The 72,089-nt window shown below is 34.6% G+C and overlaps 1 pseudogene; it reads left to right on the top strand.

The window, feature by feature from the left end:
- Positions 1-29,705: 29,705 nt before the first annotated feature.
- Positions 29,706-30,791, top strand: LOC113180760 (receptor-binding cancer antigen expressed on SiSo cells pseudogene; annotated as a pseudogene).
- Positions 30,792-72,089: the final 41,298 nt, after the last annotated feature.

The raw sequence follows: 72,089 nt of genomic DNA, 5'->3' as shown, positions 1-72,089 counted from the left end.
GCTCATTTACAAACAAACAAAACACAAACAGAATTTGAGATATCACATAGCAGCAACAAAATGGTTTAACTTGCTATAAATTTTTTTAAAAAATGAAAATTTTCTAAAATATTACTATTTCAACGATAAAATTGGGGAGTGGGATCTAGTGATGATAAGTGTCTTATTTAAAGGCTACAGGAATAGTTCTATAATTTATGTGTGTGTGTGACCAAAGGATATTCACGTACTATGTAGGATGATATTTCTTGTCTAATTCACAAGTGTTCAAACGGAATACCACAGGACCAGTAAGATTGTATGAGTCAAGCTCTCTCATAGTGACTATTTTCTTTTTGGAGTATAAATAAAACTATCAAGTTAAGAGTTCTCATTTTGAGGATAGGCAAAGAAGAGAAAGAAGAAGGGAATAACAATGACTTAAAACAAAATGACAAAGAATAAACAAACAAAATTTATTCATGTGATATGGCCTCAAGGTAATTAATGCAATATGATATATAAACATAAAAGGATTAGCTTTAATTAGAAATTTACTTTTAATAAGTATGCAACATAATTACACTATATAATTAACTTTTTGAATTTAAATAGGTGGCACTACTCACACAAAATAGAGTATGTAGTGTTTTTGTTTTGGGTCTTACAATTATTTCTGCATGCCTTATTTCATCCATATTTTGCTGAGACCTCTCTATTACTATCAACACATTACCTTATTGCCAGGATTTATTTAAGCAACATTCATGGCAGAGACAAATTATTTAGCCACAGTATTCTAAGCAAATCTCTTTATTTCATTTTGTTACAGAGAGTGCTTCTTAGCTTCTGGGTGTTTTTCTTCCAGTTAAAGATGTCTAAGCCTAATAAATTTTAAATGTAGTCTTCCATTTCTTCAAGGCCAAGTAAAAATAGATGAGAAAATGTTTCTACATAGGACTTTTATACAATTTGGATAATAACAGAAACCTTTCATCCAGTTAGTCATTTTACATATGCCTGGCAAATAATTTTAGTAAAACGAGCAATCCAAAGATGTATTATTCCACTGGGTCATTTGATAACAACATCGCTTCAAACCAGATGTCACAATGGGTTGAGGAGATGCAACACTGTGCTTGGGAACTTGACTAAATTTTGTTAAAGGCACAAAGTATATAACAATCTTGCTGCAGAAAAATAGCAGAAGAATTAAGGAAAGACCTCCAGATATATATAAGCATAAACATGCATACATACTGCAAGAATACATTATAAAAATATTTAAACACTTCTTTGAAATGATAGTAGTCATTCTTACTTGAGGAATACAAAGAGCTTTATTGACAACGACAGTTTCCTAAGGAAAGACACACACAGCAATCCTGGAACTCCACAGGTTGAAGATGTGGAGCTATGTGGTAGAATGTCCCAACTTCTACACTGCGCTTTAAATAGAGCCACCCTCCTATCAGAAACATCTCTTTTGTGCTTCGTAGACATGAAAAGTAAACACTGGCATTCGACCTGCCACCCATTTTGGAGCTAGTTTTCTATAGTAGCTAGCATGACCTTAGTCCATTTCAGCTAAAGAAAAAGAAATCTTCCCCAACTCCAAGTATGACAGAACCATTGATTATCTTAAAGTTAATGTTTGAAATAATTTGAACTTTAATGTGACTGTAGAAGTTTATAAAGCTTTTTAGTGGTCACACCTATGAGTTGCTTTTGATCTTCTAGTCATAGCTTTTGATGAAACACCTTAAAACCAGGTTGTAGGGACTGAGGAGGATTGTAGCTATTTTTAACAGGTACTAGTTTATCTCTTTCAAGACTTTCAAAGATTTTCAATTTTTTTCACCCTGGGATATCAAAATTCTATTAATGCAAAAATACTGTGCAGTTTTTCTCAGGGCTGAATTCTGCCACCCAATTGATTGACTATCAGACAATGCTATTATCAGACATCAGACATGAGGTTCTAAGTTTCACTGTGTTGCCAACCTATCTAACTCTCCTACCTTTTAAAATACAATGTATCATAAAGTGAATTTCTACTGTGTATTAACTAATGTAAATGAGAAAAAAGTTATTAAAATAACATTAATCTCAGTGATGCAGGACAATAAATAGGGAAAAAGAAAACTAAAAGCTGGACAGTAATAAGAAATCTAATAACATAGAGTTCTTTTAAATTCTAATGAATTAATTTGGTAGACCCAAAATATTATGCAAAGCCATGAGCAATCCTTTCCTATACCAAGTGTTTTAATATAATATATTGTTCAGTACTCATAGCTCCGTGACACAGGTACTATTATTATTTGCATGTTGTAGATAAAGACAAAGATTTAATGAATCTAAGTTACTTGTTCAAAAATCACATGACAATTAACACAGTAAAACCTTAATACAACACTTTTGTCTCTAAACCTGTCTGCTTAACCACAGTACTCAATGCCCCCAGAGTATATGGACGATATCATAATGCATTAGTCAATGTGTTTTTAATTTTTTTCCTGTGCTGTCTTTCATCTTATGATCTTGTTTGATATAAGATCAACATTAGAACAAATAAAAATTTAAAAATCTTTTTTAAAAGATCAACACTGTACCAAGTATAAGCAAAACCAGAGAATACAACTTAAATTCTTCACATTAAAAGCAAGAAAAAAAAATGAATCTCAGGCAAATGGAAATGCAAAACTGTGGAATCTCTGCCTGCATCCTTCTGGCCTCGCAGAAATTCTGATCAAGCCATGGATGGGATGCACACGCACAGGGGACTAAATTGGGCTCAGGCAGTTGACACATGTCCACACTCAGCTTGAGAGCAGCCACATGTCTTTTCATGCTGCCAAGACTCATGCATAGCACTGAAAAGCAGAGGCCTCGGATGGATATCATAATCATGAGGAGATGATTTCATGCTAAAGTATGGCACCAACTGTGGACTCAGACAAGGATACAGAAACTTCAACAAAAGCAATCACAGAGACGAATCAGACAAGGACCAGTTACCTCCCTCTATCCAATTCTGTGATTGTCCATAGGCCCTCAGTTTTTTAAGCCATACCAGGAGAGAATGCAAGAGAAGGGAAAACCCTATTTACTAAATTTAAAATGAATTTAATTTGGAGAACATAGAATTGGGTGACAGTACATTTTTTGCCATATACGTATTTAATGCAGACATTAGATTTAGATAGATAGAGTTATAATATTAGCATATGAAATCACACAGCTTTGTGTACCTCTTTATAAAGAATTATTGTTTACCTGATTATATTTTTAACTTTTTTTTCTCACTTGCGTTTACACGGTTATCCATTATTTTATGCTGTTAAGATCTGGGTGAATTCTCGTATCAGATTGTGGATTATACAGAACATTTTGGAGCATACAATGGAACGGAAAAATAAAGAGTAGATTGATTAACACTTATAGGTACTTTATTTGTGAAACTTGCCAGTGAAATGGCATGACAGTACACAAAGGGAAATATACGGTTACATTGCACATGCATGCAATTTAGTGCCTCTAGGAATTCATTTGAAAATAAAGTGTAATTGATAATTATAGTCTAGGAAGGAAAAAAGCAAATCATTCACTTCTTTCTTAATAAAAAGTCAGATTCACTTTTCACTATTTGAGACTATGGGATTTAATCATGCTAATAAGAAAAACAAACATCTTTAGTCTTCTCAAAGCTTTATTTAATTGATGTTAGTATTAAAATCGGTTGTCAAATATCCATAAGTTCATTTCAATCTCTTGTGCACTGTAAAGACTTTGTAAAACTAAGAAAGTTTACAAATGATTTTATCTGTAATTGCTTTTCTATCTACGTTATTAGGTTTCTTTGCTAAAAATTCTTTAGGAAATGTTTCAGATTCATGATAAGCAGAAAGTACAAACTTTTTGGTTATTGCCATTCCCACCTTGGTATAACTACCCTGTTATCAGGAGATAGTCAGTATTATGCAAAATAGTTAAAGAAGAAAAACACAAAGATCCAAGGAGACAATGGACAGTGCACACACTGGCACTGTAAGTGACAGGTACTATTGCTGGGGAAGGTTTAAGCCATCTACTCAAGCAATGCTGGATGAATAAATAATAAATGCTTATGGTGGGAGAAAATGACTGGTTTTTGCTGATGAAATTAAGAAGTTTAAACTAAGCTACTTTATGAACTTGAAGAACTGTCTTTTATTAAGTGGATTAACTGCATTAATGGTTTTAGCTGTGTTAATCTCCATTTTCTAAACCAATCAAGTTTTAACAAGTTGAAACATGACCTGGTCTAGGTCATCTTTCAACTGCAGCAGCAATAAGTTTTTTAAATTATTAAAAAGAAAGAAGACATTTACTCACCTCACACATTGCAAGACTGGGAAGCAAATGCTTTACATAAAATCCCTAGTGAGTATAATACTTGATCATCTTAGTTTAGAGATAGTTTTAAAGCCGAATATATTGGTAGGAAAGCAAAATGTTGATGACTCAAACATCAACTTGAAGAATGAGTTTCTATAATCCATTCATTTATAGGAATTAAAAAGTTACCTATTTCTTTCTGAGATTAAGCATTAATAAATCATACAGATTAGCATATTATCTGAATTATTGCATTATACTTTAAAATGTGAAGAAATTGCTAAAATATTTTACATTATTAAATTCATTAAATACTATATAAAATAAAGTCTACCATTAAAAGATATAATCATCCTATATTCAGAAGAGACATCTGATGAACTTCACTATAATAAAATTATTTTAATAGAATTCGAGTATATAAATCTACTCCCTTAATCCATTAAAAACTTACATTTCCCCAAATATCTGGGAGTTTACCCTTAAATATTAAACAGTGGTAGGATTTTCTTTAAGGTCATTGATAAAACAAGAGTAACAAGCACTTCTTAATTCTGTTCAAGATAGATGTCCTATCGAATTTAAAACAAAAAATTTATGGTGTTTGAAAAAAAATTAATTACATTTTTAGGTGTAATTATCTAGATAGAAGACCTATAATCCAAAGAAATGAAAAGCAATGATAGAAACCCCATAGTAAAAGCAATAAACAGTCAGATGATTAAAACTTATAAGAGATTTCAGCAAGGTAATAGATCCAAAACCAATATACACAGCTAAGAGCTAAGACTCCATATAGGAAATTTATAGGTCACTGCAATTATTATATTAGTTATCTATTGATGGTTAAAAAATTACTCAAAACTCAGTGGCTTTAAATAGCAGTGTTTATTATCTCTCAGATGCCATGAGGTGGGCATGTGAGTGTAGCTGTTCTCATTCAAAGGCTGCAGTCAAAGGGTTAGTCTGGTGTAGTCATCTGAAGTCCCTACCAGGAGATGCTCTGCATCCAGCTCCACTTTGGTGGTTATTGGCAGGATCCAGGTGCTCACTGACTGTTGGCTAGAGGTGTCCCTTGGTTCCTTGCCACAGAACTTCACCAGAATGATGGTGCTGGAGAGCCAGAAGGAGTGAGTGCAATAAGAGCAGCACAAATACCTCAGCCATTGTTTTTGAAGATAAAAATTAGCATATATTCTGATATTTTAAATTTCCCTAGTAAACTAGGAAAGAACAAAACTTTAATGGACTTAAAGAAACATTTTTTTTGGAAACAGCATCAATTTTTTATTATATTGCAGTCTTTTAGAACCTAATCATAGAAATGATATTCTATCACTTTTGCCATAATTAGTTTATTAAAGCAAGTCCCCCAGTCCAACATTCATGCAAGGGGAAGGGGACTGCACCAGGGCATTACTGCCAGAAGGGACAAACCATTGCCAGACACCTTAGATACAGCCAACTATAGCTATGCAGAAGTAAAGCAATGCTTCAGTTCTAATTTTTCCTGGGTCATAGAAGAAGTGGGCTTATAGCTAAGCATGGAATTGCCTTCATTTTGTCTGGTTTCACCAGTGGTGCTATATATACAGGTTATCCATGGAAGGCCTAGTTTATATCTATTGTCCCAGTACACCATCTAATTATTGTCACTTTTCATTCCAAAAGGGTCCCAGGTTAGACAACAAGTTAAATGGCCATTCTATATAACCCTTGCCGAGGATCCTAGTTAAGCTTGTCAGATCTTAAACAAAAGCAGAGTTCTCTTCTGTACAGATGAGGGACACATTCCTATAGAGCCACTAGGATCTCCAAACAAAACAAAAAATTTATGGTGTTTGAAAAAATTATGTAAATTATGCTCCCTCCATGCCCGATAGGCAGCAATCACATAAGTCAAAGTGATCTTTGGCTCTCTTTCTCAAAAACTAATCACTAAGTTATTAATTTTTAGGTCTCTTAAGAGTGAAAAATTGTTACATTGACAGACAAGAGTAGGTATCAATCTCCATGAGGAAATTTTCTAACAATGTTTCATAATACTTACACCTCAATCAATTTTCTCACTGTAATGATTACCCACATATCACTGAATATCTTCAATTCACTAATGGTAGAGCTGAGGAGAATAATCAGTATAAGACATGGTCTCTAATTTGAAATGTTTATGGTATCTTTTATAAAGGTAAAGCTCAGAGATGTCTACCAAAAATATTAAAATTAAACACAGCAAATGTAATTATTTTATGTTTGTTTCAAAACAGCTAGTAGAAAGAATTTTGAATGTTCTCAGCTCACAGTAATGATAAATACCTGAGATGATAGATATCAAATTACCCTGATCTGATCTTCACACATTGTAGACATTATTGAAATGTCACACCATAGTCATAAATATGAACAATTACCATGAGTAAATTAAAAATTTAAAAAGGTGTCTTATACAATTTTAAAGATAGTTATTTTTAGATTAATCAGACTAAATTATATAGGGTAAATAAGAAAAAGATCAAAAGCAGGGAGTACAGCCAATCAGTTTATGTGTTTAAAAAAAAGGGAAAATGACTAGATAAAGCAGAAAAGACGACAGATGTAAATAACAACAACAAAAAAAGACTAACAGGACTGGGAATGTAGCTTAGTGATACAAAGCTTGCCTAGCATGTCCATGTATGTTTGTGCATGGATGTACAATGAATCCCGCACATATATGCATTTGCATAATTTTAAAATAACAATAATAGAAAGGTGATCAATATAGTAAAGCAAGCAGACTAGAGAGGAAAGAAAAGGAAAGTTAAGTTCTAAGTCAGGAGATTGATCAAATTATATTATGTGCATGTAAGAAAATGGCATAATTATTCTCACTAATTATAATGCACCAATTTTTAAAAATTCGAGCAGAACATGGTAATTAATTGGTATTAGGTGTTGAACAAGAGGAAATAAACAAAAGGCTATGTTAGGATCAAGACTGAGTAACCAAAAACTAAAGTAAGTAATCAAATTGAGATACGTCTAGGGAAATAAGTCTATTATTTCCCATTCTTATTGAAATATTCTGTCACCTCAGTTTATTTCCTTAACTTTGAGTGAAATGTGAATCTTCAGAATTTTTCCTGTATCATAAGAAAAAAAAATGTTTTTATAAGGAGAAAAATATTATTCCACCAACAGAGAAAGAAATTAGCAATTATATTTATAATTTTCACTCCAACTCAGGATGATGGAAATAACTAGAAGGACCTGTAGCAAAATTCAGAGTACAGGCGAGTTCTTATGCTCACTTCAAATCAAATGCTAACCTGAAGGAATCCATTATGAATATAGCAAGATTTTCAGATCTCTCAAGAGAAAGCAAAATACAAATTTTAAGTACGTTGTCTAACCAGACTTCCTTTTTCAATTGTCCATCTGAAATCCAGAAATTTGACTCTTTTTTTTATTGAGAGAGAGAGAGAGAGAGAATTTTTTAATATTTATTTTTCAGTTTTTGGCTGGACATAACATCTTTATTTCATGTGGTGCTGAGGATAGAACCCAGTGCCCTGCGCATGCCAGGCGAGCGCGTTACTGCTTGAACCACATCCTCAGCCCCCAGAAATTTGACTCTTAATGTAGTTATAATACTCATTCCTTTTGTTTATAAGACTTAAGAATAGTGAAATTAAACCCAAAGAGATTAAACCCAAGGAAACTGGCAGAAAATTTTACGATATTTATGATGGATATTTAAGAAAGTATAGCAAAACAACTGATTTCTGACATTTAAATATACACAATTTTATATATTTAATTGATAAGGAAGGACAATAATTTCCAAGTGAATATTTCTTGGTTAGTGTAATCTCTAGGGCTAGGGCTGGTGAATTTACAACTAAGTAAAGCTTCATGGGGATGACTGAATTTTTTGGTGGTGTCAGTTGATAAAGATATAGCCATGAACAAAACAGACCAAAGACCTGACCTACTGAAGAGGACACTCTTGTCCAATAGTGTTTATTACAGTAGTAAAAGCAATAATGAGCTCCAGTGATCTGTTTGGGACTGAGTAAGAATAAGCTTTCTTAAATTATGTCTTTCTTCCCAAAAGAAAATTTGAAATGTATAACTCTCTGGGTGTCCTTACTTGGGGCTAATATTTTGTATGTATTAGTTAAAGGCTGCCCTTATCTTACAACATTCTTGGAAGTGAGTCATTATTATTCCTAATTTACACATGAGTAAATAAAGGATCACAAATATTGTGCAACTTGTCTTAAATTATTTTGCTATTAAGTGGTAGAACCAAGTCCCTAAGTTCCATATATGTGTATTTATTAACTTATTTAACTTTCAAGATTAACTATAATATTAATTTCTAGAGAATTTCCACTACAACTTATGACTTTTTCATTATTTATTCCCTTATTTGTGCATTATTTTCTTAAATAAGCTTGAAACCAACTTCTGTGATGAGCTCTAAAAAATATAAAAATTAACAAAGCTTTGTTTCTGCCCTTGCTGAATTAAAATCTAATACAAAGAGAGGAATGAGGGATGTGTGTATGTATGTAAAATATTATAGGTGCTAAAGTAGAATTATGTGCAGATAATACTCTAATAACATAAGAGATAGGCATAAATTCTTATTGGAAGGTCAGACTTCACAAAAGTCTGCTTGTGTTGAGTCTAAAAAATATAATTTACTAGATAAATGAAGGAGAAAACCTTCAAGGACACAAGAAAATCATAGAATAAATTACATTAGAAAATGAGCATCATCTGGTAGATATTGTATATGGGCTAAACTGATTTCAAGACATGAATAGGGCCTAGGTTATGAAAGATTTTCTTTTACATCATTCTAAATATTCGGGCTTCTCTCCAGTGGTCTTTAAAATGTTTTAACTTAAGGGATAATACAACATTAATTGTGATTTTAAGTATCATTCTGTGGCAATGTGATAAATGGATACAGAAATCTTGAAGGCAAAGGGGTAGATCTAGTTAGGAAAGTATTTCAATAATACAGGAACAAATGAATAGTACCTAAACTAAACCAGTACATGCATAGTTAAGGAAGAGAGAATAGATATGAGATATGAGTGAGGTAGTATTGTTAGATCCTAGTCACCAGCCATATTGTAGAATTGAGAGCAAAGGAGAGGCTGGGGATAAAATATTTCAGCAGTAATTCATGTATGGAAGGAATGCAGGAGAAATATCAAGTCTACAGGGAAAGTTAGAGTTTTGGATGGGTTGATTTTAGGATATCTATTATATACCCAACTGGCAGATACCCAGTTTAGTAGGCTATTAGAATATAGGTGTAAAGTTCAGAAGAAAGGCACTCTAAATGCTTGCCCATTCTGTTATTGACCTGATGTTTCTGAAATGTGGTCAAGATTTTTTTTAATCTTAGCTTCACTGCCTGCATATATAAAAATAAGTTTCTCAATTTGCTAGAAATCTAATCAGTTCACCTTCCTCCCAGTGATGACAGGCTTGGTCTAGTTGATTTGAAGAAGCTATTGTGGTCAGTAAACCAATCCTAAAATACAATTAGAGTTCATCTCAGTTCTGCCATTCATTTTCAATGTGACCTTAGGCCACTTATTTAACTTGCTTGTGTTTTAGTGTCCCCAAAGCAAAATGCAAATCATAGAGTACAAGCTGACGTACCAAGCTAAGGAAAAGAAAACTAATATAAACTTTACTAAAGTGCTCAGTAAATAGAAAATCTTATATAAATGCTAATGCAAATATATTCTTCCATTTTCTCACACTGTCAGTAATAGCTTAGAAAGGAGATAGGAAACAAACATAAAGTATTTAGGTGAAAAGTGAAAGAAAAAATGGGACAAAATACATACACAGCTCCCTCTAATGTATTATCTATTTATTATCTGGCACTTTTGACCAGTGGCTACTATAATGATTATGAATTGCTATGAGTTATTGGGATTGAACTGTGAAATTATTAGCCCGTATTCTATTTTAGGGAAGACTACAGTCCTACCTGAGCACTCTGCTATTTACTACATGTGGAAACCAAACTCGTTATCGTGTGTTTTCAGAAATGTATCTAACTTGTTCATTGAGGTAAGGCTTCATGTTCAAGTGAAATTTTTAGCCATAAGCAGCTGCTCAAAGAGGTAGAAATCAGAGAATTCCTGACCAGAGAGGAAGCCAACCTGGAGACATCCTGTGTTCACAGCCCTGAACAACTATGGTGAAGGCCAAAACCTGTGATGGAGGAAACTGTGTAAAAAGAAATTTTTCTAGATGTTGTTCTTGATATACAAATTTCCTATTTCTCTCCACTGCTCTCCTTGCTGCCTCTCTTGACTTTCTCTGGTAGAGATTGAGGGTGTGGAAAAAGTAGATGAGCTAAGGAGTCAGAAGAGGTGACCTTTGGAAGAGTACTTAGTGTTAGATGTGCTGTTTCTAGATAGAATTCCCATGTTCTTCTTAGTCTAGAATTCTTTAAAGCTTTAACCTGCACCAAATTAAAAAAAAAAAAAACTACTCTTCCAAGTAATTTATTTGTTGAAATACTCATTAAATACCTGTGATTCAGAAATGGTGCTGGTTTCTGTGGTTTGAAAAAACATAGAAATTATCAAGGGAATTCAAAATAATATATAAATAATAAGAAAAGCAATAAAATTTTGTTGAGGATTCTACATTGAAGGTATTGTACTATTTGCTACTTATATATTATTTTACTATTTCAGGCTCATGGACTCCCTTGTGTGTGTGAGTGTGTTTGTATATATACATATGTGTATATAGTCTATATATACACACATGTATCCTTGGGCTGCCATAACAAATTGCCATGGATTTGGTGGCTTACAACTGAAAGGAAGTCTGGAACTTTCTCACAGCTCTGAAGGTCAGAAGTCCAATATGAAAATACTGTCATAGCAGGTTCCTTTTGGTGGCTCTGAAAAAGAGTCAGTATCATGCCTCTCTCCTACCTTTTAGGGGTTGCCCAGCAATTTTTGGTAGTCCTTAACTGGTAGGTGCATTACTCCAAACTCTACCTCTATCTTCACCTTCTTTTCTCTGCTATGTACTCTATGTGTCCTTTTCTGTCTTTGCTAAGAAGCTCCTGTTGAATTGAGGGCCAGCCCTAATCTAGTATATATTACCTTAATTACATCTTCAAAGATTCTATTTCCAAATAAAGTCACATTCTGGGGTGGGCATATAGTCAGTGGTGGAATGATTGCCTAGCATGTGTAATACCCTGGATTTAAGCCCCAGGACTACACACATACACACACACACACACACACACACACACACATCAACAAAAACCAAATAAGGTCACATTCGAGGTTTCAGGTGGGTATGAATTTGGGGAAAAACTAACCCGTTCACTATAAAGTAGATTTAAAACCATTATGTATGAATAAATTAAGAATAATCCCTGAGGATCATGAAGGATAAGTAAATTTTTGTATTATCAGTTAGTGTTTGCTTTATAACAAGTCAACTCAAAACTCAGTGACTTAACCCAGAAAACACTAACTACTTTTCACACTATTATGACCATCAGTTCTTCAAGATTGGCTTGGCTGTGACTTGACATATAGCATGACACAGAGCCTTATTGACATGAATGGCAGCTATCTCAGTGTCACCTGGGCTAACAGGATGACTCTGCCACCAGGCTAGCTCAGGTTTCTGCGTATTGTGATGGCCATCAGTTTCTCTATAACAGTCAGAAAACAACTACAATGTATGAATGCTTAAAAAAAAAAAAAACACTGCTTGTCTCCTATTTGCTAACGTTCATTGGTCCAAATAAATGTCAGAGTGGGAACTTGGTTCCACGAATTCTTAATTACCCAAAGTACTTTCACCCAGTGAGTTCGCTATGTAATCTTTAGGGGGGAAGAGCTTTTCTGGTTAGCATTTCTTAATTATTGCTGCATATAGTACATTGGAATGAAAAGAATGGGACCCAGGACTATTTCCCTTATGTATATTGTAGATCCCCAGGAACTATATAATTCCCCCAAAAGAAGAGTTGTAAAGATAAAACTAAGCTACACTTTTGCATTTATCAGAAAGGTATGACTAAAACACCTTAGATTTTGATAATAAAGATATATAGGGATTTTAAGAAATAAAGCTTAGAACCTTGGGTTATATAGTACAACTTCCATTTTTCACGACATATCAAAACTAAAATCTCTAAAAGGCTTGCTTTCTATCAAAGTTGCATTCAGAATTCTGACATTAAATTAATGATAAAAACAATTTTAAAATCCATTGAAAAGGGATTCACAAAAGTACTTTACACATACTACCTCATTCAATATTGTATTAAAAGGTGAATCATTTTACAGATGATGAGACTGAGGCAAAAAGAGTTTAAAGTAACTCCAACGGCATATTCTGTCTCTGCCATATTGAGTTTTAGTAATAACAAGGTTATTACTAAACAAGTAATAACAAGGTTATTCTTTTTCCCTCTGTACATTTTTTTTTCTAGACCTAATGTTCTAGCACAGTAAAGTAAAAGAAACTAAAATAAAATGAATCCTGTGTTCGAGCCCAGGCACTCCCATCTATTAGGTATGTGAGATGAATTGTTTTCATATGTGAAATGAAGACTGGACAAAATCTTTGTTGCTTTACCACCATTCTAAACAGACCTATTGCACACTAAAAAAATTTAACTCAGAAAAGGAAAAAAAAAAAAAACAGTTGTCTATCTCACCTAACTCCCTAATGACTTATTATAGAAAAAGATTAAATGTACTTATTATCTCCTGCTTCCATCCAATAAACCTTTTACAGAAGAATGCAGAAGGAATAGAAAAATATTTCATTTTGAGGTCTGATATTTCTTTAGGATAGATACTTTTTCACAAAGGTTACACAATTTTTCATAGAGGATGGCCCAATGTAAGCTTTATTTTCTATGATCTCTTCCAGTAAGGTCCGCTAAAAATTGATAGCACTTTTGCTTCGCATCTGTTGACATGCAAAAACAAATATATAAAATACTATATTTGTTTTGTTGCCCATTTTAATACTTTTATTTGGAGGAGATTTTTATTCAGCTTGTATATCTGAATAAATCTTTGCAATTGAGATTCTATTCTGCAGAACACCAGATGGCTAAAACACTGAAATGACACCTGCTGAAGGAATTAAATAAAGAAGGAATATTCCCTAAATTTTGCCTTCTTGTGGCTGCCAGCTGTGTGCATAGTAACATGCAAAACAAGTATAATCTACAATGCTGGTTCCTTAAAGATACCATGGGAAGTTGTTAGCACAGTGCCCAGAGACTCATCAAATATTAAATCAGAAAGAATGGATGCAGATAACCATATTTGGTCACCACTTGCAGCATTTGCAGTGCTGGGGAATTAGACTAGGACTCTGCCATCTGTGGGCTTGTTTGAAGTACAAGTGCTGCCATTGACCTATAATGATTTAACATTCCTCTTGGGAGTACAGAGAGTACAGACACATATGGGTTGAATTTGTACAGAAAAATAAAGGAACAGAAATAAAATATGGAGCTTGCTATTTGAGCACTTTTAAGGTCAAGTGCTATGACTCTAGGTGGCCTTATTAAATGAACAGATTCAAGAGGAGATAAATGTTTTCTTGGCTCATGGCTCTATACTATAGATCATCAGGTTTTGTGTAGGCCTTTCATATTGATATGATTATTTGTGAGTTATTTATCCATATCTTTCACATTAAATTATATATCCATATTTCTTGGAGAGTTAAATGTGCTGGCTTCTTATCATTTGTCATGTCAATTTACTAATAGAGTTAACAATCCCGTATTACTTAATTTCAAACAATTAAAAGGATAAGCATAGAGCTCTGAATCACTTTATACCAGGTCTTAGAGGAGAAAATATCAGCTTCTTAAAAACTAACAAAAACTTGAACTATTTAGTTATAGAAGTCTGTCAAAAAAAAAAAGACTAGGAGTGAAACTAGCAACATGGCAGACTCAGAAAACCCTAGATCCTCTTTTACCCACAAACAAATGGATTCATCAAAACTCCTAAATAAATTACTTTTGTGAAAAAGCAGACATTAGCTGAAAGTCTCCTGTTTCCAGGGAGAATTAAAGAGCAGACTCACTTAAGCCAGTAGGGAGATGTGCAGAAGATCCTGTTCCCAGTACAAAGCGATGTGATCAGGAAAAGATTCATAGTTCCCAGGTTCACACAGGGTGGCAAAGGGGTTGATCCATGCATATACATCATTCCAACTTTTTCCAGGAGAATAGGACTTCCCAGAAAAAGATTGTTTTTCTCTTGCTAGTCTTGGAGATCTGACAAGTCCAGGACAGTCTAGCTTCCCAAGAGAGAACACAGGCAGCAGCTTGGGCTGGTAGAAATCACTACTCATTCCTTCTACTCAGCATAGATTGAACAGACAAAAATCCCAGCTCTCAGCTTTCCCCTTTGGAAAATAATAATTGTTCCATGTGCCCAGCACCCCAATTTCTCTGAGGATGCCCAAAGATCTAACATTTGTCTCTCCAGAGTTGAAGTTTTTAATGGTGTGTCATAATTTAGCCACTCAGGGGAAAGATAATTCCTCATCCTGGTAACAACCATAGCTCTTTCCTTGCTGTGGTTCAGCAAAAAGCAAACAAAAACAGAGGTGCTTGCTTCTCCCTGGAGAGGGAAGGAGTTCTAGTGGCCCCTAGAACATCTGGAGGGGCTAATTGGTGATAATCTTCTGTATGAGGCCAGTGCTTGAAAACTGAGAAATGATATGCAGGTACCAACAGAGAGTTAAGGAAAATAATTCAGCAAAAACATCCCTAATAAAGGAAATGGATAAATATTTGGGAGCTAGCCTAATGAAATGGACTTATGATGTATTTGACATCAATTCAAAATAATTACCATAAAATTGCTCATTGAAGTCAACAGAACAACACATGAAATTGAAATTTCTCATGAAAACATAAAAAAATATTAAAGAATACCAAATGCAAATCGTGAAGCTAAAATTTAAAAACTGAATAGAAAAATTCATTAGAAATTCAACAGCAGGCTAGGTTGAGCAGATGGAAAGATCAGTGAACTTGAAGACAGGATATGGAAAATAATGCAGTTAGAGGAGCAAATATTTAAAAGAATGGAAAAGAGTGAAGAAAGCTTAAAGGAGTTGTGGAATATCATTAAGTAGACCGATATACACATTATGGAAGTTTCAGAAGAAAGAAACAGGGGAAGAACTACAAAATGTATTCAAAGAAGAAATAGTTGAAAATGTCCCAAATCTGGGGAAAGAAATGAATATCTAGATCAAAGAAAACCAAACACATCAAATAAGATACCCAAAGAAGTTCATACTAATATAGTTATAATCAAATCATAAAAGGTAAGAAAGATAATTTTGAAAACAGTAAAAGAGACTTCTTACATGCAAAGGAACTCCCAGGATACTATCAGCTAATTATTCAGCAGAAATTTTGCAGGCCAAAAGTGAGAGGAATGATATGTTTAAAATGCTAAAAGAAAAAAATTACACCTGGATCTCAAAAACATTGTGCTCATCTCCTTCAAAAATGAAAGAAAAAATACAAACTCTTCCAGACAAACAAATGCTGAAGGAATTCCTCACCACATGAGCTGCCCCCCAAGAAATACTATAGGGCATTCATTCTTCAGTTACAATGAAAAGATTCTGTATCTAACTGTGACCAAAATACTTGACAAGAACAACTTAGAGAAAGAAAGATAACATTTTTTTTCTCTAACAAAACCATTTGCTTATGTCTCCAACATCAATTTCTATTCTATATTCATATGTGCATACATCATTACATGGGCCTTACTGATAGTAAATCTCTTTTTTTTTTTATTCAGGCTACCTATATTTCATTTAATTGTAAAATTTATTAGCAATAGGTGGCTTATATGTTCTTATGTTTTCTAGTAAATATTTATGGTCTTTTGGCACATCATAAGCATTTTCAACATGGCAACAAAACCTTTATAATTATTCAGAGTAACTGAATAGAAAAAAAAATGGGGAGTGGCCTCCAGGAGCAACAGTGGTGGATGGGAAGTGATAACACAAACCTGACAACTCAGGATCTTGTTGGACCATGTTTCCTGGAAGCAGCTATCCATCATGGAAGAGCCTGCTATAGTCTGTTTGATGATAAATTGGGAAGGGGCATTAGAATTGCACTCAGTCCATCTCCAAAAATCCCCATCATCTTAATAGTTCCAGTATTGCTCCGAAGTCCAAGAACAGAGTCTCCTCTGAGACTCAAGGCAAATCTTTAGCTGTGAGCCCCTATAATTTTGTTTTTAAAGATACATGATACAAACATACAATGTCATGGAGTGGACATTCCCATTCACAAAGGGAGGAATAGAAGCATAGAAAGAATGAATGGGACCAAAGGAAGACCAAAACCCAACTGGACTAACATTAGGTCCTATAACTCCACATGTGGCTACCTAGTGGTAAAATGTGAGCTCCAAAGTTCTTGGACATCCCTGCCCCTTTGACCTTGTTGGGTGCTTCCCATGGTGGTGTTTCTCTTGGCCTATAGTTTTCCTTGGGAGATGGTCCATATTTTTGGCACCTCTTAATTCCTGGGATCTCCATTGCAAATTTAGATCACTCTCATTGCTTAAAAATTGCCTTCTTAGGGGCTACCTGCTGGGATTCTGACCCTACCAAAAGTTGTCTGGCCTTCCAGGCCTTCCTTTGAAATCTTGTAGACAGACACTATGACTCACTAATCCCAGCATCCTGTATTCCTCAAGAACCAGCACGACTGGGGTTATGCCACTGTCTGCTGGCAGCTTAAGCAGTAGCTGGGCCCCTTTAGGCAACAGTTACAGTGGCTTCTGGGACCCCGGGCATCTGAGCTTGATGAAACAAATTGTGGGAAAAAAAGCCTTCTAAATGGCCCATTGCAAGAAGAGGACACTAGGGCTTTCTTCTCAAAGCAAAATCTTTCAAAAAAGTTTTCACTTTTAAACACATTAGCCCATCATATGTGTGTCTGATTTCCAGGATGCCCCCCAAAGTATCTTTCCCATTGTTTCTGTGCAAAATATTGGTTTCTCTTTAATGGCACTTATCTCAGCAACCACACTTTCCTTGACCCCAATCATATGTGCACTTTGGTGGCAAACTGCAACTTTTAAAAATCTTTCCCCTTTACTTTCTGCTCCTAATTATCACAGTAAATCTGCCAGCAGTACACATGCCTCTGCCTGAATGCTGTACTGCCTTGAAATTTTCTATGCCATTAATCCATCAAATTTAAATTCAGCATGACAGAAAGTCACAGGGCATGGAGAGAATGTAGACAAATTCTTGGCCAGTATGTAACATGAATGTCCTCTTTTCCAATTCCTAGTAGAATTCTCATTTTTCTTTTAAATCTCATAAGCACAAGTTTTATGGGCCATATTCCTATCCACAACAAGGTCTTTACCAGAATTGCCCATCAGCTCTTCCTAACATTCAAAGGCTTTTCTAGTGGCCTCTCCAAACTTTCCAAACTTCTCCTATAAGTGCTTTGCAAGTGCTTCTAAATCACAGAGTCTGGTATAATCACAGAAACAACCCCATTTTTGGTGCCAGTTTCTGCATTAGTCAGCTTTTCATTCCTGTGATCAAAATACCAGATGAGCAACTTAGAGGAGGAAAGATTTATGTTGGCTCTTGGTTTCGAGGATTTGGTTCATGGAAAGTCAGCTCTACCTCTTGGGCCTGAGGTAAGACAAAACATCTTGATGGAAAGATGTGGCAGAGGAAAGCTGCTTAGCTCATGGAGGTAGATAAACAGAGAGAAATAAAAAGAGGAAGGTGCTGGGGAGGAAGGTGCTGATCCTTTCAGGTCCTCTCAGTGATCTATATGCTCCCAAAGTCCATTTTGGAATCAATCAATGGGTATATCTACTAATGAGGTCAGAGTCCTCATGATCTAATCAGTTTCCAAAAGCTCCAACTCTGAGCACATGAGGCCCAAATCATAACAGATGCTAAACAGCAACATGATAATGTAAGAAAGTATGAAACTCATTCTTAAAATGTACAGATAAATTCAGAATGTTGTATTACTTTAACAGTAGTTAAGTCACTTAATTCTACTTTAAAAGTAATATATGTGTATATATATATATATATATATTAAAAATTACTACACCAAAAATGTTAAAACATAAGCCATATTAATAGATATAAATTTATAATTACAGCAAAATACATGTTGGGGAGAGAATCAGAGTTTTTGTATGTAATTTACTATTTCAAAATACTATTACAACTGCATGATATGTTTTAAATATGCAAGATATTTGTAATCACAAAACTAATATCTACAGAAGACACTCAAAAGAAAAAGACAAAGAGAGGCTGAGGCAGGAGGATCACAAGTTTAAGATCAGCCTCAGCAACTAAGTAAAGCCCTAATCTACTTAGCAAGACCCTGTCTCAAAATAAAAAAAATATAAAATGGCTGGAGATGTGGCTCAGTGGTTGAGCAACCCTGGGTTCAATCTCTGCACCAAAATGAAAAAAATAAAATCAAACACAATCAAATCAATAAAAATAAGTAAAGACAGCCAAGCAAAGGAGGACAGCAAGACAAGAAAACACACATGAGTAACAGAAAACAACTAACACAACGGCAATAGTAAATCCTGACCCATCGATAATTAATTTATAAGTATGTTAAACTCTCCAGTCAAAATATTTAGAGTAGCTGAATGGGTTAAAAATAACACCGAATTTATAAACTATCTACAAGACCCTCACTTTTGAGGGCTAGAGTTGTGGCACAATGGAAGAGTGCTTGCCCAGCACATGTGAGGCACTGGGTTCAATCCTCAGCACCACATAAAAATAAATAAATAAATAAATAGATTGTGTTTCTCTACAACTAAAATATATATATTTAAAGAAAAATAAACCTCACTTTGCACTGAAGAACACACATTGACTAAAAGCAAAACGAGAAAAAAAGTTGTTCTAAGAAAATGACACCAAAAGAGAAGATGTGACTATAATTATAAAAGAAAAAAGTCACAAAAGATAAATGATAAAAGGGTGGATCTACTAGGAAAATGTAGCAGTCATAGACACATATGCACTTGACTACAGAACATCTAAATATATTATGCAAAAAGCAGCAGACATAAAGGGAAAAAAATCAACAACAATAGCACAACAATGGGAAACTTCAATATCCTACCTGTAATGCTGAAAAGAATATCCAGATAAATGATCAATAAGGAAACAAAGACTGACATAACACTAGAACAAACTGGCTTAACAGATATGCATTTAGGACAATAGAAACATAGTTCATGATTTTTGTTTTATGGGGGAGATTATTCATTTGTTTTTAAATAAAAACAGTATACATAAAGAAGTGTTGAGTTTACAGAACAGGAGATACAGAGGGCACAATGACAGGGAAGTACTACAGGAGGATGTTGTTACATCATGTACACATTTTCATATCTATGTACAATAAATTTCTTTTAGTTGTAGATAAATAATATCTTTATTTATCTATTTTCATGTTGTTCTGAGAATCGAACCCAGTGCCTCATATGTGCAAGGCAGGTGCTCTACCACTGAGCCACAGCCCTAGGCCTGAATTCCTTTTTTTTTTTTTTTTAGCTAAGGTATATTTTTATTTTTTTAATTTATTTTTAACATATACATAAAAGTAAAAATTGTTTATATTCATAGGGTACCATGTAATGCTTTAACACATTTATACATTGCTTAATGTTGAAATCAGATTAAGCATATTTATCTCACATATAACACATTTATCCAATATTTGCCATTTCTTTATGATGAAAGCTTTTGAAATATTTTCTTCTAGCTTTGTGAAATGTACAGTGCATTATTGTTAGGTATAGTCATCCTACTTTGCAACAGTACATCAGAACTTCATTTTTACTATAACTTGGTATCCATTGATCAACCTTTTCTCATCCCTCCCCAACCTTACTCTCCTGATCCACTGGTAACCACCATTCGACTCACAACTTCTATGAGATTAAATTTGTTAGATTCCGTTTTAAATAAGTTCATGTGGTATTGTCTTTCTGTGAATGGCTTATTTTACTACCATAATGATTTCCAATTCCATCCATGTTGTCACAAATGACAGGACTGCATTCTTTTTTATGTCTAAATATTATTCTATTTTGTTTATCTATTTATCTGTTGATGGACACTTAGGTTATTTTCATTTCTTGACTATTGTATTGACTTAATCAATTTTGTGTCTCTGACAAAATGCCTGAGAAAAACATCTTAAAGGAGAAAAAAAAAATTTGTTTCAATTCACAGTTTTAGAGGTTTCAATCCATGTTTATCTGGCTCCATTGCTTTGGGCCTAAGGTAACGCATAACATCATAGGAAAAACGCCTACTTGCCTCATGACAGCTGCTAAGAGAGAGAGAGACAAAGGGGCTAGAAGCAAGAAATACCCTTCTTGGGCATGTCCCTGGTGATCTTCTCCAGGTAGGTTCTACCTTTTACGGTTTCCACCACCTCCCAATAATGCCTTCAGTTAGGAACCCATCAAAGGTTGAATCCACTGACAAGGTCAGAGCCCTCATAATCTAATCACAACTCCCAAGCTCCACCTCTGAACATTACACTTTGGGGGCCAAGCTTTCAATACATTAGCTTTGGGGGAATAGTCTAGATCCAAACCATAAAAACTAACATGAATAGTGCTACAATGAATATGGGAAGACAGATGTCTTATCAATAGACTGATTTCATTTTCTTCAGTAATATACCCAAGCATGGGATTGCTGGCTCCTATGCAGCTCTGTCTTCAATGGTCTGAGGAACCTCCATAGTGTCTTACATAATGGCTTCACTAATTTACATCCCCACCATAAAGGGTGCAAGTTTTCCCTTTTATCCACATTTTTGCCAGCACCTGTTATCTTTAGTCTTTTTGATAACAGCCATTTTAGGGGATTGAGGTGATATCCTATTGTAGTTTTGATATGAATTTCTGATAATTATCATGATATTTACTCAATTTCCCCCAACTAAGGAAGTGAGTCAGATTAGAAATATTAGAGGTATGATAAATTTAAGAAAAAAAGACAAAGACACAGAAATAAGTGAAAAGCAGGGGCACAGTGGGATGATCCAGCTTGGATGGAGACTGGATCTAACAAGGAGAATAAAGGTATGGGCATTAAAGGGTTTCAGTGTGAAAAACTTCCTAAGGTAAACAGAATGAAGTTGAAAAAAAAATATGGTTGGGGCTCAGCAGGTTATGCCCATCTCTTCTACATCTAGTCATCTGGGATTTGAGATCAAGGCTTTTAAACTGTGGAATCCATGACAAGCACAAAACTTGCCTATCAACAGAAGTCACACTGCAAATAGGCATGTGTTTCCCTGGCACCCTCACACCACAGGGTTCCCAAAAGCCTATCTCACTGTCTAGATTTCACATAATTCAAAGCAATTATTTATTAACTGCTCTTGACATCTAATAGTGTTGAAAATTTTTCATATACCTCTTGGTGATGTGCATGTCTTACTTTGAGAAATGTCTATTTAGATGTATTTGCCACATTTAATTTTTAATTATTTTTGGTGTGTAATACATACACACACACACACACACACACACACGCACGCACACTGCCTGAAACTCTGTCTTCCAAGTGTTCTAATCTCTTGGTGATGCTTCCCATTGAATTTTGAATTTGGCTTATTGATTTCTTCATTTCAAGGATTTTTGCTTGATTTTCTTTTTCAGAATCTCTATGTCTTTATAGAAGTGATCTTTCACTTCCTGTATTTTTTTAATATTTTTTAGTTTTAGGTGGACACAATATCTTTGTTTTATTTTTATGTGGTGCTGAGGATCAAACCCAGTGCCTCATGTATGCAAGGTAAGCACTCTACCATTGAGCCACAACCCCAGCTCATCACTTCCTGTATTTTTTCTCTCATGTCACTTCTTACATTTTCCTTTACCTCACAGGTTAATTTAACTACGTATATTCGAAACTCTTTCTCTGACATTTATTCCACTGTGGTGGTGATAGATTCTATTATTGAAGTATCTTGGTTTGTTTGGGGTGATTTGTTCCATTAGTTTTTCATGTTGTTTTTGTGTCTGCTCGTCTAACAGTATGAATGTGAGGCAGTAGAATTTCTACCCTGTGGACTTACTGTGTCCCTGAAGTTTTCCCAATATCTCACCATTTAGGGGGAAACAACTAACAACAACAACCAATGCAAAAGACATATAGCAGTAAAACAAATAGTTCCTGCTATGATATTTGCAATGTTGTCACAATGAACAGAAATTGTGTGATCAGTGGGCTGGGGTTGTGGCTCAGAGGTAGAGCATTTGCCTGGCATGCGTGAGGTTCAATCCTCAGCACCACATAATGGTAAAATAAAGATATAGTGTCCACCTATAACTAAAAAATAAATGTTTAAAAAAAAAGAAAATTGTATGATCAGTTACTGCCTACAATAAAAACAGTAAGTTTGCAAAGTAGTTTACAATTTCATATGATGGACACAGAGAGAAGAGAAGTGATACAGGATGTGATGATTATGAGGAAGGAAAAGTAATAAATGGAGGAGGAGAGAGGACAGAAGTAATAAAATTAAAGAAAGAATGAAAGACAAAATAATAGAGATTGTCTATTAACAGAAGAAAATAGAGAAAGAGATTGCAGTAAAATGGATAATTGAAATAAAAATATTTATATAAACATTTTTAAAATAAAAAATAAAAGAATACAAAACAAAACTGAAACATACTAGTCAAAATTCCTATTTCTCAAAAAAAAAAAACAAAAACCCTGATCCATTAAAAATAACTGATTTCAAAAGTGCTAGAAATGAGAAAAGAAAAATATGAATATGTATAAATATCCATGAATGATCCAGGTCACAATTAAGCAGAGAAAAGGAAAATAAGAAGACAAAAAACTCTCAATGAAAAGTTAAATAGTTTCAGTTGGAGTTCAAAAGATTCTCAGCTTCCCTTCTCAGAAGTCAGATGGGAATGTCGGGAGTATGATACTTGCTCCACCCTCAGGATGGGGTTGCTAGGGTGAGAGAGGTAATCCTATAGGCAAAACTCCTGGGGGGCAAAGGTAGGCTTAGCTGGGCTCCATGCTTCAGGCTTAGCTAGACCCCAGGTTCTTCACTGGATACCAATTGGTCTGAATGTTCTAAATCAGCTCACCTCCAGGGACGGAATTGCCAGGTTATGCTGGAAGACTACATCCCAGGATCTCCCCTGGGTCCACATATGTGGTAGAAGAGACAATTTTTAGTTCAGTATATTGGCTGTGGACCCCAAGTTTCCTAGTCTAGGGTTCTGTTGCTAGTCTGTCTCTCCTGCCCCCGCCCTTTCAAATTCCTGGCAGGGGTGTCTTTCCCAGCTAATCCTACAAGCAGCCAGATAAGAGGGGGAGGGGACAAGCCCAGTGGGTTTTGGAGACCAGTTGTTCCTGTGTAAACCTTGTTCCACATTTGGTTTATTCCTGGTCATTTAGGCACACTGTATATCATGCAGTGTGGGTTTGCCGCACCTGTGTTTCGGGTCACACTTGAGTTTGTAGAACTCCACTTTCTCCGTTGACAATCCCTGCTCTGTGGCTGCAAAATAATTCCTTCCTCTGTACTCCACAAGCCTCCAGATGCAGTTTCTTTCTCATACAAGGCTATTGTGTAGGGCACCTTTCAGTTTAGTTGGGCAGTGTCTTTGATCTCTATACTCTCTGTATCTAAATGCAACTCATTCTTCCTAAGAATGTGGATTCTTTTAATTCCCTCATCCCTCCTCTGTGCTCACAGAGGAACCGCTCTGGCTGGTGCCTCTGGCCACGACAGCAGCTGTGCTGCCAGATTTCTTTCTTATTTTATTATATCCAATCTCCTGAGGCCACAATCTGCTTTGAGTGTCCAGTAAAAATTAAGTTCCCTCCCCCACTTTTTAAATTCCAGTAAAAAATTAAGTTCCCTCCCCCACTTTTTTCATTCATCCACCTTGCTGAGAAGCTGCTTGTCTGCTTTCTTGGCTTCATACCATGGAGCAGCCAGGAAAGTGACCTGCTCCATTCTGCCATCTTAAATGCTGAATTCTTTTGTCACTTCTAACAGTTTGGGTCTGGAGTTTTAGGAATGTTCTATATATGAGATGATGTCATCTACAAGCTGACATTTTGGCTTCATTTTTCCCAATTTGGATGTTCTTTATTTCTTATTTCTTTATTTACGACTTTGTTTTGGTTTGTTTTCTTTTGTTGTTGTTTGTTTGTTTGTTTGCCTTCAACTCTATCTAGGACTTCTAGAAGTATGTTGAATGAAAAGGATTAAAGTAGACATCCTTATCTTATTCCAAATATTAGAGAAAATTATTTCAGCTTTTCTCTATTCTGTATAATGTTAGCTTTTGTCTTCCTATAAATATCTTTATTATATTGAGATACCATCATAAATTCTTTACCCCTGTCATAGGGTAAATTGTTCCTAGGGAGGTAAACAACCTCACAAAAGTGGGCAAAAATAACTATTAAAACCATCCATGAGTGGTCATTTAAAAACTCATTTGATCATTTTCTAAGAATAAATTCTTAATAGAGAAATTTCTGAATTGAAGAGCATTCAGTTACATAAGGGTTTAAAATATTTCTAAATTGTTCTCAAAAATTAGCACTGCCAGTATTTAAGTATAAAAATAGCAAGTATTAAACACACTAATCAAATAGGCTTCTTTCTTCTTTATAGTCTATCATTATTTACTTTTGATTTTTTTTATTTTAATAGTCATTTATTTCTGTAAACTGAAATCATCTTTAAGAGTTTCAAGTAATTATTTGACATAGTTGGTCTGTATTTTTACCTCCTCTGTCATTGAGATTTTTAGCCAGTTTTCATTATTAATAGTCTGCAAGTGTGCTTTCTTTCCATTTTAATTTGTTTTGTCAGATAATGATTTATCTATCCCCCCCAAAATAAATACTGTTTATTGATCATATATTTTATGGGTTTATTTTCTACTTCATTAATTTGTATCTTTTGTCAGAATCCCCTCTTCCTGTTTTATTGGGTTTATTTCTGTTAATACAAGAGTTTTCCCAATCATTCTTTCAAAATAGTATATAACTGTAGTTTTGGTTTTCACTTTTCTGCCAGGTTAATTTAAAGAAAAAAAAAGCATTTCTTTGTTGTATTTCTTCACAGCTAATTGCTACTTTGCATCATTTTAATCAAAGAATTTTCAGGTTGGATATAAAATAGCAGGATATAAAATCAACACCCATAAATCAAAGGCATTTCTGTATATCAGTGACAAATCCTCAGAAAGGGAAATGAGGAAAACTACCACATTCTCAATAGCCACAATACAGAGATTTTATAATTTCTATGGGATATTTATAAAGATTGATTATAAATTAAACTTGTGAGAGCCATAGCCAAGTAGGAATGACGCATGGCAATTTCCTTGTCAGCCTACCCAATGTTGCTTAGAGGGAGGACTCTCCATTGTGGAAATGGGCTTGTCTTGGACCCAGGTCATTTGCAGTGACATTGCATGAAAGGTGACCTTGCTCAGGGATTAGGGCGGATCCGGGTTTAGGGTGGATCCTGCTGGGAATAGGGCGTATCCTGCTGCCTCAGGCACCTGCTCCTTGAGTTCCCATTGAGTTCTCCCGGGATTCAGAGAGTATTTTGGTATGCAGAGTCCCGTGGAGTGTGTATTTTCCCAGAACGTGCATGTAGAGTGCCGGTGTGAGTTCAGGAACAAAGAATTGCTGTTTGAATCTACAAGACTGTGAGTGGCTCATGATTTTTGTGCCCAGCCAGACTGCAGCAAAATATATATATATATATATATATATATATATATATATATATATCCCATTAATTTTTTTCATCTAATTGCTCTAGTCAGTGTTTCAAGAACTATGTTAAATAGAAGTGGTGAAAGAGGGCATCCCTATGTTGCTCCAGTTTAAGATTTTATCTCACTCCAGTCAGAATGGCAGCTATGATAAGACAAATAACAATAAGTGTCGGAGAGGATGTGGGGGAAAAGGTACATTCATACACTGTTGGTGGGATTGCAAATTGGCACAGTCAATATGGAAAGCAGATTTCTTGGAAAATTGGGAATGGAACCACCATTTGATGCAGCTATCCCTCTCCTCCATCTATACCCAAAGGAATTTAAAACAGCATACTACAGGGACACAGCCACAACAATGTTTATAGCAGCACAATCATGATTGTGGAAACAATCTAGATGCCCTTCAATAGATGAATGGATAAAAAAAATGTGGCATATATACACAATGGAATATTACTCAGCAATAAAAGAGAATAAAATCATGGCATTTGCAGGTAAATGGATAGTTAGAGAAGATAATGCTAAGTGAAGTTAGCCAATCCCAAAAAGACCAAATGCCAAATTTTTTCTCTTATATAAGGGAGCTGATTCATAGTAGGATAGGGAGAGGGAGCATGGGAGGAATAGATGAACTCTAGATAGGGCACAGGGGTGGGAGGGGATAGGAGGGGGCATCAGATAATTAATGGTGGTGGAATATGATGATCATTATTATTCAAAGTACATGTATGAAGACACAAATGGGTGTGAGTGTGTACTATGTATACAACCAGAGATATGAAAATTTCAGCTCTATATATGTAATGAAATTATAATGCATTCCACTGTTATATATAAACAATAAATAAATAATAAAATAAAATAAAATCTCTATATTATGAATAAACATTTTTATATTTAGCAAATTTAATTACATTATTCAGTGTCTTTATTCCCATGTTTTATTTTTGACCATTTAATTAGTCAGAAATAAAAGCCATATTAAAATTTCCAATTATATTTATGCTTTGACTAATTTTATCATAGTTGTAATTGTGCTTTCTATATAGAATGTGTTATTTACACTAAAAGGCGTATGTATACTCATTTATTTGATACAAATTACATTAGTGGTCAGCACATCTAATTGTTTTATTTAACAATATTTGCCTGTGGCCTAAACAAGAACAGCACTGTTTCTTTTGTTAGCAGGTGCCTGCTATGTCCTTGTCCATTCTTTTCTAACCTTGTTTCATTCATTCAGTTTTAAGAGTGTCTCTTACAATAGCACAAAACCTAATTTAAATATTTTAAAACTAAATCCAAGTATCCTTAACCCATTCATATCAGCTACTTTGATGTTCCAGGTTTTTTATGCTGTTTCTCACTTTAGTTCTCCTATCATTTGTTGTAGTGCTTATTTCCTTGTACTATTTTTCTTTATTAATGTGAAATGTACATCTCTTGCTACAAATCTGGAGTTTAAAAATATTTCAAATATTGATGATACTTACATGTTCATATATAGTCATTAAAAATGAACATGCAAATGATTAGATGATGGTTATAAGCAGCTGAATATTAAGGTAAGAAAAATAGTAATGGTTCAGTTCAATTTTCCTAAAAATTATACACTAAAACAATGAGATATTGTTTCTCTTCCTAAATAAACAATTATAAAACCTATCAATACATTGTTAACTTTGACATAGGAACACAGGTACTTTCACACACTGCTGGTAAGATTTTGTGTTGGTATAGGTGACTTATGATTTATCCTAAATAAATAAGACCTTTGTAATTGTTTTCAAACATTTTTATATGATAACTTTATGACATTAACCAGCTGGTATATAACTAAATAAGTTGATTTGAGCCAATAGAGTCAATAGTGGTAGGAAAGTATGAGACAAACTCAGAGAGCATTCTTTAAAGTGTTCTTTAAAGTGTCAATAACATGAAAAACAGACTCACACAGATTTTAAATGAAAAAGGACATGGTAACTAATGCAATGCATTCTTTAACCAAAAAAAAAAGGTCATTAATGGGACAATTAACAAATATGGATAAGGTTTATAAGTTAGATAATAGTATTGCATCAGTGTCAATTTCTGTTTCCCATAATTGTACTCTGATTATGTAAGAGAATGTATACATGCACTTAGAAAAAATCCTTGAAGAATTTGGGATAAAGGATATCATATCTGCCATTTATTCTTATAAATTTCAAGAAAAAACAAACAGAAGAGACAGAGCAAAAGACAGAGAAAACAAATATAAGGAAATTTAAAGTTTGTGGAGACTGGCCAAAGGGCTTCTGGAATTTTTTTTTATTATACTTCCAAGTTTTCTGACTATCTAAGTTAGGAGAAAATATATGTCTAAAAATGAAAAGGAAAACTTGATAAGTTAATTCACAAATCAGCGAGTCATTCCACCGCATGAATTTATGATTAAATTAAACAAACCATTGAACTAGGAGGTAATTCCAAAAACATACTTATTTTCAAAATGGTTAAGTACAGGTGCATGTAGCCCATCCTTGGGAGACTGGATTTCGAGGCACCAGCGCAGAAAACTCCCAATCTTAAAATTTTCCCTCCTGGTAGGAAATTTTGCCCTCCCTCTACATGACTTGAACTTCTCAAGTTTGATTTTTTCACAATGCAAATCTCATCCTGAAGTGGCACCCCTTCTCTCCACAGAAAAGTCTTAACTGGGCTTCTCCAGAAATCTTCACTATGGCTGATTTTAGGGCTGTCAGCAAAAGAGTTCAATGTAGATAAACTTCCTATTTTCATGCCGCCCGGCTTTACTTGGCCACCTGCAGGGAAGATACCAGCACTCCAGGTGCTAGACACCCCTTTCTAGTTTCTCACAAACATGTATCCAGTATACTATAGTTTGTAGAAATGAACAAACAAGTTCTCTGGCCTTGAGCTGGGCTTCACAGAGATGTCTACGATTTTAAGATAAGTTACCAATTGGGCTCCATGGTAACAGCTGGCAGGGGGAGGAAAGAGGGGAGAAAAAGCTCTCCCCTTTTCAGGTGTTGCCCTTGAAGGATTAACTTGCCCAAAACAGTGAAAGAAAAAGCTGCTTTTATGTGAACTTATGTAGACTGTGAACCTTTGAGCCCCTCCCCTTACATGCTGGGTATAAAACTCTGATGAAGCTACCTGAACTCAGGGTTCAGGGGATTGATTGATTACAGCAAAAGCTGTGCCCTCTGAACCTGGCTACAGCCAAATAAAACTGTTTCCAGCTATCTTTGGTGTCTTGCCACGTCTGTCCCTACAACAAGCCTACCAGGCACCCACCTCCGGCACCTTAGAATGTTTCACATAATGCAGTACAGAAGGCATGTAGCTGTGTAACATGAAAACACTCATGTTCTTCTCATCTGTGCAGTGAGTATGATTTTTTCCCCCATCAACCAATTTTAGGTTTTGATTCCCAACATGGCCATCACTCAGTTTGGGGTATTTAAGGTTTATACCTGTCTAGCAACAGTATTTTTTTCCTAAAGAGATTAATATGCAAATGGCAGAGGAAGGATATTATGTGGAGACCAAATACTTTTGCCATCTATGGTCAGTTGTTAAGCAGACTCGAAAGAGTAGGCTTGTAAAGATTGAAGGAGGGAACGTGGCAACCAAACAGAATACTTTGGAACAAATAGGACCTGACTATTTTAAAGACATGACATCAAGTATAACGGAAACTCAGAAAATCATTATTAAGAAAACTATTAAATTTGGGCATCCCCGATAGTAGCACAGGTTTTTTGTATAAATTAGCAACTACAAAGATATGCCTGTTTGCTTTAGTCAGCTTTTACACTGCTGTGACAAAAGACCTAACGAGAATAATTTTAAGGAGGATATGTTTATTCAGGGGCTCATGGTTTCAGAAGTTTCAGTCCACAAATGGCTGACTCCATTCCTTTGGGCTGAAGATGAGGCAGAATATCTCAGTGGAAGTGTGTGATAGAGAAAAACAGCTGGGAACTTGGCACCAGGAAGGAGAAAGAGCTCAGCTCACACAATATATATATCCCAAAGGCATACCCCCAGGGATCCACCTCCTCCAGCCATACCCTACCTGCCTGTAGTTACTACCCAGTTAATCCCTATCAGGGGATTAATGCCTGATTAGATTAAGGCTCTCATAACCCAATCATTTCAACTCTAAATGTTCTTGCACCATTTCTCACATGAACCTTTGGGGAGACATCTAAACCATCACACTTTTATTCATTAATCTTCTGAATTAGGTAACTTAGATACCTGGCAAGAAAATACCAATGCAGGGGAAGAAGAGCAACAAGACAATATAGCCTGGCAAGCAGAAGTCCTGAGGCAGCAGAAAATAACAGAGAAAAGAAAACAGCAGGATTACAAAGAAAGAAAATGGAAAAGGAAGGACAGAGGCTAATGAAGAGGGAGCAAAACAAAATTCTTATGAGACTTTCAAAACAAATATTCTCCAAATGTCACGATGCCAGGAGAAATCTGAACTCCATAAAGTACACACTATTCATATAGATCAGAGAGTATTTTTAGAATGCAAACACAGGCTTAATTCAGAGCATTCATCAGAACATCCAGGACACCAGGGTTCTCCCAAAGTACCTTTAATGAGTGAGATTGAAAACCGCAAAAGACTTATGAGACATTTTCTTCAACGTGCTCCAAATATAAGACAATTATTTGCTATAGAGAAATTACTACCAATGGAATATAGCAATACTTCTCAAGCTTGTGTTTCAAGCTAAATAAATGGATGTAATTAATTTATGATTGCAAAGAATTCTGCCATTATTCTATCCTTAAATATGCATAGTTGTGAAATAAATAATTTTAATATTCTTTGATTCTATTGTTATCTGACCTAAATTAGACAAACTCTAGGGCTCCAACTTATTTTTATTATCAAAATATGGTGCTGGCATACATTTTCTCTCTTTGAATTAGTGTTGTTTATGTTTAATGAAGCATTAAGGAATTTGATGACTTGGTCTTTTAAGAAAGTTGTGTTAAACGTAAGAATTTTATTTATCATGAAAACTAGTTAAGTATAAATTGAGATGTGTTAGCCACAGACTGGGATCCTAATTAGAATAAGATGTACTCTATGTTTGTACAAATGTGTCAAAATTGACTCTACTGTCACATATAACTAAAAAGAACTAATAAAATGTTCATGGTGATACATCAACAGCAAAAAAAATGAAAATAAATTGAGATATTTTTACTAGTACACAAAAAGAAGTCTAGTAATTTTAAGAAAAAAAACTTCTAGGCATAATGTTGAAATTTGGGGGAATTATTGTTTAAAAAGCATCAAGGAAATTTTCACAAAAAGACAATTGCACTTTAGATGAGAAGTGGGTTAATGTTAATGAGGCAGGAGGAAAAAGATCATTGAAAACTTCACTGTAGAAAGTACTCCTTTTCAGGATTTATTATTGAGGCTTCACACGCCAACTCACAATGCACTATCTTGACACAGATCATATAAACCTCAGTAAATTTCTAAAGCCTATGATACTAAAGGTTACCAATTTTGTTACAGGGCAATTTCAAAGGTGAGTGGGATTTTTTTTTCCCTCAATACAAGATAGTGAACCAATTGTTCAAAAGCCTTAACTAACCTAGCCCATATGGAAAAACAGTCAGAACAGAACATAGTTTTTTAGGAATTTAAAAAATAATAGTTGGCACTATTGTATATTTATTGTGTTTTTGTTGTTTGTGTTATCTGCCTTATTTTTACACAGCAATTTTAATGAACTTACAGATGAGCTCTTGGAAATAGCACTTTATTTACAACATCAAATAATAATTAAAAGGAAATGGTTTATGATGTTATAATCTATAGGATATGGTTTATAATGTCTTGGCTTATAACTGTCATCCAGGAAGCAATGAGATACTCAATAGAATGTAGTAAATATGAATTTCAGGACAAAAAAACAATGCAAGTGTGTCAGAAATGTAACAATTTAATTTTCATCAAGCCCTACTTCCTATGATATTCCACTGAATATCATAAACTCTGTATAGTAAACACATTGTTATCCCCCTTTTAGTTGGAAAGAGATGTTTCACAAGTCCTTCCATGAAAAAGAAAAGTTCTGATTTGCAAGGTTCACTGATTTCCAGGGGACAAATACTGCCACCCTTGAGACATGCTACTAACCTGACACTTCACACGGTTTTTGGAAAACATGCAGGTAATCCAATACAAGACAGTTCTGGGACATACCACTGCTTCCTTTCCATGAAATGGGTTGAAGAGTCTAGTGCCAAAACTTGTGGGCAGGAATACAACTATCCATTCCTATGTTTCTAAGAAAGAAAGAGTTGTTTTTAATCATCCATTATTAATCCACAAATGTTCTTACTTGTTCCCTAACTCAAGCATTCTCCAAGTTTGACACTCACCTAGACTCACTGGAAACTAGGATCTACTCCTATAACTCAATGGAGAAAAGGGAACTAGGGGCATGTGTTGCAGATCTATTCAGATCCCATCCTCACCCCCAGGCACCTGCTGTAGGTTCATGTAGCCACTTCTCATTTTGAGACTTTGTGGTACATTTCAGGGCACAGAAATACAAAGATCAGTCATAACTTTTTTTTCTTTCGGTACCAGGGATTGAACCTAAGGACACTCAACCACTGAGTCACATCCCCAGCCCTTTTTTACTTTTTATTTTGAGACAGGTCCTAACTTGCTTAGGACCTACATTAAATTGATGTTGTTGTCTTTACATTTGCAATCTTCCTGCCTCAGCTTCTCTAGCTGCTGGAATTATAAACCTGCACTACTCCGCCCAGCAGTCTTGATTTCTGAATGCATATGTAAGTGAGGCACCTGGGCCTTTGTACTTGATACCCCCAGTCCATTTGAGGTTTCTGTAACCTATTTCCCCAGCCAGGACCAGTCCAACTAAAGGTGACTCAGAATGGACTCAAGGACAAGAAAGAGGGTTCTTCTCTCAGGGACACTGGTAAATAACTAATAGTGGTTTATTTCCCAGTTATTGTCTCAAAGACCAGGCATCTATGCCCCTACCCTTTATAGGAGGAGATCTTTTTACAGACAATATGTTATTCCACATTTTTATAATATATGACAGTATGAGCTGTTAATAATCTCAGGTTCTGGAACAACATTTTTTTGGTATTTCTAGTAAATTTTTATGGAACAACAAAATTATGCTATTAATAAGTGGGATAGGTGCAAATATACAAACAGATTAAGGAAAATTTTCAGTTAATATGAAAATATTATTCAAATCATATATCTGTGTTTCAGCAAAAGCTTAACTCATATGCATATACATTCCTTTGATAATTCAATTTCTAAACTTTTACCAAATCATTCAAAATATGCATAAGAGTGATTATCACAGTATTATTTTATCATTGTGAGAAACTACAAAAATAATTATATCAAATTTTAGTAGCATCTATTCAATGCAACTATTAAATGCAGTTATAGGATAATACCTTATCACAGGAAAGATGTTATAATTCATGAGTTAGAAAAAATTAAAATATAACATATTTTAAAGAAATAACTTTCATGTACATAAATGTGTATTTTAATAGTGTTCATATCTGAATAATGGTTTTCCAATGGTTTTTATTTCTTATATGTATATTATTACTTCCAATCATAAGAAGACAGGAAAAGAAAAAAAGAAGACTTGTTTTCCAGAAGCAGTGATGTATATTCTCTAATTTAATTATCAAATTTACTATGTACCCTCAAGTTTGTATCAGTAACGGCTTTTCCTATGATAAATCTAAAGCTTTAAAGAAAGTAATTTAATCCATTCAAAATGACAGAATCGGGTCTGTCATGGATCAGAAGCCAAAGTCAATGCTTTTTTCTAACCCCATGTTTATATGAGCAAGTATCAATCAGTGTGAATCACCAGGGCCACCTACATAGTTCTGTAAGTGGCAAGAACTAAACAGCTAATGCTAACACTCCATAAATACCTAAAGCAGATGCACCATCAATAAAATTTCTCAATCATTTGAATTCCCCTTAGCAGATAAACCAACCTTGGGGAAAATTGCTGAGTAGAATCGAAAACTTTGGCGTACATAATGACTTCATTGTACTATTTATGTTTTTATAATAGTCTTCATAATAATTAAAAAACATTTTTATGACTAACTGCACAATAAGAAAAGTGAAGCAATTACACAGATAGACATAGTCAGCATTGCTTTTGATTGAATTATATGGCAGTTTTATGTAAAGTTTACTTTCAGCCATCTAATGTACCTAAAAAACTGGATATTGGCCCTCCTCTGCCTCTGAGCATTCTCTGCCTGAGCATTTATTACTTTGTTGTATTTTAAAAGTCTTAAATCTCATTCATCTAAAATATTACCCATGTAAATGTTAAGGAGAAGTAAAGCAAAACAGCAAAAAGAATTAATATACTGTAAAAACACAACCACTGATCTTATTTCATTTATTCATTCTGCAAACATGCCCTGATTCATGCAGGCATCGGGTACAACAGGACATATACATTCCTACCTTCAGGAGCCTTTGTTCTTGTGATACTCTCATCAATGTCATCATAATTGATTTCTCCCACATTAGAAAGGAATTTCCTCATCCTATCACGTTTTAAAAATATTTAACAATTGTTCTTTGTGCTGTTTATGTGACTAATACTACAGGTTGACAGAAAATCACTACCAAGTTTCATTTTGCGTCTTCTCTCATCCTCTAAGCAGAAGTCTGTTTACTATAGCTTTCAAAATGTGTCACACCTGAGGCTCTCACTTGAAAGAAAGCACATGAAAGCCTGGAGACTTCATTCCTGGAGAAATCTAGCAGAAAAAGACTGATCAAACCAAGGACATGCCAGTGGCAGAGGACAAAATCAAGCTACAAGGTGGAGCCTACCTCAAGCATTTTCATGTCTCCAGAGACCTTAAATCAGAATATCACTGCTAGAAAGACCCATGCTTCTGGGAATATTACAATTAAATCATTTTTCACTTTTTCCATTTTCTTTTCTCTGTTAGTCTGAATATCTATTCTAATACCATGGGACTGTATTTGTCAAGAAGATAAGCAACAGTGTCATTCAGAAGGAGAATATGAGATTTCTTTTTAAAAAAATAAAAGTTAAATTTAAGAGAGCTGTTTTATTCTTTAAAAAAAAAAGAGTATGACCCAGTTATTACTGGATAACACTTATGCATTTCTATAATTAAAAAGAAAGAGTATAAATTAGACTTCTGATGATCTATTAAACATATTTCAATGCATATAAATTTGTCCTTAGGTACATGAACAAATCAACATGCTGAAGTGTGCTTGTACATGGCGAATTCATTTTCCTTAACTTCTAGAACAGTCATTTTTCTCCACTACTTAGTTACTAGCACCAAAAGAAGAGGTCTGGGTATCAAAGTAGAGTACAGGTTATATAATCAGCAAATCATGAAAACTATGCTACATTTGTTTCATAGACTCTAGCAGGTTTTTTTATTTGTTCTAATTAATTATACATAACAATAGAATGAACTTTGCAACATCATATATAAATGGAGTATAATTTCTCATCCTTCTAGTTGTATATGGTGTAGAATCACATCAGTCATGTAATCATATATGTACAAAGGGTAATAATTAATGTCAGATCCATTCTACTATTCTTCCTATCCCACTACCCCTTCATCCCTTCACTCCCCCTTACCTACCCCAAAGTAACTCTATTCTTCCCTAGCCCCCACCCCTTATGGAGAATTAGCATCCATATATCAGAGAAAACATTCAGCCTTTGGTTTGGGGGATTGGCTTATTTTGTAGCATGATATGGAGCACAGATGTACCAAGTCTCTAAAACTCCCTTTCAAATAAACACTTTCTTAATTTCATATATATTGGGAAGAGAGAAATTGTTTTAATCACATCATATTTTACTCCCTGATCCAGTGAGAAATAATACATACTATGAAACCATTTTCTGCTTCAATTCTGTATTAGCGAACTGGGAGAAATCCCTTTGAACAGATTAAGAGTCTTTAAACTCACATAAAGCCAGTCTGACCTGCCCAGAAACAATAACTTCGAGTTATGCTTTTCTTTCTCTTCCACAATGATCAATTTCTTGTCTTCTAAAATAATAGGCAATCTGTCTATAATTTTAAAGTTCATTTATATTTTATTTGTATACCTCATTTACTAATTTTTAAAAGTCTTTTCATTCATCATTCTTTTTCCTAAGATTTTTTAGCTTCTGTTCCTCCCCCCACCTCCACCCCACGTTTTACTGTAATAGGAGTTTTATGACTTCTTTGAATAAACCTTATTTGGAATACATTAGGCTTAATTGAAACACCAAAAGCACATAATTTGGTAAGATGACAGAGCTAGATATCATTTACTGCATCTTAGATTTTTATATACCTCATTAGTGTTATTACCACCAGCTTATAATTATACAAAAACTGAATACAGAATTCATGGAACTAGAAATTCCCATATTAAGTCCCAAAACTTTATTTAATCCAACATGTCCAATCTTCTTCTAATCTTTTTTTTTTAAAATATTTATTTTTTAGTTGTAGGTGAATACAATATCTTTATTTATTTTTATATGGTACTGAGGATCGAACCCAGGGTCTTGGATGTGCTAGATGAGCACTCTACCCCTGAGCCACAACCCCAGCCCCCTTCTTCTAATCTTACAGAGAATCTGATAATTAGCAAAACTGACTGAAATTGTACTTCATCTCACTTCTGGCAGAAAATGAACTAAAGATTGGTAGTGATCAGGGTTCAAATAGCAGTTTAGATAGGAGTTGTATCAAAGTAAACTGAGATGCAAGACATCAACATTAAGTCAATTTTCAGGTTTGGATCTAGAATGTCATCATAAAGCTTATGTGTTGAAACATGGTCCGCAGTGTGTCAAGGTTCAAAGGTGAAGCTTTTGGGAAATTAGATCATGTGGGCTATAATCTCATTTGGTGATTAATAATTTAGGAGGACTACTAGGTGGTAACTGTAGACAGATGGGGTGTGGCTAGAAGAAGCAACTCACTGGGGCATGCCTCTGAAGGGTTGATGTTCTCCCCTTCCCTTTCCTTTCTCTTCCCCTGACACTTTCCTTCCATGTTGTCATGGACTGAACCACTTTCCTTCACCATGTTCTTTCTTTAGAATGTTCTGTTTCACCTTGGATTCAGAGCACCCAGAACAATGGAGTCAGCCAACCATGGATTTTAAAATTGTCAGCCAAAATAAACTTTTCTTTTCTAAGTTCTTCTTGTTGGGATTTTTGGTCACATCAATGAAAATCTGACTAACAGTAATATACCAGGATTCTGAGATCAGTAAAACAAACAAAAAAAAAAGTGGGTAAAACAAGAGAAGGGCAGGATGCTGCTCCAATACTGGCAGCTTTATCAGGCCCAGATAACCTATAATGTTAATCAAGGTCCTGAGTAAAGAAAATGAAGTCTTTCAATGGTTGAAAAGGGAGTAAGAACAGAACAAGGATTAGTAAGCTGCTATAGAATCACAAAAACTATAGTCAAAGCTTAGCCCACCAAGCGCTGCCTAAATTCAGCATTAGGAAGATAAGCAAGCAAGAGGGGTACATGCAGGGAATCTTCTAAAAATGCCGTTGAATTTCTGCTGCCATTTAAGCCTGTGAAAATTGGGCATTTCATCTAACCTTCTATCTAGGCCCTTGCTAATTTCACAGAAGGCATTGTGCCAGAAGTATGGAAGAAAGTTAGAAATGCTCTAGAACTAGACTCAGCACTCCAAAGTCCCTGTGTCCAACTCAAAGGTGGATCCCTCTGTAGGCAGAAATTCTTTGGAGGCCTAAGCTTCTTAGACTGTGTATTCTGTGGTTTGTTCTAGAGACAGAACCAAGTCAAGAGTAATTATTGTTACAACCCATATATTAAAAATAATTGAGGTCTTTACAATTTTTTTTTTAAATAACAGAATTCATTATCCCACTGTTATAGAGACCAAAAATCTGAAATTAGAGTGTTGCCTTGACTAATTCCTTTTGGGGGCTCTAAGGGAGAATCTGTTTTATGCCCCTTTCCTAACTTGTGGTGGCTTTTGACATCCTTGGTGCTCCTCAGCTTGTAGATGCTTCAATCTTATCCACATTTTTATGCAGACATCTTTGCCTCTGTGTCTCTTCCCTTTCTGTCTTTAATAGGGACAGTTATCACACCTTTCATTAGGCTGACTGTAATCAAGAGTGTTCTTGTTTGAAAGCCTTGCCTTACTGCATATGCAAAGACTCCCTGTCTAAATAAGATCAAGTTCATAATATCAGGGTTTAATATTTGGAAGCATTTTGGGAAGGGGAGACACAATTCAACCCAGTACACTTTGCTAAGGGTATATTTACAATCTTTAAAATATATATTTAAAAAATCCTTATGCTAAGCAAAAAGCACGCCTCAGGTAATAAGACATTAGGAGCAATAAAACCAGGAACTCTAATTTGAACAAACTATGATAAATTAGGAATTAATTATATTTGAGCCAAAGCAGAGGAGAATCACATTAAGAACGGATCCTTTGGGGTAATTAAGTAGTTTATAGCTCGTTGATTTTTTCCTCCAATTAGGGCATGAATTAGCAGTAGTGGAAGACTGGCTAAAATCTATACTAGGTACACAAAGAAAAGTAAATAAATAAAATTAATTATATAACTAAAAATGAAAATAAAGCCAGGTGCGGTAGAGCACACCTATATTCCTAGCTACTTGGGAGACTAAGTCCAGCCTGGGCAACTTAGTGAGACCCTCTCTCAAAATAAAAAACAAAAAAGGACTGGAATTTAGCTCAGTGGTACAGCTTCCCTGAGTTCAATCCCCAGTACCTCAAAAAAGCTTGGGGGGGGGGATAAAAAATTTAATAAGTAAATTATGTTTATATTACCTTGCAGTTTTGCTTATTATTAGTTTTTCAGAATTTGCATAGGAGATCTCAACCGAAAGAGATGGATGATTTCAAGGTAGAAGGAGAGACAGGAGCCAAATAAAATGCTAAGGACTATTTTGATAATCATCATGAAATTTTTAAAAATATAGGGAGAAAAATATTATCGTAGGCCCTTAAAACTTAAGTAAATACCATGTATCCAGTAGCATTTCAAGGATCATAGTAAGTAAATTCCATATCATGAGACTTTTATTTATTTTTAGAGTTTAAAGGTATTCACAATGTGACAAATATTACCTTTGCTCTGAGGAGAAAAAAAAAATCAGTACAGGCTGTGCTCAGAATATTAGAAGGCCTGTGAGTAGTTTTGAATACAGATATATTTGGATCTATTCATTAACTCTGAATGTAATACCCAACCAGGGGAGTTGGATGGCTTCCAACAGTTGCAATGAGAAACATGACAACCAAAATGCAATATGCTTTACAGAATTCCTCTCTTCTTCTTTTTTTTTACTTGCTTCCTCCTTCAGATACATTTTGAAATCAGCAGTTATTCATTGTAATGTGTATTTCTCATCTCTATTAAAGACAAAATGTTTTACTTATTTTTATAAGATATTCTCACAGAAATATTTAGTAAGATTTTATGGCATACAGTAATTTAATTTAGTTCTTAAGAGTAATGTTTAAAATGAAAATACCAGTTAATATTTTCATTAAAATCATCTGATTAAATATAAAACATAGAAATAAAAAACAAATATATGTTTATCATTTTGCTTTCAATATATATGATACAAAAATATGGAATAAATATATTTCCATGAACTTCTGAAGTATTCAGAATACATAAAGGAAGACATAATCAAGTCAATATAATTTACTTTATTCTTTTAGGCCAGATGTTATATAAGTTATAGGAAAATCAAAGTTTAAGAAAGTTATTATTTAAAGTGCTTAATCTACATATGTATTATAACAAATGAGACAGTTGTTTTCAAAGGTTTAAAAATGCAGTTGGGGACAGTGATACACACCTATTATCCTGGCTGAGGAGCTGAGGTAGGAATATCACAAGTTCAAGGCCAACCTGGGCAACTTAGCAAGACCCTGTCAGAAAAAATTAAAAGAGCCAGGTACACAGCTCAGTGGCAGAATTCTTGACTAGCATGTAAAAGGCCCTGGGTTGAATTTCCAGTTATATATACATAATTTCATAAGTATTTAAAATGCCAATTTTCTTCCAATTTTTAATCCATAAAGAAAATACGTTATGCAATTTCCATGACTATCTTCTTCTTATGCTGTTACAGGGAAAGAAAAAAAAAATCAGTTTGAGCTAGCAATTTTTAACTTTAATTTCTTTTAACTGGAGGACCATTGCTCCTTTTAAGAATCTTACTCATCTCTAAATTTTCTACCCATGATATAGTTCTCCATAAATATTCAAATACACATAACCAACTAACTTTTCTATGTACTTTTGGCAAGTCCCCAATTGTAATGAATGCCAGAAGCTAGACTAAGAACCTCTAACCTTGGAATATGCTAAGGAATATTCTAAGCTTTGGAAAAGAAGCAGAGAATTAACCAAGATGGAGGCAGAAGGTTTTTAGATCAATTCTTTATTTTTCCAGTGTTCAGAATATTCTCTAACACAAAATAAATAATTTTTGAAGGAATAAATTGTTCTAAGAACTTCTGAGTGTATTCAGGGCTATAGAAGCAGTTCTGTACAGAGGAAATTCATATAAGATTTTGATCTAGAGGATATAATTTTAAATCCCTTCTTCTTAAATTTCACTGTGGCTTTTGATAGATTAAATTCTCTGGGTTTCAATTTTCTCATCTATAAAATAAGAATACTAAAATCTGTCCCCAGTTATTGTAAGAATTAGTAAGAAGTTTCAGTGTCCTATTATACAATAAGGTAATAAATGTACTGTAAACTTCAAAAAGTTAAAAGAAAGAAATTTGGATGTTTTCACCATGAATAATAATAGCTTGAAGAGATAGCTGTGTTTACATTGACTTAAGCATCACACAATATTTACATATAACACCATCACAAAAACATTCCATAAATGTTTTTGTTTTTGTTTCAGTTGAAAAACTAAATTTTTTAAGAAGTGACAAGCAGGTGAGAACTTGTTCAATATATTTCAGTGGGTTTGGCTCAAATTGTTAGAAGTTGGGTTCCTAAAATTTCTGGTGAGAGAATTTCAGGATAATAAATAACTAGGCATTCATATATTTGAAACTTACCAGGATTTGTGTTAAGTTCAAAGAGTCAGTTGGATTCTCACATTTGAGTAGGATAAGCTGATTTTAAGATCTGATCATTGAATAAACAAAGTGTAAGTTCTATTTTTGCTAACATGTATACGCTAAGGCAAAAGTTCTTTGTAAAGCAATACATATTTTCAAAGGATTAAATTTGTTAGATATACAGAAAGCCCTGAAGTGTTACTCAGAAGTTAATAAGCTTCATGAGACAGAAAGGGGAAAACAAACAAAACAGGACTGATGAGGTGCATTTCCCACACTAGTCAATCTACAAACCAAGAGAAATGAAGACTAATAAGAAATGGTCTGTTGTAGCAGAATGGAGGCTACAGGCTACAGACAGAATTCACACAGTCAGTCCTGAAACCAGTTGCTGACAAGCAAGCAGTCAAAGAAAAGGAAAAAATACAAACACTAAAGTAATAAATACAGGTAAAGAGGTGAATTTTTTAATTTTCCTGATGCCAAACAATCAATACAGGCAAGTTAGAGGATGCGATAATATGAAGGTTTTCCTTTTGTGGGTTTAAACAAGCAAGGTTGAAAGAGGTTTCAGTGTCTTTTATCCTCAAGTATGTGCAGGCATGAAATATCTGGCTTTAGTTTGTAGACAAGTTTTACTGATATATCCAACCAAATGAAAAGCTTTAGCCATTGGGAATGCTACTATGAATATTTTCTATTTGCAGGTTGTGTTTTAGCAGCTAGTGGGAGATTTTTTTTTTCATCTAGTACCCTAAGATTCATTTTTGTCTCCTGGCAACGGTTCTTTTCATTTCTCACAAAAAAAGACAATGAAATTACTGTACTTTCATGCCTTAGAAAAAAAATCACCACATTGCTGACTTTTTTCCCATGAAACTTCAAACAGAACAAATCTCAAAACTAACAACAACCACTTTCACTTTGGATAGATCATAAAGGTCAATTTGTTGCAAGCTGAAAACACTTATTCCTTTATGATGAAAAAGAAAACATGAAATTAGCTGTCACATGTCTTTACTAGAATAAGGAAATGGGAATGTTCATACAAGTGATACTGTCATCCAATGACGACCTGGGCTCTAAACTAAAGAGGCTGTGACATCACATTAGAGCATCCATATTGACTAACCCTCCAGCTGATACCCATACACATGGGAAAGGAGCTCAGAGGCATCAAAATAGCTGTTTTTATCAAAATGTCAGGCAAGCCACAAATGAGATGTACTCTAACGGACAGAACTATCTAGGCCCAGGATTAAACAGGAGAGAAACAGAAGTGACATTTTCCTCTTAAGAACACAAGAAAAGCAGAGCAGAAAATTCTCAACTTGAAAAGGAATTCAGTGTATTGTCATACTATCAATACAGATCTTCATCAAAAACAGGAAGTGAATGTGTATCATAGCACTAGAACTTCACAAAAAAAGAATCTCTTTCATAATGCTACAACATATAAATTTTTCACACAAACAAACCAAGGCGCAAAAATAGTTTAAAAAAAAAAAAAACATGGTCAAGGTCACACAGCTAGTAAGTGGCAGAGCCAGGATTTAAGACATCTAATGCCATTCCCCATAGCACAATTCACTCAGACCAGCATCCCTCATTTTACAACCTAAAATGAATTAGAAAATGTTTAGGTATCATCCATTCCTATAAATCTCAGACCTAAGTTCAGCCTTCCAGACCTAATGAAGTTCTTAAAACTAACCATGAGTAATGGTGAGAGAAAACAACAGCCCCAACTGCTACCACACCAGCTTGTGTCTTCCATGTGCCCATGACACTGGGCACAGTGGTGCACATCTATAATCCCAGCTGCTTGGGAGGCTGAGGCAGGAGGATCACAAGTTCCAGACCTGCTTATGCAACTTAGCAAAACCTTGTTTCAAATGAAAAATAAAAAAGGCTGGGTATATAGCTCACTGGTTCAGTGCCCCAAGGTTCAATTCCCAGTACTAAAACAAAAGTAATTAAAAAGGAGCTATTCTACAACCTCAGATAGTGCTGACAAACTATGAAGTAATGCAAATCTCTACTAAAAAAAAAAAATTAGTAAAGGTTACACAGTGATGACTTTTCCACTGGGAAGAAAATGGAACATTTGGAAACAGACTAAACAAATAAACTGAATGTTATAACTTAGTTCCTAGAATAATTCTTGTAGTGCTTTTGAGATTTGGTGTAATATAAAAGTGTTATAAAATAAAATATAAATATTCACAGGATGAAAATTGTGTGAAATAAATAAAAACTTTATTCAGTTTGGCAGCTGTTTTTAGATCCAAATTTTATTTCCTTGTGGGATAGAAAATAAGATGGGGATACTGCAGCTTCAGTAACCTGTATAACAAGAAGCATATGTAGTTTGAAGTACAAGAAATCCTTTTCATAAAGAGCTCTTTTTGTGGCCAAGACCAACTGAAATTGTTAGGAAAAGTATCTCAGTCTCTAAAAACACAAACTTCCTTTTTCTCAGAGGAAAATGTAGAGGACTAGATGCACAAACAAAAATTCAAATCCCATTGTTTACAAAATATCCTCTTATACAATTATTTTACCTTATTTGGTTATAGAATTTATTATATTGTTTTTCAACTACATATAAAAAGTGCATTTGAATATAAAATCTCCATACTAAGTCACCGAGAAAGTTGCTCCTGTTTCTTTTTTTAAGCTTTTGTACTTCTTTGAGGACACTGTCCCTCCAGTCACATCAAGGAGCTGAAAATAGGGAAATGGACACTGTTCTCTTTTTTAATTATTGTTCTATTTCTGTTTTTCTGGCTTTCAAATTGATCTCTAAAGACACAGACCTACATTGTCACTATTGTATAAACTCAATATTATCATTTATTTTTGTCAGTGTTTAAAGAACAAAAAGTGAACAAGATCCAAGTAGCACTGTAGACTGTCTGTGGTTGACTCATCAAAGATCAGTTGACATCGTTGAATAACCTTTCCCCTGTAGGAGTCAAGAGAGAACTGACTGACTCATCTGAGACAATGACATCTCCCACTCCAAGGCTTCTGTCTACATCATCAGTACAGTCATTACTTCAAAAATAAGACACAATTATCCGAGACTTCCTCAGCTTTATCAAAGGGCATCAGGAATATCTCAGACTTCAGCTTCCTACAAACATCCAATACTCATGGACACTAACTCCTTTGAATCCACCAGGACTAATCTCATTATACATGTATCCCTGTTCAAAACAGGAAACTTGGGGTCTCTCAAGGTCATTCTTTCTCTCCTGAACCTTAAGTCCTATATGACTCTAACATGAGCTCTCTTCCTCACTATTATCCCCATATACAAATACCCACTTTCAAAACTTTTTCACTGTACTTTTAGGAATTCAAGTTTCCAATCAGCCGCAGTCTGTCCTCAACATTATTTAGCATTCACTGTCTTACTATATATAACAGAAGCCTGGCTTTCCTTGGGACTCTGTTTCCCATCCAGTTTTCTAAACCAGTGGTTGTTCTTCATTGGGCTGGGTTGAAGACAAAGCATGTGCTCTGCTTGACTGTCTCACCTTTGATTCATTGTCATTCCCACCCCCTTAAATCTTGTGTTACCAGACACATCACTCCCTATACTTCATCATTCTATCATCAACCAATTCTGTGATCATTCTTCCTCATTTTTCAAAGATATCATCTGCTGGCTCCTTGTCATTCTCCCTAACACTAATGCAGTCCTAATGCTTGGTGATCGGAACATCCACAGAAGCTTTACAATACTCTGTTCTGTAAGTTTCTCAACCTCCTTTCCTTAAATTATCTTGATCTTTTCCTTACTTCAGTCACTACTCTAATAGGTGGACCCTAGATTATTTATTTATCAACAGCTATACCTCCTCCATAATTTCAAAGTTATGCCTCCCTTCTTCTAAACACCACATTTCTTTTCTCTCTCTCTAGTTTTTCATCTCCAGCAATTCTTTAGCCTTGTGCTCAATCTTTCTATCTTCCCAGGATCAATTAAAATGTCAATTTCCTCTTTTTCCTCACTGCTCTGCTGAAATTTCAAATGTATTAATAATACTCCCTTTCATATCCTCTCAACTCCCTTATATTTCTGTTGATTTTTCATACTCATTTGCAACATAGCTACCTGATTTAAACACAACTCTCTACTTTCTATGTCTGACAATGGCTGGGAAAAAAACCCACACAATTATGCTAATCATTCTCACCTTAAATGGTACTACTACTCTCAAGTTAGGCTATAATATATCCTGATGTAGAAAAGAAATAGGTTACATAGCAGGACTGAGATTGCAGTCCTTAGAATTGATATTTTCCATGTTCTAAATTTTAACTGAAACTTTGGTCTCGTAGGAAAATCATTGTAGAAGACGAAAGAGGAGGGGGCAGAGAAAGAGGTAAAAAAGAAGGAGAGGAAAAGGAGGAGTAAAAAGAAGTAGAGGAGGAAGAAAAAGAAGAATGCACATAGAAAGAAATGAGAAAATCTCACACTGGTGTCATGGTTCTTGTGTTCACCTGATGAGAAGTTTTACCAATTTGGAGTACATTTCAAGTCTCATGGTCTCTCTTTCCATCAGTAAAATATAAAAATCAAAACTATAAAATACTAAGAAAAAAACCATGTAGAAAAACTCCATGATGTTGGATTTGGTAATGATTTATTGGTTATAACAACAAAAGCAGAGAAGAGAGAAAAAATGATAAATTGGACTTCAACAAAATTAAAAAAAACTTTCATGTATCAAAGGACACATTCAACAAAGTAAAAAGTGAAACCACAGAATGATAAAAATATTTGCAAATTGTACATATGATGAGGAAAATTAATATTCTGAATATACAAAGTCTTCCTAGCAATTCAATCACAAAAGTATGCAACCTGTACAAAGGATAGATAATCACTTCAACAGATTTTCCAAAGAAAATATACAAATGGCCCATAAGTAGATGGAAAGATATTCACTCAATCTGCATTAGGAGGGCAATAATTTAAATACACACACACACACACACACACACACACACACACATATATATATATATATATATATATATATATATATATATATATATGAAATAGTAAGTTTGGGCAAGATATAGAAAAATTATAAAATTTGTGTACCACTGAAGGAATGCAAAATGGTTGTCAATCTAGAAAGCAATATGGTGTTCCTCAAAAAATTAAACATGGAATTAACATGTGGGGTAGCAATTCCTCTTCTGGATACATACCCAAATTAAGGGAAAGTAGAGTTTCAAAGGGAAAATTATACATCCATTGTCCTACTCAGCTAGCTGTTTATCACTATGACCAATATCAAAGAAAAACAAAAGAGAAAATATTTATGTTGGTTCAGTTTCAGAGGTTTCAGTACATGGTCAGCTGGTTCTATTGCTCTGGGCATGAAATGAGGAAGAACAACATGGTTGAAGTATGTAGCAGAAGAAAGCTGCTCACCTCATGGCAGCCAGAAGGAAGAGGGAGAAAGGAAGTGGCTAGGGACAACATATACCTTCCAAAAGCATGTTTCCAGGGACTTGCTTTCTCCAACTGGGCCCCCCTACAGTTTCCACCACCTTCCAACAGTATCATCAAATTATGAATTCATCAATGGATTCATTTGTTGATGAGATTAAAACCCTCATGATTCAATATTTTCCTAAAAGCCTCAACTCTGAACATTGCTGCCCTGGGAACCAAGCCTTCAATACATGAGCTTTGGGGGGACATTCCAGAGCCAACCTAAAACATTGATGTATATAAAAGCTTTATACACAATAGACAAAAGATGAAAATAACTGATGGATCTACTGATGAATATACAAAATGTGACATGTACATGCAATGAAATATTACTCAGCTTTATAAAAGAAGGAAATTTTGATACATGCTTTAACACGAATGAATCTTGAGAACATTACGCTGACTGAAATAAGTGAGTAACAAAAGGACAAATACTTTATGGTTTTCATTATATAATGTACCAAGAGGAATCAAATAAATGGAATCAGACAGTAAAACCAAAGTTGCTAGTATACTAATGTTGCAGAGGAAATGAGTTATTGTTTAATGGATAAAAAGTTTCAGTTTGGGAAAACAAGGAAGATCTAAACATGGATGGTGGTAACGGTTGGACAAGAATGTGCATGATATGCCACTGTACACTTAAAAATGGTCACAGTGGTAAATGTATAGAATGCATACATCACAATAAAAAATGAATTAAGTATATCAATAAAGACAAAATGTGTTTCCAACCTTTCATAAGAAACACATAAGTAACATGACAAACTGATTTGTAAATTATCGTTATAAATAAACTACAAACTGAGATTATGTAAATTATCCAAGTTTACAAGTATAGAAACATCCCAAGATGACCTATCTTAACTAATTACATGCATTGGGGGTATCTAACTTCAAATTAAGTGGCAATTGTAAGTTTTTAATGTTTTACTTATGCTATTTTATCCACATTTCTATGTCAGAATTCTCAGTTACCAAAAACGTGTACTAGTCTTTAGTAACCTAAGAATATGGAATTTTAATTGGGATTTTCCTTATTTTATAATTTTATAGAATCTATAATTTGCCACCTTCCCACTCTTAACTAATCAATTTTATGTACTTATTTTTATTGCTGCATTTTAATATATGTAACTGTGATTTATTATGCCATATTTCTGCATGCACGTAACATAATTTGACCTACTAATCAATCTTTAATGTGAAGTAAGTGATTCTCCAGATGTTTCAGTCTGTATACTTCTCAAGTAAAATTCAGTTTTGTTGTTTCCTAGGACAAAATTTACAATACCAGTATATTATAAACTAAAGATCTTCATGATTACTAACACCAATTTCAATGAAAATTCTCACTGGAGGAACTTTTAGCAAAACATAACCCTGTAGTCTGACTGGGTTCCCCCAAAAAATTATATGCTGAAATCCTACCACCAAGGTGATCGTTTTAGGAAATGGAAAATTTAGGATAATAATTAAGTCAAGAGGGCAGAGCTTTTATGAATAAAATTGGGGCCATATAAAATAGGTCCAAAGGAACCCATTTTCCCCTTTTACCTTGTGAGAACATTGAGAAGTTGACATCTGTAAAAGAAATCTACTGTTGCCTGAATCTTGAACTTCTTAGCCTCCATAAATCTAAGAAAAAAAAATTTTGTTAGTTTTAAACTAATTAATGACATTTTCTTATTGCAGCACAAAACAACAGATTTTTTCAAATGGATAGAATAAAATAGTTGTAACTCTTATTTTTATAATAAATGCCAATTTAAAATTGCTAAGGAAGTTATCAAAGAAATTCTGGCACTATCATAGCCTATTGTTTAAAAAAACTAAAATGTCATATTTTATATCTTAAATGAAGCTTGGTTTTTAAAATAACTATTTAAGAATGACCATCAACCATTATTTCACAAATGTTGACCTAGTAATTACCTGTAATACTCACATTTCTAGACCTAAAGTAAAATATTACAGATAAATCATAGGACTGTTTTTTTTAATTAGCCAATAGATTGCCAATATTATTCAAGCTTATGTCTTCACAATATCAATTATTGTATGATCCCATCTCTTATTTTATGATAAAAGTCTCAAAAGACAAACTGTGTTCTGTGAGCCAATGGTGTTGGAAACCAAAATGAGCAAGCTGGTATACACAGTCTTTTGGCAGATGAAACACTGAACCTTTTTCTAAGCTATTTGAATCCTGTTTTATTGATTCAAAAATACTTCATTGGTCCAGGGGGATGTTTGACCTTTACTTCTTCCAGAAGAAAAAAGCACCAGGCTAATCATGTTCAGGCAAACAATAGTCAGACTCCACAATAAGGCAAAGAAACAAACAGAGGAGTAGAATATAAAGGCAGAGATCCGTCCCAGCTTAAAGTGTTAAAAATAAGCCCGTGGCGACAAACAAGTAATTGCACCACATTTCCATATAGCCAGTGACACTTTACATGTGGGAAGTAAAAGCAGAAGCAGGCTCTTTTCAAGCTACCACCAAGGTCAGGTTGGGTTTCTGGTACATTTTAGCAATTCTAAACACCAAGGAATAGGAATATGTCTCTTCCCTTATAGTGTTTTGGGGTATGATCAAATGCCTTTTACAAAAAGATAACAGAGATCTTACTCATCACTATCATAATGCCCAGAGTGAATGAGTCATCTTCAGACTGGGCAGAGTACTATGATGTTAACTGAACTTCAGTGAAAGGTATCCAGTTTTCACCTTCCTTATCCTCAGTCTTCATATCCTAATTGTTTGTGAATCCAGTGAGTATTTTATTGTGTCCGTTTTATCATCTGTGTACAAGGAACATCTCAAAGGTCTGCACAATCTAACCCCTCACTCAAACATTTATTTGCTTTTCCTGAGGAAAAAAATCTCAAATAATTTGGGATGAAATCAGTACTTTCATATATTTCAACTATTCTTAAGAGGGGGAAGGAAAATTCAACAAGGAACATATTTATAATTTGCTGACTTATAATTTGCTAAACCCAATGTAAAAACTAAATCTCATTAGAAAAAGTTTTATCCAAAAAGTTATCCAATGTGATTATATACTCAATGGCATGTTCGATTAATACTGTTCCCTATATGTAGATATCCCATGAAAACAAAGCGCTTTACACAGGAATGCCCTTTAGAGCTGGAGATGGTAGATGGCATAGCAAATTAAATCAATTTTACGAAGGTACACCAGAAAGCACAGACTGTGAATCAATATTCTGTTTTGTTTCCTTGACATTTATTAAAGACTTTCATCAAGTTAATTCTCTTCTCTGGACCTTAATTTTCTCATCTGCAAAAGAGAACCTCAAATACTTTCTAAGGATACTCACAGATCTGAATATCATATTTTACATTAGATAAAATTATTAGGTCAGAAGCTACATTATAAATAATAAATGTAATACTAATTACATACAAACAACAATTAAATTAATTTTAGCTTCAATTATGACAAATATTATAGTTCAATTTATGCATTTTCAAATACCATATATTTACATGAACAAGAATCAATTGAGCCAAGGTTGTAGCTCAGTGGTAGAGCACTTTCCCACCATGTATGAGACACTGGGTTCAATTCTCAGCACCACATGTAAATTAATAAATAAAAAATAAAAGTCCATCAACAACTAAATTTTTTTAAAAAGAAATTACTTGAAATTAATTGAAGAAACTACATTAAATAATTTCCTATTAAAATATAATTTCAGGGTGCTTATCAAAATAGACAACTCATTCTATAAACTGTCTTTTAAAAACTCTCATACAAACTTTCCTTCTATTACCTATGAAAACAAATTATGCATATATGTACATATATATATATATACACACAGACATATATGCATGCATATACACATAGTCTTCATCTAACATTTTTCAAGGCAAACAAGAATTAAAGATTAAAACAAAGCAATCACAAAACACATGTTGAAAGCTCTATCTGAAGATATCTAGATATGTTTAATCATCTTTACTGTATTTCTATCATAGTATTTATCAAACTGTAGTATATCTTCTTTCACTAATTTACAAAATCCTGGAGACCAAGAATCATGTTTTACAGATCCCCCAGGAGGAACCCAATAAATGTTTGTATAATGAATAAGTGAATTTGTGTCCTTGTATATGCAGGCAACCCTGCAGTTATAAATATGCAATTTACAAATAGCTGGGTGTTACTGCTTCACTTTCTTCTTAAAATTATGTAACTGTTTATTTTTAAATTACAGATGAATTTAATTGCTCCAAAAAATATTTATTGAGCACCTTCTATGAACCAGGTATCATTCTAGGTACCTAGGATTCATCAGTGGATACAGATAATAAGAGAAATGTACAGTATATTAGAAGAAAAACAGGAAAATATAAGAGATCGTGCATTCTAAGGTTGGCAACAGAGTGCAAGGGGAAATCTAGTGTGCCAAAGCAGTATGGAAGTTTTAAGAAGACTATCAAGAGTTCTTACTTAATAGATGACATATGAGCAAAGACTAAAAGCAAAATCATTTTGCTAAATTTTCTAAATGTTATCCTTTAGGATCTCTGAATTTCTGTGCTATGATAATAACTTTAAGAGACCCTTGATAGATATGCAAAGGTATACTTGTGTTATCTTCCATCTCCAGATATTAGCTCATCTGAAAATGACACATTTAATAACCCAGGTATAAAGGAAAACTGTTTTAAAACTTTCAGAATGATGGCTTTTAATTTCTATTTATTCATTTGAAAAAAAATGTAGAATTAAAAAAATTACTAACTACTCAGTAATAGTGTTAATTAAATTTATTGATTTTTTTTAGTCCTCACTTAATCTTCATGTTGATCTTAGAGGGTTATATCTAAACAATTATATTTGATTGACCAGCTCTTACACATGGACACAAGAAAAGCAAAATAATCACTTATGTAAGTTAGGTCAAATTTCTACTATTGGGGGAACAAAAGGGGAAACCTAAAAATTACCTGAAATGACTTTGTTTATAAGAAAAATTTCTCAATTCTCACTTCCTTTGAAGTCATGAATGGCCACTAAGGTTAACTCTATTTATTGATTTTTGGGGTTGGGGGCAGTGGTGCTGGGGATTGAACCCAGGGCCTTGTGTATGTGAGGCAAGCCACTCTACCAAGTGAGCTATATCCCCAGCCCTATTGGTTTATTTTGATTAGTAACAGCTCCATGAAATGTTTTGAAAAAGATTCTGAAGTTGCATGTTGTATCACAGAAAAATGTTTGTCCTTGTTGGTCATGTCTGAAGTTCAAGGGAGGGGAAGCAGGAACCCTGGCACTACCTATTTTTTAGCCAGGACCTACACTTACATGATATATCAGATCCATACTCAGCCTACATTAGCAATTTGTAAGAGCAAACCTTGCAGATGATATCTTCTATACTATAGTCAGTAAACTCTATACCAAAAGTCAATGAGCAGAAATGGGTGGAATGAATAATCTAAAGGATTCAGTCATGGAGAAGGTAGAATAATACTTATGTGTCTAAGTATATATTATAAGTATAAGCTGGAAATGGGGTAGATCTATAGCTAAGAGTCATATCCATGTATCATAACCTGTGAAATCAAGACAAGTAACTAAAAACAAGAATATAAAAGAAATATTCACTGGCAATTATCAAGAATACAAGGAACAATAAATTGTGGCAAGGATGTGGGAAAGAAATTCACTTATACATTGCTGGTGGGATTGAAGATTAATGCAACCACTCGGGAAAGCAATATAGAAATTCCTCAGAAAACTTGGAATGGAACCCACTCCTCAGCATACACCCAAAGAACTTAAAATGAGCATACTACAAGGATGAAGCCACATTAATGTTTATAGCAGCTCAATTCACAATAGCCAAGCTATGGAACCAACCTAGGTGCCCTTCAACACTTGAAGAGATAAAGAAAATGTGGTACATATACACAATGGAATATTACTCAGCCATTAAAAAGAATGAAATTATGGCATTTGCCAGTAAATGGATGGAACTGGAGAGTATCATGTTAACTGAAATAAGCCAGTCCCTGCCCCCATCCCCGAAAAAGACAAAATATTCTATCTGCTATATGAATGCTGACCCACAAAAAGGGAAAGGAAGATTAGAAGTTCATAGGATTAGATAAAAAGAAATGAAGGGAAGAGAGGGGGGATGAGAATAGGAAAGAGAGTAGAATGAATGGGACACAACTTTCCTTTTCTCATATATAAATACATGACCAATGTAAATTCACATCATGTACAACCATAATAATGGGATCCTAACTAGAACTAGCTATATTTATTTTGTCTTTGTATGATATTTCAAAATATACTCTACTATCATGTAAAAACTATAAAAAAACAACAACTATTCATTAAGTAACTTGAATTCTACCAGCAGGTGTTTCAGTCATAATGCCACTTTTTAAAGTGTCTTTGTATCATCCCGTCTTCTTTACTACTTATGAGAGACTGTGCTCAGCATCTGGCACTAACAAATTATTAGAATTGCAAAATGTATTTTTAACTTACTATGACTAACTTTGATTTGCATACTCCATTAGTCTGCATCTTCAAACCTAGTATTTTTTTAAAGACTGCAAAAAAAATATGTTATTGGAAAGTGTATTTCTATCATGATAATTCCAAGAAGGAGCTGTTATTTTCAGCTGTGGGGTAGAGCAGCTTCAGGGAAAAAGTCTATAAACAGAAACAGGCCCATAAATGACTATGCCAGAAACAGCAATTATTAAAGCAAAACCCAACGTGTTCCCTTTTGTGGTCAAAAAAGAAAAGAAAAAGTCATTATGCATTTCCTAACCTATTCTATGAAATTTATTTTGATGTGCTTTTAGACAGCAGTATTCTCTTTCCAGCCCCAACACCCCTAATGAGTCTTTCTAAGAACTCTGGTAACTTGTTGAATCTCTTGTTGAATCTAAATGTTCCTTCTTGGTTCATGCCTTCCTTGAACTCTGCAGCACACACTGCTCCTAGAAAACATACTTTCTTTATTAGATATCTGATTTTCCTCATTCTTGTCCTCCAGAATCTCTTAAATTGTCCATTATGCTATTGAAAGCCTGGCCAACTCTGGCCATTGCTTAGGACTTGAATAATTTCACTCTCATTAAAAGTCGTATTTGGTATTCTGTCTTACTTGAGTTAATCTTTTCATGGACAATAATCCCATTTTCTCTCTACAGAATGTTCCCACGGTGCTAGAAGCAGAGATGGTATCCAGTTTGTAGTTTCAGATTAATTGACAATGAAGATTAAAGTTACAAAGGAAAAAAAAAGATGCTTCTCAGTGCCACTGTAGAAAAACAAAACAGCTAGTTTTCACATTAATTGATGAAGAACTTAACCATAAATACTAGCAGCTAATACCCAAAGTATATCTTTACTCAGTTATTTAAATAAATATTACTAAATGAATGCAAGTTGCTCTGAAGAACCTGATAAATATTCTGACTCAGAATTCTCTAAACATTTTTGTCTGTTTATTTCAAGCTGGAACTAAACAAAATCTCTATAATCTGTTGACTTTTATCACAATTTTATGTATTTCTTTCACCAAAAGTCAAAATCGCACTTTTTCTACATCTAGAAGAAAATCCAGCAATCTGAGTAGCATCCTCCCCTTGAAACAAGTTGAGCACAGTTTCCAAAGTCTCCTTGAAGAGTGAATGGCACTATTTCCTCTTATCTCTATGCACGGCTCTCAGTAATCTTTTGCATGAATTCAAATGTTGTTTTAGTCTGATCTATGAATACTATAAACAGAAGAGAGCTGGTCTGAAACATGTGGATATATGAAACTGCTTTAAACTTTCCTATCAAATATGTACATATTATTCCATTATCTAATGATGCATAATAGACAGTCATAAAACTTAGTGGATGAAAACAAAATTTTATCATCTCCTAACTCTGAGGGTGTATTGAAACTTGCCAAATCATCCTGTTTTAGAGTCTGTCATGCTTTACTACAGGTTTTTTTTAATATTTTTTTTAGTTATAGTTGGACACAATATCATTGTTTATTTATTTTATGTGGTGCTGAGGATTGAACACGGTCTCACACCTGAAAGGCAAGTGCTCCACCACGGAGCTACAACTCCAGCCCATTACAGTTTTAATAAAATGATTGCCAGGGTTGGAGTCATCTGTAGACTCAATTGGGCTAGATTTCCAAGAAGCCTTCTTCACTTGCTAGTCTGATACTTCACTTGCACTATCTGACACTGTTGGAGGCTGCCCATTCATCTCTCTGCTGATTGCATCTCTTCACATGGCTACTGACAGTCTGTTGATGTGTTCCTTCCACTGGAAGCAAAGACCAAAAATTTTCAAAGTCTACTGCATATGTGGTTCTAAGTAAAGAAGTAAACAGAGAAATATCAAAAGCACCTTCTCATGTTCTCTATGTCTATTGGATGTCTACAATATGACAGTTTCAATATAGTTGTATTTTTTACATTATTACTGACTTCCACAGTGTATATGTTCTAACAATAGAAAAATAAGCTGTACAGTTTCTTGTACCCTAACAATGGAACTTATGCAGCATCTCCTCTGCTACTTTCTATTGGATGCACAGAATATCCAAATTCAAGGTGGATGGGGGACTACCAAAGAATATGAGGAGTGGTCCATCAGGAAGCTGTCTTTGGAGTTTAGTTACCAATTCCATGTAGCTATGCCTAATAGCACAGCCAAAGAACAATATTCTTTATTGTAAATATAGAATAGGTAGTTTCAGGTGGGACTTAGATCAAACAGAGAAACTGAAATACTCTGGTGATCCATAGAATTTACATGCAACAGCCAGTTTGCCCTCTGACCCTTCGGAGAATTCTTGGTATATCTATTTACTGAAATATGCATAAAAATTACTTATAAGCATGTTTGTTGCAGAATTATTTATGAATATAAAAAATCAAAAACAACCTATTTGCCACAATGGCAGTTTAATTAAATTATGAAACATCAATATCATAAAATACAAGTTACTAACTACAAGAACATTCTTAAGATAATTAATGGGGGAGATGCTCTTGTTACTAAGTGGAAAAAGAAGTATTAATATCATATATATTGTTTTTAAAATATTTTTTAGTTGCAGATGGACACAATACCTTTATTTATTTTTATATGGTGCTGAGGATGGAACCCAGTGCCTCACATATGCAAGGCAAGCGGTCTACCACTGAGCCACAACCCCAGCCCCAATATCATGTATTTTTAATCATATAAATATACATGTATATTTACGTGTTTATATGTATATACACACAAATATATATATATATATATATATATATATGCACTTTATATGTTGAAAAAATATAATGCATCCAAATATTTATAGTAATTTTATCTGGGTGGTAGGATTATGGAATCTTGTTTAAAATTTTCTTCCTTGTAGTTTTCCATATTTTCTCAATTCTCAATAATGTTTACTATTTTTATATACTTTTAATTCTTAAAGAACTGTTTATAGTCAGATTTTTTATGGCAAGAGAAGGACAAAAAGGGGGGGAAAAAAACCTCACCTTAAACTTTGTGTAGAGTAACTTTTTTTCTCTGTAGCCAAGAAATCAACATTTCATTAAAGCCATTCTTTATCTCTTTCAGGTTATACTAGAGAATAATTTGGTACAATGAAGTGATAATACCTCAGTGAAAAAGCTTAATGCATTTCAAAATGTAATTAAATTTTAGCCAACAGAATAATGTCTCAATTCAGAGTTTCTGGCTTCACATTGAAGGTGGCAAACTGATACACATCTATTTCTCCTCTCTCCCAAAATTCCACCAAAAGGACTGGCAAAAAATGAGAGAGAAAATTAAAGCAGCATTGGAAAACCAAAACTGTTGCTACTGCAGACTAGAAACTTTGATATCTCACTAAGAGTAATAAATGAAGAATCAAATAAATTATAGCCCCAAACATAACAAACAGGCATAAGATTATGGAGAGAGGCAGAAGAACAGAATAGAAAGCACTCGATGTAGAGTTTGAAATATAGAAAGCCCACCAGTAAATCATGATTTACTAGTTTTATTAGTTTTGCAGCTGTTCGTATATTATGTCAGTGGCTCAAGACTCTTGTGAGTACCACGCCTGCTAGACATCTTTACTTAGAAGGCCCCCAGACATCTCAAATTCAACATATTCACAAATTCATTACTTTCCCTCCAAGACTTGCCTCTGTTTTATGTGGTCCTGATCAGCCTCAGTGTCATCTTCACGACTTCCTCTCCATCAGTCACCACACTCCTCCAGTTGCTGCCCTCTAAGTCTCTCGTGTTCACACCCTCTGTATCCTTGACTCATGTTTTTATCAACGCTATCTCAAAAGACTTTTTAGGTTTTCTCCAGACTTTTGCACAGCAATCAATTTCCTAGTTCTTCATGCTTTTCTTTTTAAAATTTTTATTCTTCATATTTATTTTTTTGTATCCACTGTAATAAATGGATACATTTTATTTTTAACTGAAAATAAGGTAGATTAAACAACATAGTCTATCAAATTTCAAGCTCATGAAAGAAGTTTCCAAAGCAAAGAGTCAGTAACAGGAAACAACTAAGAGTTACATATTTTATATGATAGAGTATCCTTGTCTATCTCCATTACACAGACTCCTTTTGTGAACTTCAAATTTGGTACTTTTATTTGAAGCCCAGGCTTCTCTTGCCTGGGATGCTCTTTCCTAGTTTGCACTAAACCTGCATGTGCAGGCCAGCTTACCACCATGTGCAAATCAAATGCCCATCCACAATCTCTGAAAACTAACCACATACTACATATGAGTGCCCAATTGTCCAGGAAGATATGTCATCAGGAGAAAAAGAAATTAAAAATGGAATTTTAAAACAGAAACTAAGAATATAGCAATGGCTGGCTGAGAAAATGGTGGTACATTGCAAAGAGTGTAGAGGCTGGGCAAGACAGGGGTCAAGTGAAGAGAAAGTCTAAATAGTAAAGATGGTAATTTCAAGGGATATGAGATTTAAGGTAATGAACTGAAAACTGAAGCACAGTTAAAGAGAAATAAATTTTACTGGAACAGATTCCTAAAAGGAGAACTTCTCACTGTTTTTGCCAAACATGAGAGCCAGAATTTTGATTTTGGTATTATTGTCAACCTGCGAATCCAAGTATATATGTCTCTTAAATCTCAAAACGTGTGTGGAAAGATGTCTTTAGTTCTGGTCTTGTTTATGTGTGAAGAAGATTTGTGAAGAATAATTAAGCCTGTATTCTGAAATGATAACTATATGCTGATCATTATATATACTTGTACAACAATAAACACACAAAAATACATTGCCTTTATGTTTTGCACACAACAAAATGTACATACAACTGTAAGCTCTGTTATGGTTTGAATCTGGGAAGTTCCTCAAAGGCTATTATATTGAAGTAAAGGTTTGGTCCCAAATGCAGCAATGTTCAGAGGTGGGTCTTTGGAGAAGTGATTGGAACTTGAGGGCTCTGACTTCATCAATGGATTACTAATTTGGAGGCATTATTGGGAGCTGTAGGAGGTGGGGCTTAAATAAAGAAATAGGTCCTCAGGGGGTATGGCCATGGGGACTATATCTTGACCCCAGCCCCTCCCTTCTCTCGTTCTCCTTCCTGGAGGCCATGAGTTGTGCACCTTTCTTCCTTACCTTTCTGCCATAATATTCTGCCTTGCCTCAGGCTCGAAGCAGTGAAGCCAGCTGGCCATGGACTGAAAACTCTGAAACCATAAACTAAAGTAAATCTCTCTTTGTTTGTTTGGTTTTTTTTTTTTTCCTTAGGTATATGTCACAGTGACAAAAAGTTGACTAATACAAGCCGTGGTACCACTCTCTCCCTGTATTTTCTCCTCATGTAGGGACTAGCAGGAATCCCTAGCTAAGATGGTCAGGACAGGTCCAGGCTGCTCCATCTGGAATCCTATCATATATCCAATATTCCTCTTGTTTCAAATCCATCAGGTTCTACAGAGGAATGTGGACTCCCATTTCAGGACAAACGTTATTAAGCTTTAGTTTACTTAGTACATTTTCAGTGTACAGATTGATACACCACACGGGTGTGTGCTTGGTCCACACAGTCTCTCAGGAAGGCATAATCTTCTGCTCTGTTGCCTGGATTTATTTCTGGCCTGTGTTATCCAGCAGGTTTTAAAGAACATTTTTTAGGAAAGGGATCTTTCTCTTGGAGTCCAAGCTGAAAACAGATCTTATAAATGATTACTCCCTTAGAAATATGGTCAAGCATATTATAGAAAATTAAAACCCTGCATGTTATTGATTAATCACTTATATGGAAGGGAAAAAACAGTAGGAAAAAAACACAATAGGGAAATTTAAAATACCCAATTTTAAATTAATGAATACACGAAAAATTTATTAAATGTATATTTTTTGATCATGATCATTGATGGAATGATAAAGGGAATTATCTCTAAGCTTGGGTCTATGCAATGCAGACTTAACCACTCCTTGACTGTAAGCCTGGAAGGCGGAAAAGTTCGAGAACTTCTAACAAAAATGTTTAGACTCAGAATTTAAAATCCAACTTGTGACTACCTAGATCCAATAATGGCCACGTGACATCCCACTTTAACCAACCAGTTCTGAACTGATGACCAATCACTTGTTATTGTGTGATGTGGTGGCTGATGCTTTTATAAACCCCCTTAACTTCAGTCTCAGAAACAATCTTCACAGGTCATTTTCCTCCTGTATACCAAATTCAAGAAAATCTTCAATAAATTGCACTAATTATGAATTGTTATTTACCTTAATGATCGCTCTAAGTCTTTATTTTTCTTTCCTTAGTAACAAGCCCTGATCAGAGAACCCAATCAGTATGGTTATCAATTTTACAGAAGCTGTGAAATATTTTAATCAGACATTAAACTCCAGATTTCTGGCCATATTTTTCTTGTTAATCCATGCAATCCCCTAGGTATCCACTAATGCTTGATTTTTATGGCCAGTGATTGCTGCAATATCACTTCCTTTGATGTTCACTAAAATCACTTATGTTCCTCGGTCTGGAAGAAAATGATAGGCTGCAGAGTTATATTTGTTATTGTTTAATTTATTTTGCAGCGATTTTATTGGATCAAATTATATATTATATATGATAGTATTTATAAAACTGTAAAAGGACTATGTAAAATGTTACATTATTGTCATTTTAAAGAATTCTGTTATCAAATGTGGAGAAGTGAGAGAAAAGGCAAATGAGTGACTACTATTCTAGAAATGGCATCATTTTGATTCTAAGTACCTTACCTCTTTGACAGCTGTGGCATTTGTTTCCATGGCTTTTTACCAATATGGCCACAATCACACCTCTGAAATGAATTTCCATACTAAAACTATGAAATGTCTATTGTACTTTCCTCGACCCACAATTATATAGCAGATGGTGAGAATGACTCAGAATAAATTTGTTGGATCAATTTTTAAAAGACAGAAACAGTCATCCAGACTGTTGACTACCTTGGCACTGAGCCTTATGGATGGTTGGGAGGAACTGTCATTGCATGAATATGCAAATAATTGAAATTGAACTATGCAAGGGTGGAGAGGATATTTTGAATCATTAAGTGGCTTTTCCCAGCTTCTATCAATGTCTTCACAGTGCCAGCTGACTTCATTAGAACAGAAGCATTTTTACATTCCAATTTTTCTTACCTTTCTTGATAACATTTTCTTTTAACAGATTTAGCAGTGACTATTGCATAAATCACCAATTTTCAGAGCTCTAAAGAATCCTAGAGGTCACTGTATTCTACTCTTTGTAGAAGACAAAATGAGGCTAAGAAGGATTAAAGACACAAGGTGACTTTCTCACTTAGAGAGATTTCCATCACCAAATCCTTTTCAAATCCTCTTCTTTGCCCACGTTGAATAATTTTATTGGCAAATATTATATATCACTTATATTAAAAGACAAATACCTAACATTTAATTTCAACATTTATTTCTGGATTTTATTTACCTTGTTTAAACAAGGTAAATAAAACAATGTTAAATTAAATAAAGATAATAAAGAAATTTACAGAGTATAGGCAGCTATTGTATTGACTCATTATAGAAGGGATACCTTCATATTTGTCCAAATAACTCCATCATGATTATCAAGCTTTTCAAATAGAAGCAGTACACAGGAACATGGAAAGGAAACAGAACTCTTAGTTCTTGAAATAGTAAGCTTTGAGACATTTAGGAATCTTCCTTCCCACATCTAATATGTATAGGTACCAGAAAGACCTAGAAAGCATTCCCATCTTGACTCCCAAAACCCAAAGTCATAAATGGAGAGTTTAGTTTCTTCCTACTTGCATTACACCTGTCTCTGAAAGAAACTAAATAGTTGAAATCTAGCAGTCCCTTTCTTTTTGGATGCTCATCTCCTTGGAAAGGAGAACAAATCCGACCAATTTTCTGTATTAGTTTCCTGCCAAAAACTGTAACACACTCATAAACACAGCATCTTAAAACAATACAAAATTATTATCTTACACTTCTAGAGATCTGAACTCCAAAATGAATTTCACTGGGCTAACATCTAGGTGTCAGCTAGGCCAGTTCCTTTCACAAGCTCTAAAGCAGTATTCATTTCCCCATCTTTCCCCACTTCTAGAAGCTGCCTGCATTCCTTAGCTTGTGGCCTCTTTCTCCTCCTCAAAGCAAATAGTGTAGGATTCCTCTTGACTTCTGCTCCATTCCTCTAATTCTGATTACTTCTTTCTCTAATTCTGATCTTTTTCTCTCCTTCTTATAAGAACCTATGGGACTGTCCATATTGGGATATCCAAATAAACCAGGACAACTTCCCTGTCTCAAGATCTTTAATCACAACTGCAATGTCCCAAAGTGACATATCCACAACTTCCAGGAAATGGACATCTTTGAGGGACTATTATTTGGCCTACCACACTTTCCTACCTCCCTATAAAACCATACTCTCAATTCTAGAAAGAAAGGCATTATATTTTCTAAAGAAATGTATCTTGGTCATAAAGCTATCCTACCCTTTTTGTTTTCTTCATCCAAACCCAAACAAACAGGCCAGACAGAACATCTAAAACATTGTGTTTTAGGGGACAAGTGGAATTGGGAAAAATAGTTCAGAATCTTTGAGAAGTGGGAAGAACCAAAACAGTAAATGGAAACTGGAGTCTGAGTTGAGAAGAGGCCAAATCACTTTTCAAACCAAAGGGAATTTTTGTGGCCTAAATAGCTGAGGTTGGTGTTGACAGTGCTTTAGACTCTCAGCTAGAACTTTAGCTCAGATGTACAGAGATACTATAGAATGTCTACTGTGTTTAAAACTGTTTAACATAGCTAAAGATTAGGCCAAATTTACATTTCCTACATGAAATATTCAGTGCCTCATAGTCTCCTCTCACCTCTGATTCTCTTCTTAAATTACACACACACACACACACACACACACACACTTGTATATATATGGGCTCATTATATATACAGCTGGGTTATCTTTCTCAAGTGTGGGGCAAGGATTTTCATGCCCTTGTACTAATATTAAGGCCCTTGATGGTTGGCAGGCCCTTGGGCCTATGGTGACCATCATTTTTGGTTTAAGTTAGCAGGTGAGAGATAACTTTTCCAGCCTGACCATGGCCTGAGAGGGCTCTCGGGCTAACCCACTCAGACCTACATCCCCCTGGGGAGCAGCCCTTCTGTAACCTGCAATATATTCCATTCAGCCCTCTGTCCTGACAGCTCACCCTATTTTCTGCTGCAGGATTTTGTTACCTGCCATCATGACTGACATGCTGGGATTTAATACAGCATCCAGCTACACAGAAACTGAGGGCAATGGGTGGAAAGTCAACCTCCAAGACTCTTTCTGATTGATGGAACTACACAACTCAGTTGATTCGTTTATAACTCTGCCTTCACATTGGCCTCTGGTTTGAGTCTTAAATAAAATCCCCTACCTTCCTCATTCATCTCAGCTCATCTAACATCCACATACCCATGCATGAAACTATACACACACACAAACACACACACACACACACACACACACACACACAATTCTGGACTAAATTCAAGAAGAGGAAATTGGTAGATATAGATCTAATTGCTTCGCTCTCTTATCTCCTCTGCTTTTTCTTCCTGTTACTTTCCACAGATAGAAAAGGATAACTTCTGTTGACTTTCCCCACATAATACCTTCCTTCTGATTCCAGTCAAGCCTTAAAGGCATACTGGGAACATTTCTTTTAATTATAGGAATATTATATGACATGAGCTATCCAAACTCTGTTATTAATGAATTAATTTAGGATCTAGAAATTTAAGAAATGCTTTTACTAATATCCTATTTAACATGCCAGATATTAAACATTATCTTAGCAATATTCTTCTTATACCTTTTGTACCAAATCCTATAGAAGACTCAGTGAAATAGTGTAAAACTCTTATGCTTGAAAAGCAAAAGAAGAATATCCTTTTAAAAATGCCTCTGAAAAAATCATTAAGGTTGACATCTCCAGTGACCTGTCATGTGATGTCATACACACTTATTATAATATGACACAAAGGGAAGTCAAACTCTGTGATATTCTTCCTCTGAAACCATAATCTCAAAGTAATCGTGAAGAAAACATCAGACAACCCAAATTGAGACATACTGATAAGTACTCCACAAAATTCCCAAGGTCATCCAGACCAGGAAACTGTCACTGACCAGCAAAGACAGAGAAAGATGATAAGTAATACACTGTGATGACCTGGATAGTCATCCCAGAACAGGAAGAAGATATTAGTAGAAAGTCTGATGAAACTGGATAAGGTCTGGAGGTTGGTTAATAATAGTGTGCTAATATTGTTTTCTTAGTTTTGAAAATGTACTACGGCAGTAGAAAATCTTATTACATGAAATTGGAAAAAGGGATGCCTTGCATTTTCCTTATAACTTTTCTAAGTCTAAGTTCATACCAAAATAAAAGTATATGTAAATCAAATGGAAAAAAAAAGTCAGAATACTATTTCCAGGATTAGGCTAAAAAAAAAACACTGTACCTCCATCTTTTTCAGTCTGCCTCCAGAGCCCTGGAGAAACAAGATGCTGTGTTGTGAACAGCCCTATATGAGGTTCTTTTGGAGAGGCAAAGAGCTGGTCAGGTCTTAAGGCTGCCACAGTCACACAAACCGTTTAAGAGTGAGATGTTCCCAGCCTCAGGTGACACCTTGATTTCAGCCTTTCAGACTCTGCGTGACAAGAATCCAACCAAGCAGCACATGGATTCCTGATCCACATTAACTAGGCAATAACACATTTATAACTTGTGAAAAACAGAACCGTCAAATTTAGAACCATCAATAAATGTCAATTACTTCAGCCATTACAGATCAAGCTGTTATTGGTAGAATGGTTGATCAATAACTGCTGGAGTTATAATAAAAACAAGGAAGAGTTATTAAATAATAAAAGTATAAAAGAAGTTATGAAACAAGTAAAATCATAAGTTGCTATTTCCTACTTTTCAGATAGTAAGGATAATAATAGGTATTGAAAACAGGAAGCCTGGTCTTTGATTAGTCCTCTAACAAAGTCACTACATTACAGAGGCATGAATGAAGGAAAGCAAAGGAATTAATGTGAAAACAGGAATTTAATGCTTCCTGTATCTGTACGTTGTGCAGGTGCAGGCAATGACAGACTTGTCATGGTGTTTGAAATCCTGTTTACACACAAAGAACTCAGGGAAGAGGAGGTCTGCTATACCAGAAATTCCTCACAAATTTTTAGAGATAAATATTTCTACATTTAGTTTAGCCATTTCATTTTAAGCCTGAGTCTTAAGGAGTTATAAAAAAGGAAGTCGAAACCTAGTACAATTTCATCACATATATTTCCTATTTTTCAGTGATTTAAACTGTGCTTCTTAACAAATACTAAATCTTTAAAGCAAAAGCATGTCAGAAAGGCTATAACCATATCTGTACTAAATTTGGAACTGCAGTGTTCCTGCAAAAAAATCCTACTTTATTTCTAACTGTAATTACAATAACAATTTTACCCATTCCAGAAATTAATTTCCTATTAATGATATTCAATAGACATTCCTCAGTCCTTTAAAACTAATTGAATATGAAATCTCAGCAGGGAATAAGAAAGAAAATGAAAAAAAAATTTAAATAGAAAAATAAAAAATAAAGAAAATAAAATAGAAAAATCTAAGCAAAAGAATTAATAAAAAATTAAAATGAAAAGGTTGTAATTCAAGTAAAAATTGAGGCTAGGTATTCCTAAAACATCAAAAATGCAATTCTGCATTTAGAAGATAAGAAAACCAAAAGCTTGTCAACCAGAAGACCACATGCTCAGAGGGCAATCTAGAAATGTCCATTAAAACCCAAAATGCACAAATCCACTGACTGGCCAATCCAACTTCTATACATTAATGTTAAATAAATAGACACTCATACAAATTTATGTGTAACATGGACTATCCATTGCAATCGGTTATACCAGCAAAAATTATTACATATACTAACCAAACTTTGAAAATAGGCAAACACTCAGGAACAAGGTGTCCCTTGATATTTGTACAATGAAAACCACTTATTAGAAAGAAGGAGCTCCATCTTTGTGTGTTGCTTTAAAAAGGGGTTCACAGTGAAAACAAATGAAAAAACCAAGTTGCAGAGAGGAAGTATATATGGTCTCCCTGAAATATTCTTTCTCATATATCTACGTGGTTGGTGTTCTCACTCCCTCCACTGTAGGTACAAAAGCAACCTTCACAGGGGGAGAAGGGTCTTGCTTAACATCTCGTGAAACATGACACCCACACACAACCTCCACCGCACTCCACTTTTCTGCGCACATGCTTGCACTCCTTTCCTTCCATCAGATGGCATATTTTTTTCTCATTATCCTGCCTCCTCCCTGAACAATTCCATAAAAGCAGGAACTTGATTGTGTTCCTAAGACAAAGCCCAGTGCATAAAAATAAATCAATTACTGCTTGTTGAAGAAGTAGATGGATTAATGACCCCCTATTAGCAGATGAGAATAATAAGGAACAAAAGAGTTGAATGGCTTTTCTGAATTTATGCAGCTAATGAGACCTGATACCACAAGTATTCCAATTCTGAGCCTGTGCTCTTAACTCTTTTATGACACAATATTCACAAACACACTCTTACCCTCTTTTTTTTCATTTTTTCTCTTCTCTCTCATGAAAGCATGGAACACTGAGCATTTGATTGTTCTATTCCCCAGTTCAAGGCACACTGTCAATATCATCAAACTTGTTGTAAGTTGGTGAAGATGTGGGGAAAATGTACACTCTTATGTTACAGGTGGGACAGCAAATTGGTGCAACCACTCTAGAAAGCAGTATGGAGATTCCTCAGAACACTTGGAATGAAACCACCATTTGACTCAGTTATCCTACTCCTGGGCATATATACCCAAAGGACGTAAACTCATCATTCCACAGTGGCACAGCCACATCAATGTTTATAGCAGCTCAATTCACAATAGCTAAGCTATGGAACTAACCTAGATGCCCTTCAACAGATGAAGGGATAAAGAATCTGTGGTCTATATACACAATGGAATATTATTCAACCATAAAGAAGAATGGCTTTATGGCATTTTCTAGTAAATGGATGGAACTGGAGACTATCAAACTAAATGAAATGAGCCAGTCCCCAAAATCAAAGGCCAAATATTCTCTCCTATAAACGGCTGTAAACACACAATAAGGGGGGAAAAGGGAAGAAGTTCATTGGAGTAGACAAAGAAGTTCATTGGATTAGACAAAGGGGAATGAAGGAAAGGGAGGGGGAGAGAATAGGAAAGATAGTAGATTGGATCAACATTATCATATATGCATGTATGATTACATGACTAATTTAATTCTATAACATGTAAAACCAGAAGAATGAGAAGTTACACTCCATATCGCTATAAAATGTCAGAATACATTCTACTATAATGTATAATAAGAACAAATTTAAAAATTGGTTGTAAGGTTCAATTCCCATTTTTCCCAAAAAGTCCCCACTGTTATGTGTTTAAGTATATCTTCAGTTATGTATGTGTCCTTGAAATGTATGTAATCCTATCAACTATTTATTTTTAAGGGCTCTATCTTTTATTTTGTGGCTTTCCCCCTCATGTATCTCCCCTTTTTATTCTCTACTGCCTGTTCTGGGAAGCCTTGCACCTGCTTGTTTGGAGCCTTTGTTCAACAGGACCTCCCCCAAACATGGAAACCAGAAGCATTCATTGTCGGCCTGCCTAGGAGTCTTCCTCACTTATCCTAACAACTCTTTTCTTTCATTTACTGGGATCAAATAACTCTTGGGAATTTTTCTTAGAGCACATCTTTACAATTTTCACTCCTATAATTCAGTTCAAGTACTCCATGACACTATAGTGCTTCCTGAAGCAGTTGGGACTTTGTTGACAGAATTCACAAAACTGCAATCATCTTGACAACTTCATCCTGTCAACATAATTCAGGCTCGACCTGAACGGCAATGCTCAGAACAGGCCAGAAGTACAGTCCCCACAACCACTTAATCTTTGGCCTCACTACTAAGGCGGCCAACAAGGGCACCAATTAGCGGTAGAGCTGAAAGTGGATTTAGGTGGCTTTTACAAACTGCAAAAGATCAAAGGAAGAAGAGAAAAGGAAAGGAGGCAGGAGGGTGTCTCAGGGTTATTTCTTTGATAAAAAATAATAGAAGTTCTCTCCTTCAGGCTTTTAACTTTATGGCAAAAAGAAAAAAAAAAATAAAAGAGGAAAGGAAGAGAAAAGAAATGTTCCCAGCCAACCAGCTAACCATAAGTTACTTTCATTTCATGAAACATAGACATCCTCAAACAACCAGACTCATTGAAATTCAGCTTTTATTACATACTTTTTATGCATCGTAGATAATGGCTAGATAGCTAGACCTTTCTTACTGCTAAATATCTCATATTTCAGGACATATAGAGAGTAGTAGGGAGTCAAAACTATGAACATATTTGACCTGAGTCATTGAATGAAGTCATTTTCATCATATCAAACTTGTGAGTCTTGTTTTTCTACTCTTATTTCTAATTCATTAGAATACCTGTTTTGTTGTTTTTGAACATCAGATGTATTTTCTTGGTGTTCTATGACAATGTCTCCTTGATAGAGTCATTAACTAACTCTGCAAAATGATGAAAATATAACCTGAAACTGGACAGGCTGAAACCATTAACATGTTATCCAATTTCAGTCCTGGATTTCATTTTGAAATAGAGTTATTGGAGGTATATATAGGAAAATGCCTCTTCGTCCTCTCTCCTATTTCCTGGCTGTATCCTGGGGTAGTCACCTACCACCATTCAGCCTCCATTTGTTTATCGTCAAAACCTGTTCTGAAATTACCTCATGTCTATGGTGACTACAGAACAGACATAAATCTCTCTTTTTTTATCAGTGTTACAAAACAAACCAAAAAAAAAAAAACAGTAGTGGAGTGGGAAGAAATAATTACAATTTTTCACATTAGTATTGGAATCCTAATGTGAATCCTAAAGTCACATTAACAAAAATATAAAATAAACATACATAGAATGGTAAATGAATGCAATTTATAAAAGCGATTATTAAGTAGCAATGTTAATAAAATATGGCAGAAAATGATTTTGCAATTGCTTTTTTGTATTACTATAGTACCTATGTAATGTGGTCCTCTCTGGAGATGACTATAACTATTCTTTTATTAACTGCATTTTTTTCTCTAAAATTTTCTGAGCAGACCAAATGTGCTTAAATTTTAATCCTCAGTCATATAAAATAGATACGCAGTAATAATACTGCAAATTGGAGTAACTAAGTCATGTTTTTCTTAACGACCTTATACAGTCATGGACAGGACAAGATGGTTTGGTATAACAAAGACTGCATATATGATATCTTTTGTTTCAGAAAATACCATTGCAGCTAAAACACTGCAAAAACTTGTCCAAGGAATTGTATGAATTCTGTTGGAAATCTACTACAATTGGTGATGAAATGAAACACGCAAAGAGAAAATCAGAAATATTGTTCACACCTACCATATCCTTAGAATGCATTGCTCTATTTGTAGCTTTCATAAATCCATCTCCCTGCCTCTCATCATCTAAGTGCATGTTAGAGGCATCCTGTCCTATACCAAGAGTTTGTTCCTCACAGCTGCCTTTCCTGAATGAAGGGGAGGAAGCTGAGAAGGAAAGAGTTGTGATAGACATAACTCATGACACATTTTTGATTTATTGTGCATTCCAATATCCACTTTCACCTTAAAATACTTCTCCTTGTTTTTGTTATCCTGCCAATGTTGAAATTCACTTCTTCAAAATATCTTATACCTGGGGGCTGGGGCTGTGGTTCAGTGGTAAAGTGCTTGTCTAGCATGTGTTAGGCACTGGGTTTGATCCTCAGCACCATAAATAAATAAATAAATAAATAAATAGAATTCCATTGACAACTAAAAAAAAAAAAAAAATTAGACCTTCCAGGGCAGTGATGCATACCTGTAATCCCAGGGGCTCAGGAGGCTGAGGCAGGAGGATCCAAACTTCAAAGCCAGCCTCAGCAACTTATCAAAGCCATAGCAACTTAGTGACAGCCTATCACTCAGTAGTTAAACACTCTTCAGTTCAGTCCCCAGTACCAAATATATGTATTAAACCTTAGAAGGGAACATCAAGCTGTCCCTCTAGTCTTTAGGTATTTTTAACCCAATACCTTGTAAAATATCTGAATCTGCAGTCAAAGAGTCCTAAAGTGGTAAATTAGCCCCATGAAAACCTCAGACATACTGATTATCAGAACATAAAATGCTTTTGTTTTTTGCACCCAAATTTTTAAACCACCACATACCTTACTCAATGCTTCAAAAAATATAATCCTTCATTCTTTCCCATTATTCAGCTTCTCTTCTGGTCTTCTCAAGTACAATCTTCCTTTGCCCTTGCATGAATATCTTTTCAATCTATGTGATTAGTCACAGTCCCTTCTGCTCCAGCATTATTCTCCTCATATATCATATGTCTCTTTTTCCAAATGTATCATTCTAAGAAATATATATATATATATATATATATATATATATATATATATATATATATATATTTCTCACTCAGCCATGTTCACCAGGTTCATTAATTTACACAACAGTTCTTCACATTGCTATGTATCTTTTATTCACGCACAGGATTCCTTTCATTAGGAAAACATACTATTCCTCCCCTCACTTGCTCATATCCAGGTACCTAGTTGAAGCAAGCAATCAAAGAAACTGTGCAGAAGAACTAAAGCAGTTGATATTAAAGGAACATGAACAAAAATACTAACTACCCACTCAGTTTACTTCACACAGAATAGAATTACTAGAAATGGTTGTTAAAAACAAATTCCTGGACATCATTTCAAACCCACTGCTTCTGAATTTGTATTTTTAAGTACATGTCACATGTGCATCCAATTGTAAATCTAAGTCTCCTAAGTTCCTTTGTCTAAACAGCTGATATCTGATGGCACTTCATAAATTTACACAACCACAGAAAATTTTCACTGTTATAAATTTTGTCTTCACAAAATTTGAATGTTAATGGAGATCCTAAATAAATAATGAATTATAAACGAAAAAAAATGTACATTAGAACTCAGGAGTCTATTTCCTGATGTAGAAACTTCCTGTAACCACTTTTATATTCTTAATGGTTAATAATTGCTAACATATGAAGTAAATATGTTGTTACTATGTAGAAATTTACCTCTAATAAAGTTAAGAAGAAGATTCTCCACTGGAATTCAATTATCTATTTTGCAAAATATTTTTAACTGAAAAATGAGTGGTTTGTGTGGTTTATTTTTTTAATTTGATCGTTAAAGTAATCTAGCTAAAATACAATATGAACAAACATATAAACATGATTGTAAGATTTGAGGGGCACAATTTATAGAATGAATCTGACAGCACAAAGTGTTTGTGTACAGTGTGTGAACTATACCTTAGATATATCTGTCTTCACTTTTCACAAAGCGCAAAGAAAGCAAATGCCTTTGCCTGGCTGCTAAACCATATATATAAAGCTGCTTGCTTTATACATGGTCCAGCTGCCTTTGTGCTGGATTGCCATAGACCATCTGGTTGGCATTTATTCCACATAGAGGATGCCAACACATACCCTGAACAACAAAACATTCACACAACTATATATTTTTATCCTGGGGAAATTGGAATTTTAGGTATGTGAAACCAATTAGTCCCTTACAAAAGTGTTAATCTATGCAAATCTGAATATATTGCATATTCAAAGCCATTTCACATCAAAATTTTCACTTACATAAACACAGCAGCTGATAGAGAAGACTATTAAGAATAGAATAAAAAATGTTCAATAGTGTAAGAGTCATGATTCCAACAGATCTTAAGAATGCTTGTGCCTCATTTTTTGGATCCAATTGAATAACAATTATATGTATTTCTGAACCTGTATGAATCTGATAGATTGCTAAATTTTTCTGTTAATTAATCGCACAAAGGTATATAAGATTTTTTGGCTTTCTGAATAAAGCACTCAACTCTTTTTCATAAATAATTTATGTAGATAGGCCAGACAGGGAGAAACATAAGTTATATTAGAAGACAAACAGAAGTTTCTGACATTAACCAAAAGTCAGATGTGGTATCCATCAAGATATGCCACCAAGAGGGGACCACGTTAGAATGATCTAGCCATGTCAGGGACCAGCCATGTTGGCTTTGTTACCTAGACAGCATGAAAAACACACAATTCACCAATGACTAGATTAACATTTGCGTTAGGCTCAAACTCTACATAACTTTGAGAAGTAGCAATTTTTTTTCTTTTACTAGTAAGTTACTAGGATTGTGAAAATAATATTTTACATTGGAGACTTTACCTCATGCTCCCTGCTTTCTATCAGATTTTTTCTCACTTATTAATTTAAAATTGTTTTAAAGAAGTATTCATATGACTGCTTCCATTTTTAAAAACTTTGGCTAT

Source organism: Urocitellus parryii, chromosome 1 (assembly GCF_045843805.1).
Source record: "Urocitellus parryii isolate mUroPar1 chromosome 1, mUroPar1.hap1, whole genome shotgun sequence".
Lineage (NCBI taxonomy): Eukaryota > Metazoa > Chordata > Mammalia > Rodentia > Sciuridae > Urocitellus > Urocitellus parryii.
The sequence above is the reverse complement of the archived record's forward strand: the minus strand, read 5'-3'. Positions and strand labels throughout refer to the sequence as shown.